Here is a 69,669-nt window from a genome sequence, read left to right on the forward strand (position 1 = left end):
GGATAGAGATATAGATTAATCATTTGTATTAGTGCACGGTGACCTCACGTAAATCCCAGCAGACCTTCAAACAACTCCAACCTGAGATCTATCATCTAAGCTCTCTGATTATTGAACTATTGGCCGTGTGAAGGGCAGCTTCATGTTGGGAAATGACTCTAACCCTACCTGACTCATGACCATTAATGCTTACTGGAATCGGAGGAGTATAAACTATCATTCATGTAGTGAAGGGGATTCTTGAAATATTACGTCTCCAAAACTATCTAGAGGTTATTATCAACAAACTTACTTTAAATATGATGGCATCTTCTGGAGATTTTGAACACTAGGTTTGGCTTGATTGATTTTTTAGTATTGCCCCTTGAATATATCATTATTATTAGGGTAATATAGAGTAACATTATATGAATACAGTGAATACTGTTTTCTGAGAGTGAAAAGTCTGCTGACAGTCAAAGCTTTGTTTGTGAAGGCGATTCCGTTGAGTCCGTCAGTTTCGGGACATCACAGCTTTGTTTGATTGAGCAACAACTGATGTTTGCTTGAGTCCAAAAGGGAACGTGGTGCTGCGTTATGAAATCCCAGGCATAAACACATAAAAACAAACTTTACTAGTTTGGAAATTGTATTTACTTTCTGTGCATACTATAATATTTAAAGGGTGTATCCTACTTGAAACAAAACACGTCAAATACATTTTTCCCAAAGATGGTTTCAGTCATTTTTCGTAGTTCTGATCACGCTGATGTTTGTTCAAGTGTTCATTTTTCTGATGAGTTTGGTTTTTATTAGTTATTTGATAACAAAATGGGTTGAAACATCATGATTGACACCTGGGATTGGTTGGGTGGGTGTGTGGGCAGGACTTCAATACTGCAGCACAGCTGCTGGATCACGATTGGCTGAGACGGATTTGAAATGAGACGCCCCAACTCAGAGTAACTTCCTGTTTCTGTGTCACGTGAGTTTGTCCAACGCCACGCCTCATTAGGAGACTAGCGGGACGTCCTGAGTGTATTGATTCCAATGGGAGAAGTGAACATGAACACAGATTATGATTCTTTCATCCCATAGTCACCAAAGTAAATATTGGATTAATCTTTCAGACTGACACATCGGGAGACCTGTTTCTGTCTCAGGAACAAACTCTCTCCAGATCCGGCAACACAGATAAGCTAACGTTAGCGAACGCCATAGCAAAACAAATGTTCGTAATGCTATATATGTCTTTTAGCTGTGTAAATAAATATCAAAAGAAGATATTAAATTGTGCAAATATAACTTCTCATCCATCCACACAACGTTCACTACACTTTCAAACGAAGCCACGCCCCTTTAGGAGACAGGAAGTGTGTACCACTTCATACCACTGGCGCAGCGTGTAATACACTTCTTACACTGCATCTTTAGTATAGAGAAAATGTTTGCTACTGGGCACAAAGATCCTCTTTACTAAAGTCAGTGCATTTCAAGCAGCGCCAATGATATGAAACGGTGCTCACCGCCTGTCTCCTAAAGGGGCGTGGCCTCATTTGAACGTGTAGTGTTCTTTTGTTAACATTAGATATTTACATTTATTGCTAAAAGACATACTTAGCATCCCGGAGATTAGTTTTGTAAGGGCGTTCACGAACGTTGATGATGTTAGCTTCTCTTTGTTGCCAGATCTCGCGAGAGTTTGGTCCTGAGAAAGAAACAGGTCTCAAACAAAGTTAATTTACTCCTGATGTGTCTGTTTGAAAAATGCCATTTTATTGTCAGAATGTTCTGGAGATATGTGGCTTATGGGAAATGGGTCCAATATTTACTTTGGTGACTACGAGGCGAAAGAATTGATCATAATCTGTGTTCATGTTCACTTCTCCCGTTGGAATCAACACACTCAGGACCTGCCGCCAGTCTCCTAAAGAGGCGTGGCGTTGGACCAACCCACGTGACACAGAGACAGGAAACTACTGAGTTGGGGCGTCTCGGTTCTAAACTGTCTCTGCTGCACCGACTCTGGTTCCAAAATTACAAGAAGGCGGCACCCGTGTCCGCGGTATATTGGCTTAATTTTTGTACAGTGGGAGGAAGTGGAGACGTGTCATCCATCTTTTTTGATAGTCTATGGTTACAACGTAAAAGGCCTGTTTATGAAACTGGAAGTCATTTACTTGCTGACTGCGTGAGACACCAGAGCGGCCTCAATACAGAAATTATCAGACGAGGTCTCCACAAAGACACCAGAGATCGCAGAAGTTCACTTAAGGCAGATTTATTTGAAAAAAGTACATGTTTACAAGTAAACCGAGCAGTTCCGGACACATCAACAGACTACAGGGATAGACAGCTGAACGTAAGTTTTTATACACCATTTTGGCCGGTGTCATTTGGACATATTTTAGATGTAGGAAACATGATATAAGTGCATGCACATAAATCACGTTTCCTACATCTAAAATTGGCTTTGAACCATTTCAAGTCTTAATCCCCATCTTCACTCCCCTTCCTTAATTGTGTGTGAAACAGGTATTACTTATTAGTTATTTTGGCTTAGTACAGTACTTCATTTTTGCTCTGACAAGTGGAAGACACTTTATATGTTACATTACTGTGTCATTGATCATATTATTTCGGAACGGAGCCAGACCCAAGTGAGTTTTTTTTAATGCATATCATTGATTAATATCCCTATCTCAGCTTTTTCTTAAAGAAAAGACTCCTCCACTCACTGACAGCTATTCTTAGCTATTCTAACTTCCCTGATTCGCTCACTCACATCACTCTTACTTCATCCTCGTTCAAATGCAGAACAGATTTCCAAAACTGCACTTCCTGTCGTCTCCCTCACACAGACAGAAGAGCCTCCTCTTCAAGTTAGCTGGGACTAATTTGTGCTTTAAACAAGATACACTAATATCATGAACACAATGTGTATTAAACAACCATCATGGCACAGGATTGATAGTGGATCGTGCTAAACTTCCCTAACTAGAAAGAAATCAGAGAGTTTGTGGGACCTGTAAATGGATCTGGATCCCACAGTGTGATTACATAGTGAGGTTACGTTACTCCGACTGTTAGATCTGACTCGTCGGGTCTCCTCAGATGTGTCAGATCTCCATGGCACAAACAAAAGGGAGAGTGTCATTGCAAGACGCGGCATTCCACTTCTTGCGATCTGTAATGCGGAAGAAAGACAGAAACATTTAGCGTCAAGGATTTGTATTTCAAGCTGAACGTACGACGAAAATGCTGGCTGTCGGCAGAAACTGGATTTCTGGGAGTTGAAAGTCAATTCTGTGGAACTTGTAGTGTGGTATGTAGCGCATGTTAGTGATGTAGTAAGTATGGAAGGCCATTGGCACATATGGAGATTTTGTGTTCGGATAAATAAAATGTGTGTAAACGCGTAGAGATTAGTCGTGTTAACACGCTTTTTTATGCATTAACACAAACATTTACCAGTAAGTGTTGCATTTCCATGTATTTATATCTTATGATCTGTAACCTCTGACTTACGGTCCTTGTGTTGTGTGTTTGTGTCGTTTGTATTTTAGAGCCGCAGAGATAAATCGATAAGTTGTCAACTATTAAATTGGCCAACTATTTTGATAATCGATTAATTGGTTTGAGTCATTTTTATGGAAATCCTCTGATTCCAGCTCTTTAAACGTGAATATGTTGTAGTTTCTTCACTTACTTCTGTCTCTCTCTCTGTCTCTCTCTCTCTCTCTGTCTCTCTCTCTGTCTCTCTCTCTCTCTGAGTCATTTTTGAATGTTCTCTCCTTCGGGTATTTTTAACGAGAAATAAACAGGTGAACAGAGCGGGGTTTAAATATGTGTGTTTGTGTAGTTCATTACATCCATAATTCATCTCCAGACAGTGCATTGTTGGCCCTTTGTCTTGCATGTTGTAGTGCTTGGACCAGTTTTTGTAGTCAAACTTGGTGCCGTCAGTCCACATCCAAAAACCAGACTATGGATAGAAAGACACAAACATGCCAACATAAATACATTGTAGGACTGACAAATAATTTGAAAACATAAGCTTGTTAGAATGATTTAGCTAAGTTATTATAGTTAATTACATTCATACTTTACAAGTGAACTACACTTTATTGCACCCAAGCATTAACGTTTCTGTTTTGTAGTTTTGAAGTTCATAACATCATTTCTATGATCTTATATTTTCTATTACTGTCATTCCTGGTGGAAAAGTTTATTGGTCAGCTGTGAAATACCCTTCCTCAGTAGGGATGTAATCCTACACTCAACTCATGATTCAATATGATTCACGATCTTAAGTTCATGACATGATTTTCTCCGGATTTGTTTTAATAGAATGAGCTGCAGACAAATCACTGAAAAGGTTTAACTGTGTCCTCTTATCAAAAGTGACACTAAAACTGTATTTTTATCCTAAATAACAAAAAATTACTAAATAATTATTAAGTATACATTCAAAAACTAAAAGAAATCTCTTCAAATAAATGAACTAAGAAGACGTAGTGACGTCTGAAGTCAAACAAGTGACATCTGAAGTGGATAATACCCTGGGCCATTTCAAAATTGTATTGCGATTCATTTTTTTTTATCTCAACCTGTTGGAGTCTTTACACATTTATATCCATTTTAACCGAGTAGCCATGCATCCTTACATCCCTATACCTCAATGACTTTTCCAAAAAGCATGTCATATGTTTCATGACAGTCAGGCTTTAGTTGACATTCAAATTTGGAGGAAAATTAAGTTAATTAAAAACCACAGTAACACACCTGAATGCAATCATTGCCACCGATCCAGATTAGGGGGAATTCGTGGGTGTCTTCTTTGGTCAAAATCTGGATGAAGTTATTCTCCTCATTACTGTGGACCGACGCCAGGTTGCCTCCTTCAAACAGGCAGTAATCCTGGAGGCGACAAGAGAGGAAAGAGTGTTCTAATGTTTGGTTCGTTGCAACATGACCTGAAGCATGAGCAGCTCCACTCCACCACTCCTCACCTCGGCTTCAGACCAAGTCTTCGGGCTGTCGATGAAGGCGAAACATCGTTTTCCAAGGCGGGACCATTCCTCTGGGCAGGAGTTCTTGCCTACAAAAAATATATTTCAAATATTTTACTGACCTGCAAGTCGGGCTGCACAATTAGTCATTTAATAACTGCATCACCCACTTGATTTCAATTCATGTGCAGACATGTTGTGTTTAAGAAAAGCTTGTCTAACTTTATTGCTTATGGTGATTTAAAGGTTTGTACATTTGAAGCGATTTGTATTTGTAGCTGGATTTATGTTGTTTGCAGTATCTGCTACATTAGTTTTAGGAGGCAAACAATGGAACAATCTCTGTGACCTTGCCATTTTGCTCTGTATCGTTGTTAAAAATGTCATTCCAACGCATTCTCGTGAATGAGTTCATACGATGGTACTGTGTAAAAAGCTATCTGAAGAAAAAACTGCCTTGACAAAGCTGTCTGTTTCGAATCAGCATCAGCAGTTATTTAAATACGTAATACTTAATAATGGACCAATGTCAAAGACTGTTGTTCTCATCAGTCACTTAGGAAAAAAAACATAGTAAAATAAGGTCCAGGTTGAAAAAAAACAGAAGATACCCTTTAAGCCCTGTACTTAGGTACAATAATTGAGGAAAATTACTTTGTTACTTTCCAGCACTGTCCAAGAACTTAGTCCAGAAAAACATGAAAAATGTGACATTCAGCCACACGTCATCACTCACCACACTGAACAGGTGTGATGCCCGGCCAGTGTTGGTCATCTTACTTCTCCCAAAAAGTAATTGACTTAGTAACTCAGTTACCACATTGTAAAAGTAATTAGTTACTCAGCAAAGTAACTGACGTTATTTTTTATGTTCTATAACATCTTTAACGTCAAAGATGTTTATGTTAACTGATTGAAGAATAAAAACACTATACAGAAAAGTCGAGCGTTGCTTGTTTTAACAGAGCGGCTCCGTCTCCTTCGCTGGAGCTCACGCTGGCTGCATTTGGGCTTGGGGTTGGGTTAGCAGCAGCAACAAGTGTCGTGTTAGCATGTGTTGATGTGAGGTGCTTCATAAGATTCGAGTTGCTTGAGGCAGACGTGGATAAAGTCTTTTTTCCTGGGCGTAGCGTGCATGTTACATAAACATTCTTGCCTTTAATTTCAATGAGCGAGAAGTAGTGCCGGTACTTCCATTTCGAGAACGCTACCTTTGAATTTCCCTGGCTCGTCGCCATTATCTCTGTCTTATGTTTAGTGGTAGTCAGAGCGTGCAGTGAGACAGCGTGAACAGGGCATCCGCCCACCCAACCAATCATCATCGCATTTGCAACGGTGTCATCATCCCCACCCCTGCTCTCTCCAGGCAGCTGACGTGTAACCAAAGCCTGACACCACGGCGTTGCAACGATGGGAAAAGTAATTAATTAGATTACTCCGTTACTGAAAAAATAACGCCGTTATACTTAAACGCCGTTACTCCCAACACTGCGCCCGGCGGTGTCCTTGTGTCCGGTATCTCTACCCCAGTGACGACATTGACGCACCAGCAGTACCCGGTGGACCCAGAGCACTGCTGGGGGAGGAAGTTCCCGTTTGCGTCACACTTCGGGACAAAATGTCCAGGTACTCTGGGGCTATTCTTTCTCTGTTCCTGGCAGAGGCCTGAGTAAAGTAGTAGTGGATTATAAAGTAGCAGAACATGTAAACACTCAAGTACAAGTACCTCAACACACAATTGATTAGCTGTCAACTATAAAATTAATCGCTAACTTTTTTGATAACCGATTAATCGGTATGAGTCATTTTTATGTAAAGATGTAAGATTCCAGCTTTGTAAATGTGAATATGTTCTAGTTTCTTCTCTCCTCTGTGAAAGTAAACTGAATATATTTGAGTTGTGGACAAAAAAAAGACATTTGAGGACGTCATAGGCTTTGGGAAAACACTGATTTTCACCATCTTCTGACAAACTAATCCCAAAATAAGACATTTGAGGACGTCATCTTGGGCTTTTGGGAAAGACTGATCCGCATGTTTCACCACTTTCTGACAAACAACTAATCAATCAATGATTTGAGTAAAAGCTAGTTTCCAGAACTGTCCAAGAACTCAGTCCAGCAAAAACAATAATGTGACACCCATGCACACGTCATCACTCACCACACTGAACAGGTGTGACGCCCGGCGGTGTCCTCGTGTTCGGTATCTCTTTTCCCGTGATGATGTTGACGCACCAGCAGTACCCGGTGGACCCAGAGCACTGCTGCGGGTTGAAGTTCCCGTTGACGTCACACTGTGGGACGAACTCTCCAATGCGGTCATGGCTGTCCTTCCTCTCTTGTTCGCAGAGGCCTGAGTAAAGTACAGTATTTGTATCTGAAATGTAGTGGACTATAAAGTAGCCATACATGTAAACACTCAAATTCCTTAACATGTAGAGTTGCAAAGGTTCATTGATTAGCTGTCAACTATTAAATTCAACGCCAATTATTTTGATAATCGATTTATTGGTTTGAGTCATCAAAATAGTTGGCATTGAAGTCAAAATTCTCTGGTGTCAGCTTATTAAATGTGAATATGTTCTAGTTTCTTCTCTCATCTGTGATAGTAAACTGAATATCTTTGAGATGTGGACAAAATAAGACATTTGAGGACGTCATCTTGGGCTTTTGGGAAAGACGGATCCGCATGTTTCACCACTTTCTGACAAACAACTAATCAATCAATGATTTGAGTAAAAGCTAGTTTCCAGAACTGTCCAAGAACTCAGTCCAGCAAAAACAATAATGTGCCACCTATGCACCCGTCATCACTCACCACACTGAACAGGTGTGACGCCCGGCGGTGTCCTTGTGTCCGGTATCTCTACCCCAGTGATGACATTGACGCACCAGCAGTACCCGGTGGACCCAGAGCACTGCTGGGGGAGGAAGTTCCCGTTTGCGTCACACTTCGGGACAAAATGTCCAGGTACTCTGGGGCTATTCTTTCTCTGTTCCTGGCAGAGGCCTGAGTAAAGTAGTAGTGGATTATAAAGTAGCAGAACATGTAAACACTCAAGTACAAGTACCTCAACACACAATTGATTAGCTGTCAACTATAAAATGAATCGCTAACTTTTTTGATAACCGATTAATCGGTATGAGTCATTTTTATGTAAAGATGTAAGATTCCAGCTTTGTAAATGTGAATATGTTCTAGTTTCTTCTCTCCTCTGTGAAAGTAAACTGAATATATTTGAGTTGTGGACAAAAAAAAAGACATTTGAGGACGTCATAGGCTTTGGGAAAACACTGATTTTCACCATCTTCTGACAAACTAATCCCAAAATAAGACATTTGAGGACGTCATCTTGGGCTTTTGGGAAAGACTGATCCGCATGTTTCACCACTTTCTGACAAACAACTAATCAATCAATGATTTGAGTAAAAGCTAGTTTCCAGAACTGTCCAAGAACTCAGTCCAGCAAAAACAATAATGTGCCACCCATGCACACGTCATCACTCACCACACTTAACAGGTGTGACGCCCGGCGGTGTCCTCGTGTTCGGTATCTCTTCTCCCGTGATGATGTTGACGCACCAGCAGTACCCGGTGGACCCAGAGCACTGCTGCGGGTTGAAGTTCCCGTTGACGTCACACTGTGGGACGAACTCTCCAATGCGGTCATGGCTGTCCTTCCTCTCTTGTTCGCAGAGGCCTGAGTAAAGTACAGTATTTGTATCTGAAATGTAGTGGACTATAAAGTAGCCATACATGTAAACACTCCAATTCCTTAACATGTAGAGTTGCAAAGGTTCATTGATTAGCTGTCAACTATTAAATTCAACGCCAATTATTTTGATAATCGATTTATTGGTTTGAGTCATCAAAATAGTTGGCATTGAAGTCAAAATTCTCTGGTGTCAGCTTATTAAATGTGAATATGTTCTAGTTTCTTCTCTCATCTGTGATAGTAAACTGAATATCTTTGAGATGTGGACAAAATAAGACATTTGAGGACGTCATCTTGGGCTTTTGGGAAAGACGGATCCGCATGTTTCACCACTTTCTGACAAACAACTAATCAAGCAATGATTTGAGTAAAAGCTAGTTTCCAGAACTGTCCAAGAACTCAGTCCAGCAAAAAACAATAATGTGCCACCTATGCACCCGTCATCACTCACCACACTGAACAGGTGTGGCGCCCGGCGGTGTCCTTGTGTCCGGTATCTCTACCCCAGTGATGACATTGACGCACCAGCAGTACCCGGTGGACCCAGAGCACTGCTGGGGGAGGAAGTTCCCGTTTGCGTCACACTTCGGGACAAAATGTCCAGGTACTCTGGGGCTATTCTTTCTCTGTTCCTGGCAGAGGCCTGAGTAAAGTAGTAGTGGATTATAAAGTAGCAGAACATGTAAACACTCAAGTACAAGTACCTCAACACACAATTGATTAGCTGTCAACTATAAAATGAATCGCTAACTTTTTTTTGATAACCGATTAATCGGTATGAGTCATTTTTATGTAAAGATGTAAGATTCCAGCTTTGTAAATGTGAATATGTTCTAGTTTCTTCTCTCCTCTGTGAAAGTAAACTGAATATATTTGAGTTGTGGACAAAAAAAAAGACATTTGAGGACGTCATAGGCTTTGGGAAAACACTGATTTTCACCATCTTCTGACAAACTAATCCCTTAATCCAGGAAATATTCGTCAGATCATTCGAATATGATACTAATCGTTAGTTGCAGCCCCTACAACACTGTACTTAAGTACAGTACTTGAGTAAAAGTACTTTTGCAGAACTGTCCAAGAACTCAGTCCAGCAAAAACAATAATGAGTAAAGTACAGTATTTGTATCTGAAATGTCCTAGTTTCCAGAACTGTCCAAGAACTCAGTCCAGCAAAAACAATAATGTGCCACCTATGCACCCGTCATCACTCACCACACTGAACAGGTGTGACGCCCGGCGGTGTCCTCGTGTCCGGTATCTCTATCCCAGTGATGACATTGACGCACCAGCAGTACCCGGTGGACCCAGAGCACTGCTGGGGGAGGAAGTTCCCGTTTGCGTCACACTTCGGGACAAAATGTCCAGGTACTCTGGGGCTATTCTTTCTCTGTTCCTGGCAGAGGCCTGAGTAAAGTAGTAGTGGATTATAAAGTAGCAGAACATGTAAACACTCAAGTACAAGTACCTCAACACACAATTGATTAGCTGTCAACTATAAAATGAATCGCTAACTTTTTTGATAACCGATTAATCGGTATGAGTCATTTTTATGTAAAGATGTAAGATTCCAGCTTTGTAAATGTGAATATGTTCTAGTTTCTTCTCTCCTCTGTGAAAGTAAACTGAATATATTTGAGTTGTGGACAAAAAAAAGACATTTGAGGATGTCATAGGCTTTGGGAAAACACTGATTTTCACCATCTTCTGACAAACTAATCCCTTAATCCAGGAAATATTCGTCAGATCATTCGAATATGATACTAATCGTTAGTTGCAGCCCTACAACACTGTACTTAAGTACAGTACTTGAGTAAAAGTACTTTGCAGAACTGTCCAAGAACTCAGTCCAGCAAAAACAATAATGAGTAAAGTACAGTATTTGTATCTGAAATGTCCTAGTTTCCAGAACTGTCCAAGAACTCAGTCCAGCAAAAACAATAATGTGACACCCATGCACACGTCATCACTCACCACACTGAACAGGTGTGACGCCCGGCGGTGTCCTCGTGTTCGGTATCTCTTCTCCCGTGATGATGTTGACGCACCAGCAGTACCCGGTGGACCCAGAGCACTGCTGCGGGTTGAAGTTCCCGTTGACGTCACACTGTGGGACGAACTCTCCAATGTGGTACACTTTTGGAACTGCAACTGTGTCTGTTTGGTTGTGGTTCATCTCTGGTTTGCAGAGGCCCCCGTGCTTAATAATGGGGCTGGTGTGGTTGACCGGGTGGGCATCGCTTAGGGTCAGAAAGGTGCAGAGTGTCAGAGACAAGCTGAACGCCTTCATGCTGATGCTCATGCTGATGATGCTGATGATGCTGATGATGATGATGATGATGATGATGAACCGGGAGTGTAGCCTGTTGAAATAGGAGCAACACAATCTAAATCTGTCAACAACATAGAGTTTTAAAAAAAGCTAAATCATTTACTTGCAAAATAAATCTGTGTTCAACATGTTTGATTAAGAAAATCCAAAGTAGACTCACCTGGTTCAGGATCAGCTGGTGTGTTGAGCCGCCTCTGCTGCTTGTCTTTATATCCTGCAGCTTGCTGACACTTCTGCTGTGTCATTGTTTTAATTTCCCACGAATTCACTGGAACTTTGAGGTCAAATGTAACACAGCCGAGCTACAGAGATGGATACTGCTTTGTCTTTATCTCATCAGTTTCTCTTTCTCAGACTATTGTAATCATTGTGAGTTTAAGGTAATCACTGGGTATCATTTTTATATCGGCCTTTCATTGTTCATAGCCCCGGCTTCCCAGACTGTCTTGTCTGGTCTTAGGGTTACTTGTTCTTATCTATCTATATCTGCTCTTATTTTCCCCATCTTATATTGTGCAAATCTAGGTTACAGACCATTTTTGCAAGTAAACACTGACACCCCTTGGCTGGATCATATCAAATTATATTCTCCAGCACTAACATGAGACATAAAATCCAAAGAATCGAATATTCTATTGTTTCGTTGTCCAAGAATCACATTTAAAACCTAACAAGTAGCCTGTTTTCCCACACTTTTACACATTACATATCATTACCAGTGAATAACTGATGCAACCTAATGTCAGAAAATCTGATCACGCGTATAGGTGGACAAAACATGACACATACCTACTTCCTGTGCAGACAGAAATTTAAAGACAAAACAAGATAGTCTAATGCTGTGTTACAAACTGCATACTTTTTTTTTTTTTTACTTTTAGTACTTTAGTACTGCAGCAGCCCTTTCTTTATGCAAACAATTGGGACAAACAACTTTGTCATGACACTGTGTCTTGAACTTGGACCCTCTTGCTCAAATATCTGTTAGCAGGAGCGAAGCGGGCCATGTCTTTTGGTACTCCAGCCACATTGTTTCCTCAAAAGCCCAGAATCTTTGAGGATTTTAATATATGTTTAACTTTGTGTCATGTTAAACACCTGTTTAGGCTAAATCCCTACCTTACCTTCTGTACATTATTAAATGTAACATTTTTGTCGCAACTTGTCTCGTCGCAAATCTTTGGTCTGAACTGGGCATAAAACTGCATGTTGGCTAACTATCATGTTTTCTTTTTTTCTCCAAATGTGTAACACAGCCGAGCTACAGAGATGGATACTGCTTTGTCTTTATCTCATCAGTTTCTCTTTCTCAGACTATTGTAATCATTGTGAGTTTAAGGTAATCACTGGGTATCATTTTTATATCGGCCTATTGTTCATAGCCCCGGCTTCCCAGACTGTCTTGTCTTTTTTAGACATTGCATTCTGAAATTGCTTGAGAAATAGTGCACATAGCTGCCATAAATAGGGAAAATAATCTCCCAAAACCCCCCTAGATGAGCCCCGAATGTTTACAACGTCTAGCTCCGCCCTGGCTGTCTGTGCTCTTTTGGCGGCTCACTTGATGTGACATGTTATACGATGCACAAAGGATTGTGGGTCAGATATAGAAAGCATGCTGGCTTGTATACTGCAAAATGTGACCGGATGCAGTCGGACATCATGGTATAGGCATACATTTGACATGCTTTGTATTGGGACATACCAAATAGTTTGAGTATTGGAAAGCAGCCAGAATCCTTGTAGCTGAAACACATTCATCACTCATTTGTCTGTTATTGAGATCTGAGCGTCTTTTTGAATGTTTTAACACAAGGCCGCATCAGTTACACACTGGAAACTAATAACCGACTGGCCAGGGTGGGAGAGAGGCCACATTTAATAAAAGGCTGCTGTTCTTGGATGACTCTGCATATTTGTAATGTAAAATCTTCTGTCATGTCATGTTTTTATTGTATTAGCAGCAGGTTTTTACAGTTTCTTTCTCTCTATTTGTATATATATATATATATATATACACAGCTGCCCTCAGCTGCTATCAATCAGGCTATTTAAGCCGGAGGCAGACTTCATTGAAGCTTCTCAAATGGGGCAGAGGTAGCATGCCGACCAATCAGTGTCCCTATCTCAGGGAACCCCAGGAACTGGGCGGGACTCCCCTTATCCACCCAATCTGCAGCACGGGATGGCACAGCCTGCTTCGCACCTCAGATAAAGCACAATCAGTTAAATACCACACACGAGGGTGCCGGCGGCAGCCGTAACACAATAATTACTGCAGAAAGTGTATTTTTATACAGTCAATGCATATTTCATAGGGACTGTTTCAATTTTATTTTAAGAATAATTTGAAAGATGTTTTTTTCGTGAATACAAATTAAATGTTAATATAAAAGTGATTATAAAAGCAATACTATATATATATATATATATATATATATATATATATATATATATATATATATATATATATAAAAGTATTATTAATGAATACAAACATACAGAACACAACAGAGCCAGAACAGCAGAGACTGAGCGGAAGCTATTGCCATCACGGTCCAGTGCAGACAGCGGTTACAGTACATTATGTAACAGAAACCACGTACAGGATTATGCAACATGTGGCTGCTTTACCTCAGCTTGTTTCCGGAGTCATAAACAAAAGAGGAGTTGATCAAATTCAGCAGGACATTTTTCCAAATAGACATCGCATTTTAGCAAAACCCTAAACCTAGTTTGACTGATATCTAAAAAAAACCTTATGTGTCCAACAGGTCTAAAAAAGTGCAAAAGACAAATTCACTGTGCCTCTTTAAACGTCGTCATGCACTGATACATTTTCACAGACACACATCACACAGGTTTCCTCCCATAAGTTAATTTGCATGCTCACATCCTCTTTTCACACTTCAGTTCCAGTTTTACTTCCTCTGTACAGTTGTACAAATCTGTATCTCATTCTCGTGTGTTTCCCAATGTTAACCATTATAGAGTGTTACCCTCTTGATTAGGAATCAACTCTGCAAGAAAATCAGGTAAGGCAACACAGACTTAGAAGAATCCTAAAACAAAACATGTTGTTTTTGGTTTTTTTCTCTTTATATTATGTATTGTTTAATACGTGTAGGAATACCAACATGCCAAGCCCCCTGAGGGTTTTCTGAGTTTCCTTTGCATGTCCTTTTTTTATTTAATCTCTACTAAATGTATCATTGTTGTTGTTTTTAACATGTGCTAAATAAGCACACGTCTTACAACAGCAGTTATTGCACTACAAATTATCCGATTGTATCACAGATGAACAGATAAATGACAGAAAAAGGGAAGCACTTGAGAAAATGAGAGCTATGAAACTGAATAAGTGCAGTTTGGCTTCCCCAAATAAGAATGAATGTGCCATGAGGGGTTTTCCAGCAAAAGTCAAATACTTAGAAGATTGACACAAAGCAGGGTTGGTTTTAATGTTGTCATCTGCTGATCAGAAATCTTATAAACACGCATTTATAATTTATAATGCTTTTGCTTTGCAGTTAATGATACTGGCTGGGTTTTTACTGCTGAGGCTGTGCATCTGAATTACATTTTTCAAGAGTCATAACTCCTCAAAATGTCAGATCTTAAAACATGGATGGCAGAAATAATCATCACAACTCAGGCAGAAAACAGCTTGTTGTATTTGTTTTTGTCTGTGTCACAAAGTAAAAATCTGTAAACTGCCAAAGTGTTGACTGCATATACATTATTTATGGCCAAAAGTATGTAGAGAAAAGTTATGGAAAAAAAGTCCAACATCGACAATTAGGAATAGATCAAGCGCCATTCATAGTGCTTTTAGATCGACTCCGGAGTTCTCTGCTTTGGAAAAACAAAAAAACCATAATTATAACAGATAAGTGCCTTCTTTAACATTTTCTACATTGCATATATTGATATCATAATAACTGCACAGAGCTTTCCAGCCGGAGAGCAGAGTTCGCATCCAGGGGAACTCAAAAGACTTCCAGAAAATGTGTGTTCATGTCCTGGGAGTTCTGCTTAAGGGGACCTGTGTTTTAATCCAAACCAACATCATTTTTCTAATCTTAACTAGTCGTTTTGGTGCCTAAACTCGACTGTTGCCGCCAGATGACGATCACCTTTTGTCAGCTAAATTTAACTGTAAATACCGCTAAACATAAATGTCATGTGACCGATCGTCACAAATTGTTGTGCGTGCGTTTTTTTGTACGATATCATACGAACCCGTTCATGAGAATGCCTTGACCAATGTGAAAGAACTTGATTGTTCTGCACAGAGTCCACCTCATCCAACATATTTGAGATCAGTGTTGGGAGTAACGGCGTTTAAGTATAACGGCGTTACTAACGGTGTTATTTTTTCAGTCGCGGAGTAATCTAATTAATTACTTTTCCCATCGTTGCAACGCCGTTATCGTTACTGAGAATGGAAAGTGGAGCGTTACTACAATGTGGTTGAATGAAGCGTGAGATGTCAGGCTTTGGCTACACGTCAGCTGCCTGGAGAGCCGGGGTGGGGATGATGACACCGTTGCAAAAGACGCTTCAGTCAGTTAACATAAACATCTTTGACGTTAAAGATGTTATAGAACATAAAAAATAACGTCAGTTACTTTGCTGAGTAACTAATTACTTTTACAATGTGGTAACTGACTTACTAACTCGATTACTTTTTGGGAGAAGTAAGATGACCAACACTGGCCGGGCATCACACCTGTTCAGTGTGGTGAGTGATGACGTGTGGCTGAATGTCACATTTTTCATGTTTTTCTGGACTAAGTTCTTGGACAGTGCTGGAAAGTAACAAAGTACTTTTCCTCAATTATTGTACCTAAGTACAGGGCTTAAAGGGTATCTTCTGTTTTTTTTCAACCTGGACCTTATTTTCCTATGTTTTTTTCCTAAGTGACTGATGAGAACAACAGTCTTTGACATTGGTCCATTATTAACATAAAAAATAACGTCAGTTACTTTGCTGAGTAACTAATTACTTTTACAATGTGGTAACTGAGTTACTAACTCAATTACTTTTCGGGAGAAGTAATTTGTAACTGTAACGAATTACTTTTTTAAAGTAAGATGACCAACACTGTTTGGGATGAAGTGGAATGCCGACTGAGAGCCAGCCCTGGGGTCTCATTTATAAAAGTGGCGTAGGCACAAAACGGGGCTGAAAATGTGCGTACGCCACTTCCCACGCAAAGGTTGTGATATATAAAAAACAAACTTGACGGGAGAATGTGCGGTCCTCCACGCAAACTCTGACCCATGCCTACGCACATTTTGGAGACAAAATAGGAATTGGCGACGCAGATGGTGAGGTGGTGAACTGAAGTCAGACTGCAGAAAGTAAATGTGGGAAGAACGTAAGAACGTAAGTATTGATGCCTCACACATTTTTTTCACTCCATATCATCCACGTTACCATGAAGATTAAATCCAGCAGTGTTATTTGCGCTTGTACTGAGTGATAATTGTTCCATAAACACCTCCAACTCAAATCTAAAATAAAAATACGTTCTTAATATTTAATCATTCAATTTATCGCACCGTTGTGACGAAAAGAGAGCTGAGCCAGAAGGCAAAGCTCTCAATCTACCGGTCAGTTTTTGTTCCTACCCTCACCTATGGTCATGAAGGCTGGGTCATGACCGAAAGAACAAGATCCAGGGTACAAGCGGCCGAAATGGGTTTCCTCAGGAGGGTAGCTGGCGTCTCCCTTAGAGATAGGGTGAGAAGCTCAGTTATCCGTGAGGAGCTCGGAGTAGAGCCGCTGCTCCTTTGCGCCGAAAGGAGCCAGTTGAGGTGGTTCGGGCATCTGGTAAGGATGCCCCCTGGGCGCCTCCCTAGGGAGGTGTTCCAGGCACGTCCAGCTGGGAGGAGGCCTCGGGGGAGACCCAGGACTAGGTGGAGGGATTATATCTCTAACCTGGCCTGGGAACGCCTCGGGATCCCCCAGTCAGAGCTGGTTAATGTGGCCCGGGAAAGGGAAGTTTGGGGTCCCCTGCTGGAGCTGCTACCCCCGCGACCCGACCCCGGATAAGCGGATGAAGATGGATGGATGGATGGATTGATGTCTTGCCGTCACGTTGTCCGCTACGGAGCGCAGGAGGAGGAGGAGATGACCCGGCTGCATGGATTACAGGATAGCATCAAATACCCCTATCTAATGAGATAACGACAGAACACAGTGTAAATAACTAATTATCTGTCTTTATCTGCATATATCATCAAATGTCAAAGTCCGAAAATACAGCTGTTCTCTTGCGCAATCGTTACCTTTAATGTCCTCGTTATCAGTCCGAACTTTAATACTGTTTGTGACAAAACCTGCATGAAGAAAAGTGTGTTTGCCTATTACACGTTCTTTCGTCTTCAAATTGTATCTCGGGGGGTGAGGGATACCACTAGTTGATGCTGTGTTGGCAACAATCACAAATTGTTGTAAACATATATACTACGGTGACCCCCGTGCGTAATGCTGCATCATGGCACTGCTGGCCCTGCAGGAGGACTACGCTAATGGAAGAATCAGGAGAAAGAGAGACTTCAGGGACCATGACGATGACTGGCTAATATGCCGATTTAGATTCCCTAAAGCTGTGCTCTTGGATCTATGTACTGAATTGGGTCCAGTAGAGTGGGCAATAATACGCCGGAACCGTGCCATCCCAGAAATGTCAGACAGCTAAGTGTTTTATTTTTTTTATAAATATTTTATATAATCTTCAACTTTATCACTAAGGCTTGATTGGATATAATATATAGTTCTGTTAAATCTTATTATATCCGTCTAGTATATCGAAGCTGTCCCTGAGTGCCGTAATGTCTGCCATTTTGGACGTATTATTAATACATGCAGTTATAGATCAGGTTCCCCTATACTGTGCAAGAACAGGCTGAAATTATAATTCAATTTGCAGCAATTCCTGAACGTCTGAGAAGTTTTGAGCTTTTTCTTCGCCAGTCATCATGATTTGGTTAACAACTGCCAGTGTCATTCATATACTGATCAGCATTCACAAGGTGCTTTGGGCGTGTGCAGGGCGGGATAAGAGGCTGATCCACGTACACACACTTGTAGGTATTCTCTGATTTATAAAGGGAACATTGCTTACAGGTGTGCATACACACGGTTTTATAAATGTGACTTTTTTTTGGCGTATGCCATTTTGGGCTTTTGGGCGTACTACCCTTAAAGTAAGGATCCTACGCACACGTTTTATAAATGAGACCCAGGATCAAATCAGTGTTGGACCACACTAAAGGAACTACAAAGTCATGACAGCATTTGTAATTGAAATCTGCATTTAAATAAGTGCCACAAGCAGTAAAGTCACCTTCATAGACAAAGAAATTCCCATGATTTCTTTGATATATGTTATATATATATATATATATATATATATATATATATATATATATATATATATATATATACGTTGATATATGAATTAGTACCGTTGACTATGCTGATCTTTTGGGGGAACAGACAGCCGGAAAGGCCACAACAGAGGAAGCTATCTTAGATTGTTAGCTGTGTGTTTGGACTCACTTTGTCTCACTATCTGATTCATTAATCCACTCGATTACTCCTTTTTTTTTTTTCCTTCCTTCCTTCCTTCCTTCCTTCCTTCCTTCCTTCCTTCCTTCCTTTATTCCGTACAGTATGGGACAGAAGACCAACATTTACTTCACCCTCCTCTTCGTCTACCTGTGCTGGGGTCAGAGGTCAAACCCAGAAGGCGAGAGGTCATCCTGCAATCAGTGTGACCTGCGGCTCGCCTGTAACTGCTCCTACGGAGGATTTACCTGCATTCCCATGGTGACAGACCGCGCCCTGACTCTTGATCTCTCCTTTAACGACATCACCGGGGTGACCAGTGACGATCTGAGAGGACACAGGAGACTGAGAGCTCTGAGTCTCCAAGGTAACGTTGATCGGATTTTATTGGCTTTAGAGCAAGCGTCTGTAAAACAAAAACAAAAAAGATATATTAATTAATGTGCACGGTGCAGATTAAGAAGAGTAAGAGTAAGAGTTCTTCACCATAAGTGATTCATGAAGGAGTCATGACATCTGATTTCCTGTCCATATTGTGTTTAAGTGGATATGTACTACTGTATTAGACATGATTTCTTTCTAGAGCAAATAAGAAATCTCTCATAAAGTTTTGACAGTGTGCCAATTGCGAAAACTAATGTTGTATTCCTCGAGACCGGTCTTGGTCTTGAGAGCACTTTTTGAAGGTCTTGGTCTCGTCTCAGAATCAACCGTATTTTTACTCATTGTTGTCTTGGTCTCAGATAAAAAAGGGCTCAGGATTTTATTTCAAGACGGTCAAGACCACAACTGCAGGGGTATCACTAAATTGCCTGTGCATTGTCTGATTTATGTGTTACCATCATTACTGTGATTGGATGTAGAACTTCCTGCTTCAAATGCAACCAATATCTTAACTTATTTGTAATTAAAATTTGTTGCCAGACCATTTTCATGCATTAGATGAATTCATTAATTTGTAAATTAATGTTAAAATTAGTAAGTATCTCACCTCCAAGTTCCATTTAGTAGCTTTTCATGAGTTTGTTTTTTATCATTTCACATGGACTTCATTATCGGAGTTTGCACAGTTTTAATGAAAAATGAAAATGTGCAAATGTCCACATTTTCCAATGCCTAAGGTCCAGAACAGACTTTGAACCTCAGCTTTTAAGACAATGTGGATTAAAAGCCTTAAATTGCTCAGAAAAAGTTTTCTTATTAGGCAGTTTATTGCAAATGGCAAACAGAGCCAAGGTAACTTAGAAGCATTTCCAGATCTGGATCTAACAATAATGACAATAACCATAATTTAGCGATAAGTAATTATAATCAATGGTCCCAGGATTGACCCCTGTGGACCCCCTGATTAAATTTTCAGAATGTTGATTTTTTTATATGTTGATATTATCGTCCTGCAGGTAACAGAGTAGCTATGATCCATCCATCTGCGTTTGACTCTCTGTGGAGTCTGGAGGAGCTTGATCTGTCCGACAACCAGCTGACTGCTCTCAACCACAAATGGTTCAGAAATCTAGAAGCTCTGCAGAAGCTCAACCTGCTCAACAACCCATATAGGTAAAGCGCTAAGGTTACAGTTGTAAAAACCTTTGCATCGCATATGATGTTCAGTTGTCCCCATACTTTTGTGTGTCTTGCGTCCTCCAGCTGCCTTGGTTTGCGTCCAGTGTTTCAGAGGCTGGTCAGGCTGCGGAGGCTGGGGTTTGGAGGTCCTGCTCTGGAGGAGCTAAAGAGAAGAGATCTATCTGGAGTAACTGAGTTGGAAGAGCTCACTGTGCATGGCAACAACCTGAAAAGGTGAGGGACTGACACTGTTTTTGTGTGTTTGTGTTGTTAGACGAGAGCTAGTCTATATCAACGGTAGTACATTTCCAGGCTAAAGCCTAACATCCGGTGCGTGGCTCACCGGCGGATATCTGGGTTTGCCCCTCCGCCTCCGCTCTCTGTGTGTTGCCATTCTTAAACTTCCTTCACTACGGGAAACTAACTTCAAGCTAGCAAGCTACACTCTAAAATTGGCAAGTTTTGAAGACAATGTGGATCGTGCAACAAAGCAGGCCTGCTTGGGGAATGACTGTAAAGATTGACAAAGAATATGTTTACGTGCTTTACTATCTAACTTGGACATTTTGGGATTGATTGGAAGGACTGCTGTAGATGAAATAGTACACACGGATATACACTGGTAAGAGCAAATTACATTTAACCATGTATCCAACTAATTTAAATAGCTCATGTTACAGTATTGTGTGACCAAGTAACCCCTTTAATATTGTATGTGGTGTTTTTTTTTGCGGGTGCAAATGTTTCACCACAAGTTCTTGCCCGCGACTATTTTTCAGAGCCACCATCGCTGTGTCTGGAGTTTAGAGCCGCCCAAGACGATTGTGATTGGTTTTCAAAAAATGCAAACAACCCAGAGCGTTTTTCTTCTCCTTTTCTGGAGAATGTATCTGTGGTGTAGCCAAGGTCTGGTTTCACCACAGATTTACATGTGAGCTGATGCAGCTGCTTTAGGAGGATGTTTTGTATCAGAGTTTGTGGATTAAAATCTGGTATGAATCCTGAAAGGATTTATCTTCTGGGCTCTGTGAGCAGGACAGTGTGTGTTGGACTGAGTCAAAATGAATTAGAGTGTATTTGTTTTCATCTTTTTTGGGGATTTGTTGATGATAGAAAAATATAGAATATTGACATATTAGGAAAAAGGTAAACACCAAAGACTGAACTAGACTTACTTTTTTCATCTTTCACTATACTATTTCCTATGAGTCTCCTGTCACTTTCTCTCTCTGCAGTTACGAGTCTGGTGCTCTAGGGGACGTTTGGCCGTTGGGTCGTGTCACTTTGAGCCTCCATGGTCCATTTTTAACAAACACAGCCTTAGCCTCGGCTGTGCTCGCGGATGTTACATACCCTGAGACACCTCTCATTCTAGAAGACCTCCATCTGATTGGGAATGAGTCTGTTCAGCCCTTCAGAGAGTCAGCCAAAAGGAGAGTCAGGTCTGTCAACAATCTAATTTTCTTCTGTTTTAGCAGAAGAGCACAGTCACATCAACATTCAAGCTGTAATTTTAACTGTGGACTGTGGAACTCTTAATCGTAAGAAAGTACGAAGTAAAAAATAAGAAATTACAATTAAAGAGAAATTAGAGACTATAGATAAGTACCTCATACAACCACACTTCAAAAGATTAAAAGTATCCCTTTAAGTTCAAATGTCAAACTTTATCCTGCCATTTAAAACTAGCCAAACATGGAATTGAGAATGGGAGACATTGCTAAATGCAGTATTTAAATATTGTCAGCTTTTATATAAGTGTGTAAAAATATAAAATGCCACATGGCATATAAATCAACCAACCAGATGCTCCTCTGTGCTGTTACTCTTCAGGAAAATATCCTTCAACAACCTTTTCGTGTCTGATGAGGCCATTGTTAACCTCCTTGTGGCGTTGGATGGCGTGCCAGTCACATCCCTCTTCATGGATGGCGTCACGTTGACAGGCGAGGGCAGGTAGGAAACCATTTGATGATCCATCAAATCCATTTTGTCACAAGCGTGCCTTTTTTGCCATTTTCGGGCTGACCTTAACTCCTTTCATTTGAAAAGTTTCATCAGTATTTCTCAGTAATTATGCCAAATGAGTTCAGTGAGTGGGGGAGATTAGCATGTTTACTCGACCAATCAGCAGCCAGATAGAAACGTGAATCAGCTGTTAATGTGCTTACCTGACGACCATCCAAATCCCGACTGTTTTTGGAATTCCTTCTCCTTAACCAAAAGAATTACTACTAATAACAGCCACTTTATATAGTTCTGCAATAAAAAAAATTCAGGTGAACAACTGTTGCTTGAATGAATGATTGCATGAATAGTAAAAGTTTTTTTTGTTTCTTGGTTGGTGTTAGGTGGGAGGGAGCCAAACAGACCGATCAAAAAAGCATCGACGAATTCTTCGTACGAAACGTCGTGGTGCTGAATATCTTTAAATTTGTCTCCTTTCTGCAGCTGGGGTTTATGCTGAAATACCCCAGGAAGGTGTCCGTTATAAACTCTCGGGTAAGAAAGGTGGTTATCTGTCACAAGAAAGTCACATGCAGTAGCTACTACATCAATCCATACATAGCTAGAGCAAGAAGTCCCAACATTTTAAAAAAGAAACAAGAAATAACGTCTGAACAGTGAGAATAAAATGTGTAATTTTAAAGTCAAACTTTTCCCCCTCAGGTGTATGTGATGCCCTGTAACACATCCCACCTGCTATCGAACCTGCAGTACCTGGACCTGTCAGACAACCTGCTGACTGACCTGACTCTGACGGAGACAATGTGCAACGGAGACGGCACGATGAAGGACCTCCGAGTTTTAAACGTCAGCGGAAATGCTCTGAAGGTGCCTTCATGAAACTTTAAAAGGAAAAACGTCTTTTTGCGTATTTTGCCCATTACTTCGTATCAGTTATGATATGATTTTACTTCACAAAGAACAATTCCTTTTCATCAAACTTATTTGGAATTCATCCATTCAGTTTTTTTCTTGTTTTAACTTTAATTTAGTCTAATCATAACTGTATATAGGCTGAGTATTACTACTGTTGACAAGTGAACTGATCATCATGTTAAATCAGTGTATAAGTATATATATATATATATATATATATATATATATATATATATATATATATATATAAATCCAAGAATACTTGACTCCACAGGTTTAAAGAAGAAATCACCTGTTGCATGAAGTGAAGACTTAACTATCTCTGTTCTTCTGCTGTGCAGTCTTTGTCCACGGTGAGCCGGCAGGTAGCAAAGCTCTCCAAACTGACCCACCTGGACATCAGCAGGACCGGATACAGTTCCATGCCCGAGGGTTGCTCCTGGCCCTCCACCCTGCGGTACCTCAACATCTCCAGGGCTAAACTTACAACCATCACCCCCTGTCTACCCGCAACTTTGGAGGTACTGAGAGAAAGACCATGTAGCAGTAATCCTGAAAGACCTGTCACTATCAAGGCTGTTCACTATTCGTACATATAGCTATGGGGAAAAAAGAACTGTAATTTGTATTTATAGCTGTAAGCATTGAGAGCCACCTTATAAGACCATGACGATCCATGGAGGGACGAGGTTGGGGCAGATGGTTTTGTCCTAAAATGGAAGGGATTGTGTTCCGGATGAAATTAAGGGGAAAACACAAGACTTTCACCAAGTAAACGGTTGTTCTCGTACCTGGTGTAGGTCACTTGTGTTAAATCCAAACCACAAACTTTTTTGTCAGCTAAACATAACTAAAATACACTAAAATACAGTCCCTCCAGGAAGCGATTGCAACAATTCACGCAAATTCATCCAATCACCGTGAATTCAGTGTAACTCGCAATTTTGACCAATCACCGCAACTTTACAGCAAATTTTACCAATAAGCAGAATTTCCCGTGACTTCAACCAATCACAGCAGTCCAACGTGCCAGACGGGAGTGAGAACATGTTGACGTAACACACATACGTTGCTGAATTCTTTTCCTTGTTTCCGATATGAAGACGAGACGTGTGTGACTTGAACATCTCACATTTACCAACAAAACGTACAGCGAAAGAACGTGAAAAACATTTCAGGCTGTCCTTCCAACCTGTATATATTTTAACATCAAAGTCCGCTGTAATGATTTTTCACTCTAAAGTCGCCACTGAAAGCTGCTGCTGCAGGAAAAACGGGAGATGAGACGTACACGATGACCTAAATTGAGGACAGATACGCTCCTTATTGTAAGTGCAATGATAAGTTAAAGTCCAATAAGTGCTTAATCAAACCATATGAATGTGTCCCAGGCCCAGGAATGTGTCCTTTTTTTGGTAAGGTTACTAGGAAAACTCAGCCCAGAGTAGTTTTTATCCGCAATTGTCACTGTCTCTCGCAACTTCATTGCAACAAAAATACAAAAGACATTGTAACTTTTATCGCAATTTTTTACAAAAGTTGCCGCAAATTCATAGTCTGGCTATCACCAGACCAAGCTCAATCTTTTAAGATTGAACATTAGTCTGGGGAGTCTCCGTATTTTCTCTGCACAAGAGGCGTGATCAACGGGCATAGTTCAAATGACTCTGTACGCAATTGGATAGTCCTTCAACCAATCAGACCAACGATCCAGGTGACGTAGCAGCGACAGCGCCATCAATGGGTTGCTGCCATGGAGTGCTGCGCTTCGGTGGCCGGCTTGTTGAATGTAAACAAAAAGCTGCTTGGTCGCTTTTCTATCGTCATCGTGTTAAACCCGCCAATAGCGCGCCAGGTTATTCAATACGCACAGATTTCCAGCCTGAGCTGTAGGGCGAAATCAAATCGCCGGCAGATCGGGCTGGGTTTACCCAGTCTAGCAAATTCAAGCATTTTGGGTCACAACAATCTAAAAAAAAGGCCACGAAATCCTGGAGGGACTGAACATAACTGTACCCTCTGTGCCCTTTACCTGGCTCACAGTCACCTTTTCCCGACGAAATTAGACTGTAAAGGCCGCTAAACATACCTGTCGTGGACCAGCTGGCAGTTACTGTAATTTTGTAGGATATCATGCAAATTGTTTTGCATAACTTTTCGTACAACATCATACAAACCCGTTCATGAGAATATGTTTACCTTGCATCATTTACAGGTGTTGGATCTGAGCAACAACGATCTCAAAGACTTCATTCTGATCCTGCCTGCCCTGAGAGAGCTCCACCTCTCTGGAAACAAGTTACTGAAGCTGCCCCCAGGATGGCTTTTCCCCAATCTACAAAAAATGACAATACAGGTAAGGACCAATCACATCTCATATTTTTTTTCTTCCAATCCTTTGTATTCCCCAGTGTGACCACTCCTTGGATTCCCACAGGCAAACACCCTGAACAGGTTCGACCGTGCGGACCTCCAGTCATACGGACGACTCCAGGACCTCCGGGCGGGTCAGAACAAATTTGCATGCGCCTGTGACTTTGTTTATTTCCTCCAATCAGCCATTAAAGGAGGCGAAGACGTGCATTTAGCAGATGGAGAGGAGAGCTACGTCTGCGACTCACCTCTCTACCTGCAGGGGGTAACGGTGGCTCAAGTCCAGCTCTCTATTGTTGTGTGCCAGCGGGTTTTGTTTGTGTCTGTAAGCTGTGGGGTGGTGCTTTTTGTAGGGATTCTGCTGTGTGTCCTGCTGTGGCGCGTCCATGCATTCTGGTACGTCAAAATGACGTGGACGTGGCTGAGAGCCAAGCGTAGCTCCCTGCGACGGCGGCATCGCAGAACTAGAGTGGGTTCAGAAGAGTTGCCGTCCTATGATGCCTTTGTGTCCTACAGTGAGAGAGACGCTAGCTGGGTAGAAAACTTGTTGGTACCCGAGCTGGAGGAGCCAAGGTAACGTCAAACTATTTTTTGTTGTACTTTCTGACAATATCAGGCCCTACATTTTACAGTGTTTGTTAGTTAGTTTGTTAGTTAGCAGGTTAGTTACTCAAAAGACTAAAAAACTACTTACCAGATTTCAGTGAACTTTTGTTGAACATTAGGTCACAGGTCAAGGCTTTTTGAATGAGGTATACAAGGGAACACTAAAAAAGTCTGAAGTAAAGTTTGATACGATATGATTTGAAGATGATCAGTATAGCCCACAAAACCTTTTTTTGAACCATTCCTCCAATAGTTTTTATCCTATCTTTACCAAACATGGCACAAATTAAATCTTGATTGCTAGATGTCACCGAGTACTGTCGATAAGAAAAAACGACCAAAATCGATGCTAACAAACTGGAGTTGCTGCAGCTAATGGCCAGAGCTCCCAGTTAGCTGAAATGCCAGTTGTGGGGGCATGTTCTAAAGAGTGCCTTTGTACCTCTTAACAGACACAAAATGTAATTAAAATGTCTGTGCAACATGAACAGGGCTCTTACGTGACAACAAAATGTGTTTTTGAACTCAGTACATTGTGAAGAAACTTTAAATTCAAAGTTTGTCTGTCACCTACCTCTTTTTCCATTGGTCGCTTCACCGAAAAGCCCAGAAGAGTCGATCACGGAGGTCATGCCTTTGCGACGAAAACTTGAAGTTTATTTGCTCTCTCGTTTATACTCCTACAGGGAGAACGATGAAGACTCTGTGGATCAGAGAACGCTCCGGCCTCTGACCCTGTGTCTCCACAAGCGGGACTTCCTTCCTGGACATTGGATTGTGGACAACATCATGAGTGCCATGGAGCGCAGCCGGCGGACCGTCTTCGTCCTCTCAGAGAATTTTGTCCAGTCCGACTGGTGCCGCTACGAGCTGGACTTCTCCCACTTCCAGCTTTTCGACGGGAATGCTGGCGGAGATGAGGCCATCCTGATCCTGCTGGAACCGCTGTCCACGGACGACATCCCAAAACGGTTCTGCAAACTGCGCAAACTCATGAACTCCACCACTTACCTGGAGTGGCCTCAGGATGAGGAGAGGACTGGGGAGTTCTGGAGGAGTCTACGCCACGCTTTGAGAGAAGACGAGGATGATTACTGAGAGAGTTAGTATGTGTTACAAAGTATGTAAGAAGAGAATAAAGAACAAAGCAGCTGCGAAGAGAAGAAAAGAGAAAAAAATCGACAAGGAGGAGTCCAAGGGAGGAGTGTGTCAAAGGACAAAAAGAGATGAGAAGAGCAGGAAGACAAACAGGAAGCTGATGAAGTGAAGGAGTAGCAGCGCTTTCACATAAAGGATGAAATGATGAGATAAAGTAAGATGGAGGAGATAAAGAGAAGACTGAACAGAGGAGTAAACGATGTACAGTAGATAAAGCAACTAGATTTAATGTCACAGATGAGCTAAATATTGTGACTTTACTACTGTCTATAAATGAGACCCTTGGTCATTTTTGCCAGTCAGTGGGCCGAAAAGATAAAAAAAAGTGAAGGCCTCAGTGAAATCTGGGATGGGATGTCTGACAATTTCTGTAACTTTCTTAAACTCACAATCTTACTCACTTGACTATTTCCTTTGTTTTAATCACTTAAATGATCTACATTATTCTGTTAGTTCTTGTTTCTTCGAACCTTTATAGATTCAAGGGTATTATCGACTCAAATATTTAGCAAGTGTTTGTATAATAATAATGACAAATAAAAAGGGTGGTGATAATTCACACAAAAAACTAATTGGTTGAACATGTTTCAGCTCTTTAAAAAAACTGTAATGCATTTAATATTTGTTACCGTAAAGAGCGGGGGGAAGCAAGCCCAGAGCAACACCATTGAGAGAAGAATAACCTCCACATCAAATGACCAACAATCAATAGCATCCTTTTTTATAATCCTAATTTCTGATTTTGGTAGTGAGGATTGCCAAAATTATAATAGACTTTCATCTTGGATTACAAATGTAGATGTGCTGCAACGTCATTTGCTGGTAGTGTGGTAAAACGGCCACTTGGGGGAGCTGTTGACTTGTCATTTCTGCAACCTGAGGTCAGGTCAGCCAGACAACAGTGGATGTGAAACAAATCCAGGATACAGTAAACATCTGGAGCAATTATCAGACCACCATGTTTTTCTGAAATATCTTCTTTCAAGGGTTTGTAATTCACGTTAAGTCTCGAAACCAAAATCAGTTCTTTAGCGAGGGGACACTCAAACACAAGAGGTTCAGTATATGCTCAGGCAGTGTGAACAATCAAGGTAATGACAATTTAAGTTAAATTATAGCTGTGCTACTGAAATTTGGGTTGTAACTTATTTCTATCTATCTATCTATCTATCTATCTATCTATCTATCTATCTATCTATCTATCTATCTATCTATCTATCTATACTGTGCATATGGGCATACCTGGTAAACTTACCCATTCACAAATTGGGCTGAAAGAAGAAACTCACAACATCTTAAAAGGTGTTTTATTATCCCTGCTTGCAGTCAGCATGGTCTGGGCCGTGTGGACGGCAATATTACGCAACTGCGGCCTGGGCCACTATGTGCGGGGACCTCCAAGATTTTGTAACGACACATTGCAATGATTGGCTACAGAAGAGGAGAAGTCCGTTCTAGGAGCCGCTGTTACCCCTACTCTGAAAGCTTTAACTGCAATCAGGAGGTTTGCAATGACCATGCATGTTGTCTGCACTGCCCGCAAGAAGCATTAAACCCTTTTAAGGCTTCAGTATGCTTTGAATGACATTTGTTGGATCATACATCTTTAACTTTATACTTTTATACACGTATTTTTTTTAGCTGACTGTTTTAGAGGGTTACAGCAACTCCTTTTTGTATGTAGTCAGAAGTTGCTAAAGTTCCATTATGAATCCGTATGATGGATGAATTCAAGCATGTGTCTTTAGTTTCAGTGTCTTCTCCTCTGGAAGATTTGCAGGATGTGCTTGATTGGCCAATATAGACAGTGTTACGTAACAATAATTAAAAATCAATGACAGGAAACAGTTTTGAAGAGAACAAGCAGGTGAGTTTTAATATCATCCAAACAGGTAATATGGGTAATAAAGTCTAAAATATCAATAAAAAAATTACAGAATCAACAGAAAAAACTAAACAACACCAAGAAAAGTTACTTAACTATGACATTTAGGCTTTCATAGGCAAGTCAATGTTTCTGATTACATTACACCAAACATCAACAATGGTAAGTCTAGAATACAGTATTCAAATAAGTGTTGGTTATAGAGGGTTATAAGTTGAGTAAAAACCTGTTCACAGCCCCAAAAATACACTTGGTACACAAAAATAGCAGGGCAGCATTGCAATTTGTTGTGATGACAACGAGTCGGTTAATCATTCGGTCATAATTAAGATTTTATGAACTCTAAAACAACCTATGCAGCCCTATGCGTTTTGAAGGTCTGAACACTTAATCAGTATCCATTGGCTCAATGTCCAAAAGCTCCTCAGGGTCTGCTGGCTCAACCACAGACTTGAAGACCTTTTCTAGGTCTGAGTTTCCCTTCACTTCTTTGTTAACTCTCTCCAACAGCTCATCCTTTCCACTTACTTTTAGCGTACTCACAAAGTGTTCAAATATAGTAAGCAGAGGTTGGGCAAACTCTATGACACTTTTGTCAGGTTTTGGAAACCCATAAGCATATCCTGCAGTGTGCAAACCAAAGACTCGACCATGAGCATCAAACACTGGGGAGCCAGAAGAGCCGTGATACATGAAAGTATTGTAGGTCCCTACTTTGTCTGCTTTTTTTCCACCCATCATTATGTTTTCAATGCCTTGCTCTTTGATAATGTGACTGATTGAGAGTAGAGTTACAATACTGTCTTTGTATGGATTTAAATGATCATGGACAGCCTGCTCCCTCTTCTCTTTCTCAATGATAAATGTAGGATCCATTTTTTTAAGTCCTCCCGCTGGGTGACCAATAAGACAGGCTTCACCATCCCGAGGCATTGTACCAAACATCTTCAGGAGTCCTGGTGGCACCATTCATTTTCTTTGTTTGTGTTGAGTGGTTTGATTTCTGGCTCTCAGGGTTGAGCTCAAGTATGGCATAATCAAGCTCATCCTCAGTGTAGCAGATGTCACCTTGAGCCAGCTCGAAGTAGTAGTAATTCATGTGCGGCTCAGGATTTTCATAGTTAAAGAAAGCAAACACTTTTAGACCCTCCTTCAACTTTTGTCCTTCGACACAACCACTGAATAGGTGTGCGTTCGTCAAGATGAAGTTGTCAAACAGCACAAAGCCTGTTCCCTCACAAACATTCTCAACAATCACTTTGCAAACTGACTCGCCCAGTTTTAGCAGCTTCCTGACTCTGTGAACTTCACTGAATGACTGTTGGATCTTCCCAAAGTTTTCCTTCCTCAGGTTCAGTGCTTTCTGATAAGAATCATCAGGGAATCTACTCTCCATCAATTCTCTCAAAGCTGGCGTCTGCTGACGCAGTTTTTCATAAATCTCCTTAATGTCAACACTGCTGCCACTTTTATCAACTGCTGCTCTGACACTAATTTGTCTCTGCTGTATTATATCTACAAATGGCATTGTGTCACACTTTTGAAGTGAATTATTTGATGCACCGGAGTTTTTCTGCTGTCTTTCATAACTTGCCCTCTTGTTCCGTGGAAGACATATCTTGAATTGTTTTTTATCTAGGTTGTCAACCTTTTGTGTGCATTCAGTGATGGAATCTGGATCCGCATTGTCAGTCAGAATGAAGTCGCCGAGGTCATCAATGAAGCGACCGTCTCTTTTCAGAGCGTCTTTGACAGTCATCCCCTTCTCCCCATAGACACACAGATACTTGAACTTTTTGACAGCATTGTTTCTAAAAAGCTTTTTTTGTTTGGTGTGTAGCCCTCCGATTTTATCAATGTAAAAGACAGAATACTTGTCCCTTGACTGTATCTGTTTGTAAAATTGGTCTTGGGCAACTTCAACCTTTTCTGGTTCACCTGATATGATCAGAGTCTCACCACTCCTGATACAAGTACAAGGGAAATGTGATGCAACAATAGAGTCCCTTGCTTTACCCAGCAGTATCACAATATTTTCATCTGAAAAGTTCTGCACCTTCTTCCCAAAGTTTTCAGTTGATTTTATCACCTCCAGTACTGTGCGAGGATGATCACAGTCAATAGCGTATTTCTTAGTGTCAGTAGTACTGAATTTGACCATGATACGATGTAAATGTTCGCCCTGCAGAAAACCAGAGTGAGAATAAAAGTGCATGTCCTTGTTGATGTAATAAAAATGCTGACTTTTTGTACATGCAGCGCATCACTCTACTCACCATGATATCAACACCATTCTCCTCTTTCACTCTCGCTTGGCTGCGTGTCTGTAAAACAAGAAAATGCTCTAGATGTACTGTTGTAAAAACAATGGAACACAAAGACAAGTGGGTACCCTGAAGAGTTATGTACCACCCTGTTTACTGTACCTTGAGGTCATGCACAAGAACACACACATATGGTGATGGATGACTTGATACATAGTCCAATGTGCCGCCACTATAAACGTAAAAATGAGTCGTAATTGCTGCTTGAACAAGGGACCTATGGGAGCGTTTGTCGGGGGAGGACAGTCTTGTGTAAAGACAAACTGAAGACTAATTGTCTGCAGAGCATGCTGTTGGACCTTATTAAATAGTTTGTGTTTCTCTTTTGGAGTCCAGCATGAATACATTTACTTTGTCTGAAAAATCACTGCCTGCATGCTCGTCCATCCCTCCCACTCACACTATTAACCATCCTAAAGTGAAACATCTAAGCAATTGTTTTGTGACACAGCCGTAAGAAATTGATAAGCTGCTAGAATATCAAATGCATCAAATAATAAGAGCCTAATCATTATTATTTTCTCTTTAAACCATATCAAAAACTGAATTCATATTCCAATCAATTTACCTGAGAGCCTGTAGCTCTACCTAGATTGGACCCTGCATCTTTGCTTGGCTGAGAGCCTTTGGCTCCGTCACCTGGATCAGACTCTGTAGCTCTGATCTTAGCTCCGCCTGTAGCTCCACCTGGCTGTGTTCTCTCTGGCAACCGGCTGCTGCCAGGATTGTCCTGATGAAATAATGGCATTCACAAACAATGAAATCAGTGGGACAATCTGTAGCTAATTCTGCATGGTAAATATACAACCCAGTCTCACGGCAGTTTGTGAAACGGTCACGTAATTTAATTTGATTCGTGTACACAAACACGTTTTTGTCGTTTTTTTCGTGATGGTCAGCACGTTTTTTTAAACTAATGTATTTCAATGGGAAGCATCTTTCGTGATCACAGCACGATTCTCAATGAGAAGATGACGTAGCATTAAGAGCGACTACAGTAGCGAGTAGTATGAAAGCCTGAAAATCCGCATAGGGAGGATGGTTGGGGGGGTGGATGGGTCAAACAACACAGGACTTTCACCCAGAAGACCGAGGATTGTGTCCCACGTGTCACCTTTCCTAAACCCAACCGTCCCGTTCTTCTTTTCCTAAACCCAACCGTCCCGTTCTTCTTTTCCTAAACCCAACTGTCCCATTCTTCTTTTCCTAAACCCAACCCATCCTGCTGTATAAAGCTATGCAATTGTTGGTATTATAAAAAACGTGCTGACCATTACGAAGAAAAAATGTGCTGACCATCACGAAAAAAACAAGATAAACGTGTTTGTGTACACGAATCAAATTAAATTACGTGACCGTTTCACAAACTGCCGTGAGATTGTGTTGAAATATATCCATGTGGGAGGTTTTAGTTTACTAAACATTAAGGCTACACAAGTTACAGATTCAGTCAAAGATAAGTGTTTTTCAAATAATAATTAAAGAGAGTTGTTGAACTGTTACTTACAGATGGGCTGAAGTATGACGCAATGGTCTTTTGCTTTTTTGGAGGATTGTTCTTTTTGGAAGGCATTTTCAAAATTACTCCTAAAATGACAAAAATAAAGTAAGTTGATGTTAATATGACATCTTTGAACCATCAACTAAATGTATGTTACTAACATCTTACAACTGAGATATAAATATAAAAATTGACATGTCTCTTCTGCCTGTACCCAAATCTATGCCAATAAATATAAAAAAGAAATTATTGCATTTGCAATACACTTCTGTATCTATATGTCAACTGACAGTTGGCTGCCTTCAGTATACTGTACACTCGCTGATTAGTTAATGGTATACAATCATTTTTAATCAAACATCAAGTTTTATGGTGAGTTTTCATTCAAAGTGATTTACATTAACAAGACGTAAACGCCTCACCCACATTCCTTTTTGAAATGTATAATTAAGCCAGCCCAGTTTTTCATATGCGCTGCCGATAGACTGTATTAAAGTTGCTGCCTGAGCAAGCACAGCCCGCCCAGCTGCTTGTTGCAATTTGGTTGACCAATCACAACAGAGTGGGCAAACACAGCCCGCTAAACCTGTTTGAGTCATGATTCACTCGGATCTTTCACCCAACTCTTTAAATTAAGTCATGAGTCGCGAGTCTCTATTATTATTAACTCGGATCAGTTGAGTCCTACTACAATCTAAAATGATAACAGTGCCACACACAAACCTCTTGCAACATTAGCTACTACTAATCCTAGCCATCTTAGCTGCCAAAAGCTTTATAACTTACACTTTCATAGGCACCCACAACTCCACAAGTCAACTCAAGCGACTGAGTGAGCAGAGAGACAGTCCGAGACAGATTATAGGAACTTCCCGACCCGCAGACTCAGAGCTGGAAACATTGCAAGCTCACAGACCATGGGACTCACTCGAGAATTCATGAGTCATCATGACTCATGAGTCCTGGATGACTCATGAGTTCTCGCGTGATTCAGTCAATCGCGCGAATCCTCTGGCTACGCTGTCATGAGTGGATCTGTAGCAGACGAGTGAGTGAAGTCTCTCCTCGAGCTCAGGGTAAAGCAAATCCACAACAAAAGCCATTATAACGTACAATGTTCTGCACGTAGCCTAGCTAGGCCTACTGTAGGTTTGGTGTATAAATGTAGTATGGTAAAATGCAATTAGGTTGAGCAGACCGTCTGAAACATTGCAAGCTCGCAGTAGGACTGAGTTTCCTTGGCGATTTAGCAATACTGACCCAAGTGACTCAAGTGACTCGCAAAACCCAGATCAGTTTAATGAGTGACTCAGAATAATCAGTTTGCCAGGCCTACAGCCCGCCCAGCAGCTTGTTTGAATTTGGTCGACCAATCACAACAGAGTGGGCCATCTGTCCAATCAGAGCACACTGGGCTTTTCAGGAAGGCGGCAAAAGCTCAAACAGAGTTTTAAGCAGAGGAGCGGCAGCAATGGGCAGTATGAGAAACATAATATGTTTTTTGAACATCAAAGCATGTAAACCTATTGTAGGAGATCCCAAAATTACAAAAAGGAGTATAATAGGGGCTCTATAATAAAGAAAAAATATTTAAAAATAAAAGAAACACGGATTAATAAATGGATGGAATGGATTAATAAAACACACATTGTTTTCAAATCCTTTTTTTTAAATCATAAGTAAAAGGAAGATTAAAATAATATTAAATGGAATAAAATTGATTAAACTGTAGAAAACAGATACATTGCAGCTGCAATGCAGCGCAACATATGTCCCAAATTTAACTAATTAATACGCAGGGGTAGAGACATTTGTAAAGACAGCAGATTGTTCTTTTATACGAGTGGCTTAATAACTGCAGTTTTCTGGGCCTGTGGGAAAAAAGCCTAGAAGTGACTATTTGCAGAAGTTCTGATGTCCCTGATGTTTGGGCAAGAAAAAGATAAGATGTTCTGTTCTGTGAAACAGAAATTGGATCCTTTTCCCCACCGTTTCATTATATAATCAACATTGTAGAATGTATTCCTAAACAAAGACCCTAATAATAAGACCATACTGTATATGTAAATAAAGAATCTGGTTGTCTTACCTTGACTTACTGCGACCGTCTCTGAAAAATGGCGCGCTGTTTTGGAAGAAAGATAGGAAGTGGCTCTGCTCTGAACCTTCCCCTTCTCATATTTCATTAACCCTGTCCACGTTCGCACATGACAACCCAGTATTCAAACACACACACACACACACACACACACACACACACACAAAACAGATAGGAGAGCAGAGTGGACACGGAGGAAATGACGACAGACTTGAGACTATCTTTCACACCAGTCAAAAACTCTGCTCATCATCCACATGTGAAACAAAATCCACCAGTACAAACATACAAACCTTCCTCTTTCAGTTAAAGTGAAATAGTACATAGTACATAGTCATTGGAATAAATGCAATTATATTTTTCAAAAATACTGCTTGACAGTTTACGTAGCAAACTCGAGCAACGTGTAGTACGTGAGAGGTATTTCACAGTTACTTAAAGGCTTACTCTCCAAGCCTCAACTTTCCACTTAAGATTCACACATCATATAGTCAATTACTTACATTGTGCTCAACGTATCTACAACAAAACTAACATAAACAGACCTGAGAAGCCAGTTGACCGAGGAAGGTGAAGCGTGGCTAAACAGTTTAGCCTCCTGTACTGGATTGCACCAGCTATGCTTCCATTCAAATGTTGTATTATAACTTTACAATTCCATCCAACAATAATAGGATACCACATGTTGTAGTTTACAGTTTTCACCACTTGATGTCACTGTTGTTATTTTGCACTAGCTGTAGATTAAGCTAGTTGTTATCACTGGGGAGATACACTGTAGGTCTGGATATGTGAGACTAGCTATTACCTTTAGTCATTCTGTTGAACAGAGGTTCAGTTGACAACTATATTGCTGCATAGAATGTATTAATCTGTGTGAGTGCTTGAAAACATATTAATCTGTATTGCATTTATAACAGGACAGATAGTGTGCTTTAGAGAAATGCAGTTGGTTGAGTGGAAAGTACTTCAGTACATCTTGCCATTGCTGCAAAAGTAAAGAGAACTGACAGTTTGTGCAGAGCAGTGCAAGAAGAAGTCCCCAGCTGCATATCCTGTATGGCACGTGGTGTGTTTCCTTTAAGCTTTTGGTGTATTGCTTGCAAAAAAGATGAAATTAGAGTGAACACCCCCAAGCTGGGTCTATGAGGGGAGGGAGATGAATTGTGTATAAAAGAGAAGCTTTGCAAGTCAAAGGACCTCTTTTTTTAGGGCAGGACCAGACTCCTGGTGCTCACAGCACAATGGGTCAGGGCCTCTAATCTGGAGGGAACGCTCTTCGAGCCTATCCGGTTCTGAGTATGGCACTTAGGGACCGAATAGGGTACCTCGTGCCTTCGGGCAGCGGGACTTAGAAGATGTATTACACCTCTCAGCACTTGGAGGGAAACTCAGAGAATCAGATTGGTTTTGAGTATAGTGCATTTTATTTGTACACTGCTGTGTTAGCTTTGCTTTTCTTTATAAAATAAATAAAAATACCTGAGCTAGTGTTGGGCTAGGAAACTGACCAATGTATGTATAAATAGAGGTATCTCGCCGACAGGCACGGGTTGGTTGTCTCTTTTTTGGGGCATTTTGTACCGAAAGGACTTCCGTATATTAGTATTCATTGTACTCTGTCAGGGACTTCTTAGACTTTCTGCTTCAAATAAAATAAAAATACCTGAGTTCAAGTTTGGACTAGGGAACCAAAACCCTCGTATTTATTCTGTGCCTTTTTGGAAGATTTTCTATTTTTCCTCTTTTGCTTCAAACCCCCTACGGGGGGGTTTGAAGCAAGTGAGTTCAGTGAGTTGCGGACTGCATTTTTCAGCGGATCTGAACCTTTGGTGATGCAGTGAGGAGCGGCCCTTAAAACGGTGAGTGTTAATGAAAATCATATGGTTATGAAGCTTCTCTCGGGCAGTACTTTTCCTGTATAGGAGGTTAAAACGCCTGTGATTAGGGGACATCTAGGGTGTTAATCAAAGCCTCTTGCCTTACCTTCGGGTTCCCTGACCCAGGCAAGGACCCTTTAGTGCGGGTGTGTGTGTCTCTGTAATAAACTTAAAAGCAGGGAAGTATCTGAAATAACTCCTTTTCATAAAGACCAAAACATCCGCTCCGCTGACAGTAACTGGTGTTGTTGTAAGGCAGAAGAGAGCATAGTAGACGCGAGGGTTATCGAGGGGAAGACAAAAAGGGAGTTGGCTTTTAGAGAAAAGTGATACGAAGCCTCGATAACTGTCACATCGCTCGTCAATTCATGTGTTTGACTGAAGTCTCTCTGACGGACAAATTAAAGGATGGGTTTCCTATTTCGGTGTGATCTCCACACGGCTCCACTAGATTTGCAGGTCAACGGTCACGTGTTCAACTTTGTCTGAGTGGATGTGCTTGTTCGGCCAATAGAAACACTGCTGCACTGTGTTATTGTGTCATTATTCTAGCCAGTTTCATCACCATATTTGGTACAGACTACAAACTGTGGTGTTGCCCTCTAACACTGTTTAAAGTTTGTGATCGCTCTGATTAATATGTATTTATTAGCCACATTAGAGCTGTCACATCCTTCTTCAGGGGCAAGTGCTGGGACATTTTGGTTAACGGACACGTAATGTGAGCGTACCTTTAAAGCTTTACAACAATAATGAAATAAATGACAAGAAACAGGTTTTAGGAGAACCAAACAAGTGAGTTTTAATATAATACAAACAGATCACATCAGAAGGATGAACGTTACACATGTAATTAAGTTTAAAAGATCAATAACATTTGTTTTTATTCTAACCAGTACACAATAAAATGCAAAAAATAGGCCTATTCAAAAAAAGTCACACTACTTATAATGATATTGAGGCTTTAACAGGCAAATCAACTGTATATGTTCTATTTACAGTACACCAAACAGTGACACACAAAGGCTAGAGTACAGTCATGATGCGATAAAAGAAACAGTGAAAAAACTAAAAGTTAAAACAGTTGCTATGATTAACTCCCTAACCCAAGCTAACACTTAAAAAAAACATGGTGGCATCTAGTTCACTATCCCAACACTACTCAAAAGAGACAGGGTTTACAACTTGATGTGATGACGGAGCTAGAATTGGCAAGTCAGTTGATCATTTGTTAAGATTAAAGTTTTTTTTGAACTACAAAAAACCTATCCAGCCAGTTGTGTTTTGAGCCACTGAATACTTAATCAGTACCCATTGACTCACTAAAGTCAGAGCTATCCTCAGGTTCTGCTGGCTCAGCCTTGACCTGCTCTTCCTTCAGCTCAACCACAGACTTGAAGACCTTTTTTAGGACTGAGTGTCCCTTCACTTCTTTGTTAACTTTCTCCAATAGCTCAGCCTGTCTTCTTTCCTTCAGCGTACTCACAAAGTGTTCAAATATCTTAAGCAGAGATTGGGCGAACTCTATCACACTCTCTTGTTGGTTTGGGAACCCATAGACAAATCCTGCGGTGTGTAAACCAAAGACTCCACCACAAGCATCAAACACTGGGGAGCCAGAAGAGCTGTGATACATGAAAGTTTCGTTGGTCACTACTTTGTCTGCTTTATTTCCACCCTTCATTATGTTTTCAATGCCTTGCTCTTTAATAAGGTGACTGATTGAGCAGACAATGAAAAGAGTGTCTTTGTATGGTTGAAACTGATCATTGACAGCCTGCTCTCTCTTCTCTTTCTCAATGATACGTATCATATCCATTTTTTTGACTTCTCCTGCTGGGTGACCAATAATACAGGCTTCACCATTCAGAGGTAGGTCACTACATTGCTTCAGGAGGCCTGGTATGTTTAAATTCTGGGCCTCAAGCTCAAGTACGGCATAATCAAGTTCATCATAAATGATTACAACATGCCTTTTAACTTTACACGTGATCCACTCTGATTCATTATCGTTTTGATAGTTAAACCGAGCAGTCATGTTTGTATTATCCCTTTCACATTGAGGAATATTTTTGAATAAGTGGCCATTCGTCAATATATAGTTATCAAACAGCACAAAGCCTGTGCCATGAATTTTGACTAAGTCACATGCTATATATAATTGACAAACTGACTTGCCCAGTTTTATCAGCTTCTCAATTGTGTCAACCTCAGTAAAAGAGTTCTGGATCTTTCCAAAGTCTTCCCTCCTCAAGTCTAATGCTTGCTGATATGAATTACCTGGGAAATGACTCTCCATCCATTGTATGAGATTTGGAAAGTGATGGCGTGCATAGTCAATGATGTTTTGAACTATTACACTATTGCCACTCTGCTGTTCTGCAGCGCTGACACTACTGGACCTCTGTTGTCCCTTTTGTCCCCCAGTGCCAGCATTCTCGCCACTCTCTTGGACAGTGCTGGCACATTTATCTAGCACCTTCATTTTCTTATCCTTTGGAAGACGTATCTTGAATTGGTTTCCATGTAGGCTGTCAACCGCTTGTGTTTTTTCGGTGATGAGGGGGCATGAGTAGTTATTGTCAGTCAGAGTGAAGTCGCCAAGGTCATCAACGAAGCGACCGTCTCTTGTCAGAGCCTCTTTGACAGTCGTCCCCTTCTCCCCATAGACACACAGATACTTATACTGTTGAACATGATTATTTCTAAAAAGTGGCTTTGTTTTTGCATTTTTTCCTCCCTCTGTATCAATGTAGAAGACAGAATACTTGTCCCTTGGCTGTATTTCTTTTCTAGTTTCTTCTTGTTGGACCTCTTCAACCTTTTTTGATGTATGACGTATGATCAGAGACTCACCATCATTGATACAAGTACAAGGGAAATGTGTTGCAACAATAACTTTCTTATCTTCGTTACCGAGCTGAATCAAAATGCCTTCATCTGAAAACTCTTTATATTTTTAACATGATTTGAGTGCCTTCAGCACGGTGCAAGGCTGTTTCCATTCAATATTATATCTATCAATTTTAGGAGGGAAGGTCACAGTGAACTTATGCAATTGCTCAACCTGTAGGAAACCAGAGAGAGAAAAAGAGATGCATGTCCTTGTTCATGTAATAAAAATACTGACTCTTTGTGCGTGCAGTGTATTGGTCTACTCACCGTGGAATCGCCACCGTTCTCCTTCTTAACTTTTGCCTGGCTGCTAAACGTCTGCAAAATCAGAACAGGTTTCAGATTTACATTTTTAGGTTTAAAGGGTTTGATAAAATACTTTATTGCAATACATTTCTGACACAGCTGTTTTAAACGGGTGATAGAATGATTATATAGGGTATTTCACACTGTTCCTTAAGGTCTCCTAATAGGGTATGTAACATTGGTTGGGCTGAAAGTTGCCTGGTTGCTATTTAATTGGCATCCCTGTGTTTTGGACCTATTTGGAACGACAGCTTTTCTTCCAAATATGGTATGCGTATGAATATTTAGATGAGCTGTGTGCCGATTGGTTGAGGAACCACATACACATACACTGGAGGCCTCATATTTTTAGCCAGCGTTTTAGGCAGTATCGGACCATCTCTACCTAAGAGCTACACAAAATATGCACATGAATGAATGAGGGTTCAGAGACGACGGCTTGCTCCTGTAAAGACCATGACATGTTAACACAAGATACTTGATAAAAAAGAAATGTCAGTAGGCCAGTATCCAGGGTTATTTTTTGGAAGTACTTTATAACACAGGGGGCCATGTCATTTCTCCGACGCTCCATTGTTGCGACCCGAAAAAATTCCCTTTGGTCCTACAGCCCACTAGTCCGACATATTGTTTCGAGAAAAAAAATAAACCCTCTGCTCCGACATCCCATTGTTCCGACCATATAGGCTTTTGTGGATCACCTCCCATTATCTAAAATCTGAATCAGAAATCTAGAAATCTAGCTTATTAACACATTTAGATGTTTAGCCTATCTTTGAAAAACTGAAATACAAACGTAGGCTAAGTCCAAAGTCCAACAGGGTAAAGTTAGTTTTAGGTTGGATATGTATTTATATTTCCATAAGCCTGCAATGATAATGAATAGGAATGGGGCATATCCCTGCGATAACCAATGTGAAACTAACTTGATCAGCGAGAAGACGCCTAATCTTGGCTGTTTCGAACGGGAATCTTCGGGATTCCCGACATGTTAAACAAGGCAAAAATACTAAAGAAATATTATAAATAATTGTCCCTAACCCTAACCCTATATGGTCGGAACAATGGGATGTCGGAGCAGAGGGTTTATTTTTTCGAAAACAAAGATAAGTCGGACTAGTGGGCTGCAGGACCAAAGGGAATTTTTCAGGTTATTGAGAAGTCGGAACAATGGCGCGTCGGAGAAATGGGCAGTCCCCATAATACAGCCCGTAACAGTGGTGCACTGCTGCTACATGTATATTGCAAAACCCTGGACTCAGATCATAACTACAAAATATCATCAATTAATAAATTGTAGAGCTGTATCGCTACCGACTTCCCCAATTGATTCGATCCACAAGGTCCTGATTCGATCACATTTCGGAAATCTTCGGTTCTAATACCAGTTTATCCTGGATATAAAAGAGATTCTCAGAGAACTTCTGCTGTAAATTGTAGAGGCAAGAAGCAACCCTCAGATATTTTTTTATTTTTATAATGGACCAGGTTAATGTTTACATTAAGAACTGACCCCCATATATAGAGGTTTACTCCTCGACGCAGGGGGCCCAGGTTCGACTCCGACCTGCGGCCCTTTGCTGCATGTCATTCCCCCCCTCTCTCTCCCCTTTCATATCTTCAGCTGTCCTCTATAAATAAAGGCCCAAAATGCCGAAAGAATTATCTTAAAAACTGTTTACTTATAAATTAAGTCTGGATTTTATTAATCAATATCAGTTCCATCAAAAAACAAAAAAAAACATTTTAATTGGACAATTAATTATGTTAACCCAGCCCTCATGAATTGTTATTATACTTTCATCAATAGGACTTTATTGGTCCACAGGGGAAATTCACAAGCTATACCCAGCAGTATGTAAAGTTATATGTAAAATATACTTGTATATTGTAAAAATGAAGCTCCAGCTGAACTAGCTGCAACATTAAAATGACAAAAACACAAATGCATCAATAATTATAATCCAATAATATTTTGTTATCGTTCATATATTCTGCAAAATGAATACTTTTACTTTGGGTACTTTAAGTACATCATCTGATGTACGAATGACTTTTACTTACATAACGTTCTCATTTCATACAACAGGGGTAAACTAACTTAATATAACTTAACATAACTAAAACATACTAACAACATATAAGATAAGGAGGTATTACATATATCGTATATGGAAACATATACTGTAAGATAAGATAAGATAAAAAAAACGAGATAAAATAGACCTAGTATTACAATAAAAATAGGAATGGAATGGAATGGAATAAGATAAGTAGGTATTATTATTAAAAAGACAATAATCATAAAAAATAGTGCTTCTATGATAAAATAGCCTAATTCACCCGTTAACCACATACTTTATACTTTAACTAAAAACTTGTGGAAAAAATATGTAGTATTATAGTATACGTAGTGTCGGAATAATCGGAAAAAACGTGATTCCCCCCACTGGAAAAATTCGAAACGAACTCAGAAAAATATTACGTAGGCGTCCGCGACTCGCCGAGTTTACGTCATATTAAGCAGAAACATGACAAACATATGTAAATGTTGGGTTGATGGTAAACATTTTATTAATTAGTTTACATATTACATAGTTTTTGTCCACATGTAATTAGGTTGCAAGCGTTTGGCGTTGCGGCCTCCTTAAAGTGACCTAGATTAGCTAGAAAAGTTATTTACACGCACTAACCTGATAACAAGTCAGGTAAAGGGATATTTTAGAGGTTATAAGGGAATGTAACGTTAGCGGTACAGCAAGAAATCAGCGACAAAATCACTGATATAAAGCTTTAAACTGGAAGTTAACACAAAAAACGCTATTAATGTGTTATTTAAACACTCTGAGCAATAAAATACAACACATTTTCTTTGTAGTCCCCATGGTTGTGAGCTTTCGAGGAGCATGTGAATGCAGCATAAACCCTTTTTTTTGCCATTATACATTGTGCATAGGGCTGGGTAGCGAACATCGATACTTTTAAAACCGGATTGCCTCCATAGGATAGATTATCGAAAAATGCCTCGTCATTCAATACCAAATGTCAATACATCTCATCAGCATCAGTGAGCCAATAAGCATGAAGTATGGTTGAACCAAGATCTAATAATATTCGTGATTGGCTGTCTACCGTTGCATGTAGAGACATGCAGGTAAAACTCTCCGTTACACTCACAGACAGGGCTCACCTGCAGCGGTGGAATGTAACTAAGTACAGTTACTCCAGTACTGTACTTAAGTACCAAATGTTGAGGTACTTGTACTTCACTTGAGTCTGTTCTTTTCATGCCACTTTCTACTTCTACTCTGCTACATTTCCGAGAGAAAGATTGTACTTTATACTCCACTACATTCATCTGTTACAGCTTTAGTTACTAGTTACTTTACACGTTAAGATTCCTGCACACAAAACACATTAGAATACAACATCAGATTTTATAAACTACAACTAGCCAACAATATAACGGCCTACAAGTCCAGCTGAGATAATTAAACCATTACACATACAACTGTTTGGATCCTTTACACTTTCTACAATGGGAGGATTTTTCTGCATTGAGTACTTTTACTTTTAATACTTCAACTACATTTTTCCTGTTACTTACAGACTTTTACTTAAGTAACATTTTCAATGCAGGACTTTTACTCGTAGCAGAGTATTTTTATAGTGCAGTATTAGTACTTTTACCCAAGTAAATGATCTGGATACTTATTCCACCGCTGCTCACGTGTGTGTTGTTGTATTTAAAAGGCTGGAATACAGTATGCGTCACGTAGGAGAAAAGAAGCTGGAAAAAAGAAAGATTTTATTTATGCTGAAAAGTTGGAAATATTTGTTAAAATTATTTATCGAAATAAGATATTGTTTAGGAAGCGGTATCAAATTCACAGTATAGGTACTGGTATCAAAATGTTTAAATGATAACCAGCCCTAATTGTGCAAATACAGTGTTTACAGTTTATTTTTAACTTTATTCTGAATTGTGTAGGCTAATTTCTAACCAGATAGCTTCTTATGGAATAGGATTAGAGTCACATGTGAAAAATGTATTTGAGTTTTAAGTTTCAAGTCAGAATTCTGAGATTATTCACTATTGAAGCTCCTCTGTGTGTTTTACAGCAGATGATCTTGGATGGTCTTATTTCTAAAGTCTTAGTAAACCTTTCCTTTCTTTGACCAAAACTGTAGACGACCACGCTATTTGTGCACATAGTAAACTCCGACACTTTGATGTGGTTTTATAAATATTTAATAAATACAAAGTTAATATCAGCAGCATTCTTGATAAGAAAGCAACGTTAAATTTGATTTGGCAAAAGAAAGCTTTCTTCCTGACAGGTGGAAAAGTTTTCCAGGATTTAATAAAACCCATTCAAACTGCTTTTATTGAGAATAACATCAAAACAAAAGTACACTTTACCTATTTCTCTCTGATCTTTACCCCACATGTTGTAACTTGACTGGTTAACATCATGGAGGATCAGCTGATAAGCCTACAAAAATCATTCAGAAACATAACTGTGACATTCTGACTCCAGGTGCTACGATACGAAGACGATATGAAGTCGACCATTTTGCATCAACTTTAGCTTCATACAAATTAAAACATTACAGAACAGACATTGCAAATCAATCTTTTTGTAATGAACAAAGTTACATGAAATGTAAACAGTTAAGGTACCGCAACTGTTTGGACAGAATCGTCCGTTACGTAGTCTGTAGATTAACTCTTTAAAAGAACGGTCGTGTTAGTGGTGTGTTAGCAGAGCCAGCAGTGTGCAAATAAACTATTATTTTTTTGAAATAACGGTTCAAAAAAGGCATTTTGAGGATACAGTACAAAGTGAAGCAATGATTTATCACAATAAAAACAACATACATGACAGCAACATTTCCATAAATTCCAAAACTAAACATGTCTTCCTTGTGTCAAACGTTTTCACGTGATCAAACATCTGTGGATCTGTGCTCAAATTTATTTTTTTTGTTCAAGTTGGCAGCGGTTTTGGCATCACAGTGTCCTCTGCACACAGAGGCCCGGACCACCTGGGGTCAGTCTGCTGGAAACTGCAAGCGTTCAGTCAAGAAACATGTACCGAGGAAACAAAATACTTCAGAAGCAGCCTGAATCAGGTCCTTGTAGCGCCGACTTTGACAGTTTGCTGCCAAACGTTTTCAGGACTCCAGGACGTACTTACGGCGGAGTTCCTCAGGGCTCTATTCCAGGCCCAGGGAGAAGTTAATCCCGTGGACGATACCGATGATGATGGGTTGCCAGGCGACCAGATATCTGAGCCAATCGAGCAGCTGCCCGTACAGGACATGCGTCTTCTCCCAGCTTGCAGGAGATGAAGGAATTAAGGAGAGCGCTCAGACAGAAGAGAGGTGATGCTCAGTATTCTGGCAAAAACATGGTTCGCTGGCCTTTAAATCAGGCAAAGCATAATAATACTTTAAATAAAAAGCAAACAGGGTACATATTATGATGTTGAGGGTATTATAATAGGCAATTTTAACCTGAAAATACATGGTTAAAATCTTCGCTAATTCATATGTCCCTACCCCCGTTATTACCTCCGCCTAGTAGCTCATGTATTTCATATTGCTTTGTTTCAACAGGATTACGGATAAACTACTAGCTGGATTTTTATGAAAGTTGGTGGAAGGGTGAAGCATGGGCCAAGGAAGAACCAATTCAAATTTGGTGCCAATCCAAATCATACGCAGATAAACAAGTTATTTTTCGCTTTATTAACATTGTGAGATAGGGCAGTTCTGCTGCCTTCGTGTGGTGTCGGAACAATCAGAAAAATATGTTCCAAACTGGGAAAATTCACACTGCATTAACACTTGTAGTTCTATCGGAAAATACTGTAGGGAGGTTTTAACAGTTGCAGATGACGTGGAGCTCGTGTTCTCTGTGGATGCCCTTTGTGAAGATTTTGAGATCTAGCTACTTGTGGATTGGATGGTGGTGAGTCACGTTTTTATTTGTTTAGCTGCTGCTTGTTTGTTTTTTTATTCTGAATGTTAAAAGTTGCGTTGTCATCAGTTGGGAGAAGTTTACAGACCCTGTCAGCCTGCGGGTCCTGGGAGAGTTTTAACGGTAGTTCTAGAGTAAATGGCTTTGCGGAGAAGTTTCTGATTTGTTAAGCAGCTGCGGATGTTCATTACGCGAGTGTGTGGTCGTGACTAATGCCCGGTGCTAGCTGCACATCAGGGCTGGTTCCTGAACCCCAATAAATCAGCTGATATGACTGTCCAATCATGTCTTCCTTGCAGTGGATGCATAAAACATCAAGATGAGTTTTAACTTATGTGTTCCATTTATTATAATGTATGTTTTATTTATAATTAAGAGGGTCTATTTTAGCTAAAACACTGCAAATGTTATTTATTGTGTACACTTCTGGTTAACATGCTTGAATGACAATAAACTAATCTGAAAGAAGATGACACACTTCCCCCATCACTAAGCCAACCACACAGGGACAGTAAAAGGATACGGGTTGTTCATCAGCTTCTTCATGTCAACCTTCTCGTTGCAGTACGGACACGTCTGCTTCTTCCCCACAATGCACCAGCCGCGGATGCAGAACTCGTGGAATCTGAGGGGGCGAGGCAAGTTAAGGCAGAAAATACTGAAGAAATGACTCGGCTTAGACAGTTTACAAACAGCTGAGAACAGTGTATGTATGTTTAGAACACAACTTTGAAATAATGTTCTTACTGTGAAGTAATTATTATTATGGAATTATTAATTATAAAAATATAAACAAAATAGTTTATGACTCCCGTCCACACTACTCCGGCATTTTCCAAGCCCCTGAAACGAAGACATTCGGAAACACTGCTGCCCCCGGTTTCGGTTTGAAACTCCGGGGTTACCTTCTAGTCTGGACGGGGCACAAACAGAGATCTTTTGGAAAAGACAACGTCTTATCGGTTAGTAGGTAGCTTACATACGTTTCAATAACAGTTCCACCTCCTCACTCCAAGCTTATAAATCCGTGCTCTTACTTTTCACTGTTGCTGTTCTTTCTCAAAAGTATTTTCAATTTAAACGTCTATGATTTACAACCGCAGAGTGACGTCAGATCTGCTTCCTGTTTACACCGGCACGTGTGTGTGAATGGTCATGTGATTTGTGTTGTCAGACGTGTTGATACGGACTGAGATTAGTGCTGCTGCTGGAGCTAAAACTCCTGTGTGCACAGAGATCGTTTTTTTGAAGTGCTCATATTATGCTTTTTGGCTTTTCCCTTTCCTTTATTGTGTTATATATCTTTTTGTGTTATGTTATAGGTTTACAAAGTGAAAATGGCCAAAGTCCCCCCCAAAGGGACTTACCATCTCCAACAGAAAACACTGTTCACAAACTGCTCCAAACAGCTCTGTTGTAGTCCAGCCTTTACTTCAGAGACAAACGTGGTCACTTTGGAACACACGTTATAATGCTCGCCTAGCTGCTAGCATGGCACGCCCTCATACTCTGCTTCTGACTGGCTAGTAGTCCTTACCTAGGTACTGTCAGGACACGCCCTCATACTCTGCTTCTGACTGGCTAGTAGTCCTTACCTAGGTACTGTCAGGGCACGCCCTCATACTCTGCTTCTGACTGGCTAGTAGTCCTTACCTAGGTACTGTCAGGGCACGCCCTCATACTCTGCTTCTGACTGGCTAGTAGTCCTTATCTAGGTACTTTGCATGTGGGACTCCCAACAAAGATGGAACAGAAGTGTGACGCCTCACTCTGTAGCCAAAACGGAGAGCTCAACACACAGGGGGAAAAGAGGAGCTGCAGCAATGTGCAGTACAACAAAAAATATGGTGTTTTTTGAAAATTAAACCATATAAACCTACTCTGATATAACCTCTAAATACAATTATGAACCTGAAAATGAGCAGAATATGAGCACTTTAAAATGCCACTACTGTGAAACCACAGTAGTGTAGACGTAGCCTGACTGTGAGCTCCCTGAGAGAGAGAGATCAGACGGATTTTAGGATACATGTGTCCGCAGGAGAGCTGGTAGGTGTCTTCTATAAATCCTTCCTCCTCCACGTCCACCAGGATCCTTTGACCGCACACGGCGCAGATGTCGTCGGTCAGGCTCCTGCTGGGCATGCCTCCCTTGTTGTAGTACTGAACACACACACACACACACACACACACACACACACACACACACACACACACACACACACACACACACACACACACACACACACACACACACACACACACACACACACACGGTTAACAATCTGTGAATTAGAGGTACAGTATGTCCACATTTTCAACACAAGGCAAATATCTGTTATATAATCTACAATACAACATAATATTATCTGGATAATAACAATTAAAAAGAAATCATTCCGGAGCTGTAAAGAGGAATGTTGCCACGCATTTAGTGAGTTATTTTGTGGGACGCAACTTGAACCAGTGGTATATATTATAATATTTTTGGCAAACAAGCACCGATAAACACCAGCTGAACGATTCATCAGCCGTTCCTGTTTGCAGCGTAGAGACAACCATCACTGGATTCATTTGATGCTGAAGAAAACGTAAAAACATGAAGAATCTTGGGCACGTTCTGCAGATGGAGCGTCTTTATTCTGTGACTTCTAGGTAGAATTTTGGACGTTTCACTAGTTGGACATCAGAGATAAGGCTGTCCTCGGGAAGTGTAAGTCACACTGAATCCAAACAATATGTGCATCAAGTCTGTGTGTTCAGATTTGAGCTTGAATTTACTAAACTACTATCGACACGTCAAGTCATTCTTCATGAATAATCAATAAAAAAATATATCAGTCCTACCCCGATTGTAGAAGCCATGTAGTCGGAGCAGATTTCTGCAAAGTCTCTGCCCATGACGCCGTAGTAAAGCCCGTAAAACAGCATGATCACGCCGACGTCCATCGAGTCCTCTGCCTTGATCCTGCACAAAGACAGAAAGAACCGCCGGCGGTCTCTTAGTAAGTGGGAATAATTAATATAAGGGGCGTTGTCTTTCCAATGACGCTCACACATAAATTGTGCTTAACTGAACTGAGAGGCATTTTAGGCTAATTGACAGAGGTGACTTCCAGTCTGAGTATCTGAAAAGACTCTCCAAGGCTTTGTGGAGGATTTATTACGCTTTCAAAAAAGTAAAGACATCGCCTGCTTAACTGCTTCGACAGCCAAAGACCTGCTGAGGTGCTGAGATCAAACTGTAATCGTTACGGCCACATGTTTATATTTAAAGAAAGTTCTATTGCGGGTTTTCAGGCATGAGTCTGCACCGAACCTTTCCCTAATTTGTCCTGCAGACCGTTTTAGTCTTGATTAGTCGATCGATTAGCTGATCAACAGAAACAATTAGGGGCATTTTCCAAGCACAAAGAAAGGCCAAATATTCTGTCAAATGAGAGGATTTGCTGCTTTTTGTTGTCGTCGTATATATCACTAGTCATGTTTCCATCTAACTGTCAAGGGAATTTTAAGCAAACTTTTTAAAAGTCGCAAGAAAAGAAGAAAAAACGAAAACGCGTTTCCATCAACTGGTTTGGAGCGAGGAAAGTAGACTTGAGAGCCATATGTTTAGGCCAGAGGTTGCACCTAAATGCCAACATTGAGAAAGAAAGAATAGAAGATGTCGGGGGTTAATATGGGCCTAGAGCACATATTATATACACACCCATGTGTGCGCAGCATGTAGCCAGTTAAAAAGATACATTCCGCTGTGCATACGGTACGCGTTCAATGTAGCCTCCTTTGTCATTTTAGGCGATTAATGTAAAAAGAAAAATGGCTTGAAAGACTTACTTTTGATGCTGCCTTTTTTAAAACATTTCATGCCGGCCTTTTTCTACTTTAAAGAATGCTTTTAACTGTTCTTGTGCAGCTCTAATGTTTTACGTTAGCACTTTAAGTTGCATTGTTGCTAAAATGTGCTAAACAAATAACGCTATCTTGCCTTGCCTCTGTGAGGGAACCTCTTATCCTAAATTGAGAGCATTTTCAGCTCAGTCTTATAGGACTGTAAACTGAATAGTTTTGGGTTTCGGTTGAACAAAATAAGACATTTAGAGACGTCATCCTACACTCATCCTACATTTTTTTTCTACACATCTGATATTTCAAGCGAACGATGGAAGAAGAAACATTTCTTTTCAGATCAAATCAATGCAATTGTTCATTTCCTGCACAAAGCAGCAACAAATACCAGCCGGGAAGGAGTTGAGCGTGGGCTTCAGACGACGCGTTGGCAGTCTGTCGGCAGAGACTCACCTGAAGAAGACGTTGAAGCCGAACATGGTGAACATGATGGCGAGGTAGCCGAGGACGCCCACCGCATAGCTCAGCTTGTAGATCAACAGGAACCACTTGTAGACCATCCTGAAGGACGCGGAAACACACTTTTGAATAAAACGCACGCCAACAAATCCCAGTGATTGGTCTCAATGTGGCAGTTATTGTTATTGTCATTGTCGATGATTCCAGCGATTATTTTCTCAACTGAGAGGATGCTGCATCGATGCGGTGACAGACCATAATCGGTTATAGCTTACCAGTTTCCCCTACCATTGTTTTCCCAAATGACCCCCCCCCCAAATGACAAAATTATATAATTATGCTATATATTCCAAAAAAAACAATTCCCAACGGATTGGTGCGGATACACGAGAGGAAGCTGTTTTCACACATAAAAAGGCAATTTGCTTCTCGTTCCTCGCCGTCGCCCAATCTCGCCCCCCTATTTTCACATTTTTTGGGAAACACTGATCCTCATTTTTTAGAGAGCAAACAACTAATCCATTTATCCAGAAAATAATCCACGGACTAATCAACAATGAAAATAATCGTTACAGTAGATGTTGCGCAACAACCAACAGTTCAATACCCAAAGACATTCAGTTTACTATGTTAGGACGAGAAAAGGCAGCAGCTCTTCACTTTCCAGGAGCTGGAACCCTTCGAGTTTGGGCATTTGTTTCTTAAATAAATTGCTTTAATGATTAGTCAATTATCAGCGTAGTTGATTCATTTTCTGTGCGATTAATCGACTAATTGTTTCGGCTGCTGAACACACAGGCGTTTTTGTTTCCAACGTACAGGACTGTGGATTAGTTTTTACTCAAATAATAGTGCCAGGTATTTGGTATTTTCTCCGCTTCTCTTCTATTTGGTACCAAATAATACGTTTTTATGTGTGTAGAATAGAATACGATGACGTTGGACGCAGTCCTATCAGTGCCAAACATCAGCAAAAGAGGTGAATACATACATTGTCACATATTTTCTTAAATCAAAATCATAATATATATATGTTTTTTAAATCCCAAGACAGAAACACACCTCAGCGATGGACATCAGCGTGTTTATACAAGACACCCACAAGGTCCCAAACCATCATCCTCACCTCGGCGTCCGGCAGGACAGCGGCTTGCGAGTGGCTCTGAAGATGACGTAGCTGGTGACGACGGAGAACATGCTCCACATGGACAGAAACCTCCACCAGTAGAGTTTGACGGTGAAGTAAAGAGGAACCACCCACATCTGGACAAGCGTCACCAGCTGAGGAGGAGGAGGACAGTTTCATATTTTTTATTTACTTAACCCTGCTGTTGTCCTCGGGTCAAATTTGACCCGTTTTCAGAATCTCTATATCAGAAATACGGGTTTCTTTTTAACCAGATTACTCAAAAAAAAATAACATGGATGGTTGCCTGCGACGCTCTCCGCTAGTACAATTACTGATCATTACTTTCTTTGAATTGTGAGTGTTTTATTTAATTTTATAGCATTTGAAAAAAAAAATGTGAATGGTTTAAACGGTATCCTGACTAAACTTTGACGTGCTGTACACCAGTCTCTGATCCTCTAACATTGGGCCAAATTATTCCTAACTTCAGCTTTTTTCAAACTGAAAAGATGAGGTATAACTTCATATACACGAGGTTTATTGACCATGAATTCCAAAAATAAGAAACTATAGTGGTTAGAAGTTGGCGTTAGTGGTAGTAGAAGTGAAGAAAATGTGTCAAAACGTTGAAAAATACGACAAAAACATTGCAAAAAAAAGTGTCCAAAAAAAGGGATAAAAATGGCAGAAAAGGTGTCAAAGTCATTGAAAAAAGCGTGACCCGAGAGGACATGGTCGGTGGGAAGACCACACACGAGTACTGACACGGCAGCTAAGATAACTGTCCTGCTGTGGACGGGGGGCAGCAGCTAGACACCTAAAAACATCTCTCTCAGTTTAAATGGACTGACGCTATGTTTAGAACATTTTCAGCGCTTTACCTCGCTGTCAGACAGCCCTGTACGACGGGGAACTGAAGCCGTTATCTCTGCTCCGTTATGGTGTGACTTTGGTGTTTTAAAAGGGTTGGGAACTACAAAGTGTACGCTATATTGAGAATATTTTCTCCGCTCCTCTTCTATCTTGCCGTCAAACAGCTCCGTGTGAGTTTTCCGCGGGAGGAACTGGAGCCGTTCTATGTTCACGTCAAAGCCAGCAGACTTCATTGACACAAACAGTCGTTCTACCTTCGCAGAACACGGGAGTCGTGGTCTGCCGCGGCCTCCATCGCTTAGTTTGTCATTTAGTTCTGAACGCTTTAAAACACCAAATTCCTACAATGACACAAACGAACGACGGAGGCGGCGGTAGAGCAGCAACTCCCGTGTTTCGACAAAGGAGTCTGGCGGCTTTAAAGAGAGCAGATATAAAGGCGTCTGTTCCCCGTCGAAAGGACTTTCTCACGGCTAGCTTCCGTGTCGGTACTCATAGGCGCCGATACCGTGGGTGCTCCGGAGCTTGAGCACCCACGGGAAATACTGAGCACCCACGTGTGCCAGACTGCCAGTAGGCTACATTCATGTAAAATGTCCTGAGTTGAAAGATGGCCTTCTTTACGGCTTTACTATCGAGTTAATAGGCGTGTGTGTTCGTGTCGGCCGCTGTCCATTTCCTAAGGTTGTGAAATGCAAACATTTTTTGACTACTTTTTTTTTTTTTTTTTGCGCCTGCGAGCACCCACAAACATAACTCGGCGCCTACCTACTTCTCTAAACTGGGGGCGTGCCACCATCTGCTGTACCTAATACACTGACTATGGAGAAGTAGCTCAGACAACCACATTTCTAAAAGGTCCGAACTATTCCTTTATATTTCATATAAACATTTTTGGGGGGGGGCAGTAGTTCAGTCCGCAGGGAGTTGGGATGGGAACGGGACGGTCGCTAGTTCAAGTCCATGTCAAACCGAAGTACGGAGTGTGGACTGGTAGCTGACGTGACCTGACGTGCCAGCGAGATCTACGTCATTACGACTGTAAAGAGGCCTTAACTTCTGACATCTCTCCATGGGTGCATGTATAGAACCTGAGCGTGCGTGTGTGCGTGTGTGTGTGTGTGTGTGTGTGTGTGTGTGTATTTCAGGCCTGTGTGTAGAGTGGGTTCTAACAGAGTTAGTTCATTGTAATTGCGCCACTGGGGATCAATACAAATGTGTTAATTATTAATATTGTCCTTCTCATTCTCCAAGTCTGTTTCCACCATCGACCCGGCTCACATTGTAGGACCGGTGGTGCCGCTGCTTCCACTGCACCAGGACGATCTGAGCCACCACCAGCGTGGCGATGAGGATCATCACCATCTCGGCGTGCATGGCCTCGTGACCCCTGTGCTTCACGTGCAGACGCTCATGCTGCACCCTGAACCCAGAGAAAGAAGGGGAGAAAAAAAGTGTTCAAGATCAAAGCTAACACAGGGAACATGACTGGGAATGAAAATGCAGCATTTCATTATGTATTCCAGTATTTCATATTAAAATATTAAAGCATATTCTGGGGGTGTAATGGGAAAGAAAGTGCTGCTACTCACTTCCAGTTTTCCCTGTGTGTCATTTTCAGCAGGTCGTCCTGTAAAGAGGCAGGGACAGAAATAGCAGCTGTGAGTCTCACTGGACAGTTTTATGTAGGTTAATACAACTTATTACGCTCAATGAGAAGCAAGCCCGTTATTAAAATGATTATATAACGCAATGCTTAACTAAAATAAGGCGTTTCTTGTCTTTGATAACGCCTCTGTATTGCCACGTCCCAACAGCAGCAGCATCATCATGTAGCTCTAGACATAACGTAACGTTAGCTACCGTCGACCACAGTTTGCGTTTATTTAGACGTCAAAAGTATCATCTTTTAGGGTTCACAGTGCATGAACAGGCGCGTTAATTACGCCAGGTTACTTACCTGAGGGTGCACACCCGCCATTGTCTGCGTTTTGGTTTTATCCTCCCTCCCCCCGTTGCAAAGCTAGCCGGCAAACAGCTAGCAAAGCTAGCACTGCTTTGACAGCAGCTTCCCCACAAACAGCTGCTCCGAGGCGGCGCATGTATGGAAAGCCAAGAGGGTAAAAATAGTCGTAATTCTCAGCGCGAATCTATATCTATCTCTCTCTCTCTATATATATATATATATATCATAATACTCATATAACTTAGTATTATGTTATTTGTATATGCATAACTGTATATACTTCCAGTACCAACCATTGCTTAAGGAACTATCTGTAACTTAAAAAAGTTACAAGTAAAAGTCCTGCATTTAAGAACTTTTAAAAAGTATTGGCATTAAAAAAAAGTAAATAACCTAAGAATTGGCAGTAAAAGTACAGAAATATTGGCAGCAGAATACAGTTTAAGTACCAAAAGTAAGATTACTCATGCAGAATAATTTCCAAATAGTGTGACAATTGTAAATGTTGCAGCTGGTAAAGGTAGAGTTAATTTGAGTTGTTTTTACTGGTGGGTAGTTTAATCATTACAGTGATAAAATCAAATCTGCAAAGTAACAACTCACCCGTGAGACGTAGCTCTTTAACCCTCGTGTTGTCTTCCCGTCGACCGTGCAACTTTAGTCGCTTTTCCATTACATGGTACCTGCTCGACTCGCCTTCGTTTTTCTGGGGTCAATATTTTAGTAACTTACTTATTTTTCCCCCAAGTTGTCACTGTATCCCCATGATTTGTTTTTCCACTAACATTTGTTACTTGTAATTTTTCCAAATGCTTTAAAATTTAATAAAAACACCCAAATTTAACACAAGTAGTGTTGTATGGAACCATCCATGTTACCTTCTTTGACATTTGGTTGAAACCCAAATCTGATATAGAAAGTTTTTGAAAATGTGTCAAATTAGACATCACCAATGTGAGATGTAGCTCTTTAAACTATTATTGTATGTGCGTGTAGTACTGTGTTCACATGGCTGCTACTAAAAAGTAGCAGACTTTAATCCTGTGCATCAGCCAACGTTGGCCACCTTTTAATACAATATAATGTGCAAAACATGTTTCAATAGCTGCTGAACTTAAGTAAACTTAAAATGAAGTGTCGCTACTTGCTAGTAAACAAAAAAGACCAATTCATGTGTTAATACAAAGAATATTTATTATAATCAGTTCACAGATCTGAGTCCAAACAGAAACTTCACCCTTCTGAACTAAGAGTTTAAACAGACTGAAATGTCCAGGCTCACTCCTCCACTATTTATTCATTCATTTCTGCGTGAATTTTTTTTTATGCAAGACTTAGAGTCATGTTTCGTCGTCCAGTCCAAATCCCGCCAAACTCCCTTTAGGAAACCTGTGATTTAAACTTCAGCAGGCTGCGACAGTCCGCTCCACTCAGTCCTGGTTCTCCCGGGCTTCCCTTCCCTCCATCTGTGTGGTGTCGGTTTTGGCTCCCAGAAAGCGGGCGGTGAGCTCCAGATCCTGCAGCCGCAGACGGACTCCGCTGCCCCGCTGTAGCTTCTCTCCGTCCGCCGGCAAACGCAGTGGAACTTCCCGCCGAAATCCACGTACAGGTCGTCCTGCACTACGTGGAAGATCCTCCCGATCACCACTCATCTTTGGCCGGTCCCATCTGGATCAGTACGGACCGGCGCAAAGACTCCTCAGTGTAGCGAAATCAACGCAGCACAGCCACTGGCTGTTCGACCTGCGAGACAAAAAAAAAAAAAAAAAGAAACTTTAGCTGACAGACAAACCGGGCCGATATGTCAAATAGAACTGATTTCGCTCAGACATCCAAGGAAGGTTTGGGCCATCTTTGGTCCGTCAGGACCTCTGGTGGAAACTACGAATGGCAGGAAAAAGCATCATCACAGCGAACGGTTAATCCGTACACATTGTTTAAACATTACATACCAGGTAATGATCACCGGCGCCTGGACGGAGGGGATGGAAAGCACAGCCAGCAGAGTCCTCCAACCTGAACGTGATATGTAATGACAAGTTAGCCGTGAAGCTAGAAGACCCATTGCTACATTCACCGCTTTTAAAAATTCGCTCAGACATCCAAGGAAGGTTTGGGCCATCTTTGGTCCGCTAGGACCTCTGGTGGAAACTACGAATGGCAGGAAAAAGCATCATCACAGCGAACAGACACAAGTTTGGGAGATCACACAAGAAAAAAAACCCATTCCTTAAGTAATGGTGCGGCCTGGTTGTAATTCTTAGGAACGTTAGGATTTTTGGCCTCATTGTAAGCTGACTGTTTGCTCAACTTTAATACTCAAAATGTAGATCAGATAAATAAACTGCTCACCTGTGCCCAGGTTATGTGCATCTGCTGCGTTTCTGCCTCTTGAGGAATTGGTCCCGTCGCTCATCGTGACACAGCCGATCAGCGTCTGTACGGTGTCCCGCAAGTTCATTTCCCCCCCCCCACCCGTGGCCGGTGTAACCCTGGGGAGAACATTTCTGGTGTTAGAAAGCCAGCAAACTTCTCATTTAATAGAGCAAAGTAAACGCAGATAAACATGGAGGAGTGTGTATACTCCAGCTATATAAACTAACATTTAACATAATGTGTAGTTTCGGAGAGGTCAGATCAGTCTACAACAAGCTGATTGATTATGAACGTGCTTGATTTGATGCTAAAGCGCTCAGACATCCAAGGAAGGTTTGGGCCATCTTTGGTCCGTTAAGACCTCTGGTGGAAACTACGAATGGCAGGAAAAAGCATCATCACAGCGCAGGAGGACGCACGGTCCTCACAAACATGAAAGAAATCCAACTTGGAAAATATTCTAACCTTGCGTGCGTATCGTAGGAGTCAGTCCTGAGACGAGCCGCTGAACAAACATTTAAGAACCTGAGAAAGGAGAAAACAAACCAATGTCACACATGTCACCTCTGGAATAGAACTAAAATAACTTAAAAAAGGAGTCATATTCATCTCAACAATGACAACAAAAAAAAAATCAGTCACACCGGATTACTTTGAATGAAGTACGCCAATGTAACTATATAGCCAGCCCGACAATTCAGCTCTACATTAACATTGTGTGCATTAGTAACCAAAGATGCCACATGAAATAGAGTGAAAGTACAATATTTCTCAGAAATGTAGCAGAATAGAAGTTTAAAGTAGCATAAAATGGACAGACTCATTTAGCTACTTCACATGTGTACTTAATGATAAGTTGAACGTTGAATCCCAGTTTAAATTGTGCAGAGCTGTGATGAGATTTTGGGCCGAGCATCTCCACGTGTTCACCTGCTGGAAACTAACGTTGCGTTTTTATGACCCGTCTCTTTTAAAAGCTACTTAAATAAAACAAATAAGCCTCGCTAAATCCCCAAAACACAGGCTGAGCAACGCTCTACAGCAGCTACACTGCAATAAATACAGTTTCATCAGATATAAATATATTTTGGGCTAATTTTGTTAGCTTTATTTTAACACGAGGGGCTTATTTAATCGCCTCATGACAACTCCGGATGTTAAACAGCAGATTTATCTGCAAATTAAGCGCTGAAAACATTAAAATAAACTCGCAAACAGAAAACTCAACGTGTTGAGACTTTTCAGCCACATCTCAACAGCTGCAGTTAGTGCTGGAACCATCTACGACCATCCGTTAAATAAAGACGTCACCTATGACAAACGTCGCCATCTTTTACTTCTACATGTTGTTATTAATGCGTAGCGCTGTCCATTTAAAGGCTAGAGGTACATTTAAAGTCATAGTTACCGTCAGTTTCTGAGAACGGTGCGTTGTGACTCCCGCTTCGAGTTCTCTCTCGGTTGGAAATGAGCGCGTTTGAGTTTCCGCTTGTTTTTATTCCGTCATGGCGGCGTATGAATGGCATCATGGCGCCGTACCGCCACCTAGCGGACCGGAGGGAGAAGTGGGAACTACTACCAGAATCACAATCAGAAGATTTATTATCATTGTACAAAAATGAACAACGACATTTTTAGCAGCAGTTCACCCAGTAAACATAAATCTAAATCTAAAAAGATAAGACATAAATAGTAAAACAATGCATTCAGAAAATATAAAGACATATACACACTAAAAGTACTAGTTATTGCAAATGGTCCATGTGTGAAGGTGTGAATGTGTGTGCGTGCTAGTGAGTGTGTGTGTTCAGTGTGGTGATGGCTTGTGAAAAGAAGCTGTTCCTGCGTCTACTTGTCCTGGTCCTGATTGACCTGTAGCGCCTGTCAGAGGGCAGCCAGTCAGACAGGGGGTAGGCAGGATGGGAGCAGTCTTTGATGATTGCCTTAGCTCTGCTGAGGCAGCGGGATGTCCTTCAGGGAGGGGGAGGGGGCAGCCGATGATCCTCCCATCAGTGTTGACCATTCTCTGTACCGGACCAAAGATGCTGAAAGAAAGAAAGATTAATAATATTCTATGTTATTATTTGTTTCATAGATAGATAAATATATAGATAGATAGATGGATAGATGGATGGTTGGATGGATGGATGGATGGATGGATGGATGGATAGATAGATAGATAGATAGATAGATAGATAGATAGATAGATAGATAGATAGATAGATAGATGATGGATGGAAGGATGGATAGATAGATAGATAGATAGATAGATAGATAGATAGATAGATAGATAGATAGATAGATAGATAGATAGATAAATAGATGATGGATGGATGGAAGGATGGATGGATGGATGGATGGATGGATGGATGGATGGATGGAAGGATGGATGGATGGATGGAAGGATGGAAGGATGGATGGATGGATGGATGGATGGATGGATGGATGGATGGAAGGATGGATGGATGGATGGATGGATGATGAATGGATGGATGATGGATGGATGGATGGAAGGATGGATGGATGGATAGATGGGTGGATGGATGGATGGATAGATGGATGGATGGATGGATGGATAGATCTAGATAGATAGACTGCAGCCAAGGAGGACACCACAATCTTCTGAACATAGTCATACTGAGAAACACAGAGAGAGCTGTGTGGAGCTGATAGTCTTAATTAGCTTTGTAGCAACTCATTTGGCAACGGCTTGAACGTAACAGACGTTCATTAATATCAAAAAGTTACTCTCTAAAGCTTAAAAGTAAAAGTATTTTTTTACAGAGGGCCTTAGAGGGAATTCTGGATGTTTTGAAATACTGTCATTGTCACAGCCATTAGAAAAATCTACTTTCTCCATGTTTTTATGAAAAATAATGTGGTTTAAATCAGGCTGTAAATGATATCTGAACAAAGCCATGTGTAAAAAGCTTCAGAATACAGACGGGAATGAAAGTGGAAACTTTGGTGTATGCTAGAGCTACTGAAGTGGAGATTTCAGGCTCAGAATCTGAGAACTAAACCTTAAAAACGTAAACATTTTGAAGACACTACAGGTGATTGAATTGGGTAAAAGTAGGGAACAGAGTGGAGAAAGACAGGGCTGGGTCTCGCCAATGGTTTCCCGTATCGATATCAGGAAATTTCAGTTCCAATACCTGTTTATTTTGGATATAAAAGAGAGAATAGAGAGATCTTCTGTTTTGAGCCCCATGAATAGTTTAAAGTACTTTTTACTTCTACATCCATGGTGGAAAAGGCAGATATTAAAAGATCCATTTCTGGATTTTATTAAAAGATATCAGATCACTCGAACAAGGATCGATTTTTTTACCAAGCACTTGTGATAAACAGAGAGAGAGAGAGAGAGAGAGAGAGAGAGAGAGAGAGAGAGAGAGAGAGATAATCATGTAGATGATAGGCAAATGGACCAATCACCTCCCTCCTTTTCTCCTCCCTCTTGCTCCTCATTGGTTGATGCTGCAGCGAGGCCCGATGTCTCCCCTCCTCTCCTCCTCCCCTCCTCTCCTCCTCCCCTCCTCTCCTCTTCCCCTCTCTTCCGTCTGGTGCTGCTGCTGCTGCAAGCTGCTGGTGTTGCCGTGACGATGATATCCTACCCCCTCCCTCCTACACACACACACACACACACACACACACACACACACACACACACACACGGTAGAGAGCAGAGGAGAGAGAGCAAACAAGACACTGTCATGACGCGATGGCTTCAGGCTGGAAAATAGACACTCATGGCCTGCGTCTTAGGAAAACATGGTGAGTGCTGGATTTCCTTTTTCCCTTCCTTTAGGGTTTGAAGAGTGAGAGGACAGAGGGAGGGATGGATGGATGGATGGATGGGTGGGTGGATGGAGAGATGGGTGGAGGAATGTTTGGGGATGACAGCAGCATCTGTAGCATGCTGTGCTTTCGTTAAAGAGAGAGGGATGGATGAGGGAGGGAGGAAAGAGAGGAGGAAATGAGGATGGACGGATTGCATGATGAACGCAGGCAGAGACTGATCCACCTCAGCATTAGAGCAAATACAAGTGTGTGTGTGTGTGTGTGTGTGTGTGTGTGTGTGCGTGCATGCGTGCGTGTGTTTGTCTTTGCGAGATGAGGCCTGTATGTACAGCACGTTAGCATCCTTAGTGCTAACAGTAACAGTAGGTACGTCACTGGTCCACTCAGACTTTTACAGCTATGGATTACTGAACAGGAACATGTTTTATGGTAGCCTGGCTCCGCCCTCCTACGTACTTCCGCTCAATTTTCATTTTCCTTCAGTACTACGTCTGGGTTTGCGGTATATTCGCGGGTTTTCTCAGGCCAAATCTTTACCGGTCCAAACAGAGGGAGTGGCTGAGAACGATGACGTTGAGGTCGTGCACTAGTTTGAGTTGTAGTTCTGTAATGGCGGCAGAGAAAGATGTGAGCGAAGCCATTCGGTCCGTTGTGGCAACACTGCCGAATATCCAGAAGTTAAAGCCCGAGCAAGAACAATCTTTGCTGAGTTTTGTTGGTGGCCATGATGTTGTGAACCTCCTCCCCACGAGGTTCGGCAAAAGTTTGATTTTCCAGCTCGCTCCGTTAGTGGTGAAGGAGTTGGCTAAGGCTAACACTAGTGATGCTAAGCCGACGTCACGACCAAATGTTAGCGATTGGTTATGGCAGATCTAGAGTGGCTCTGGGCAGATCCAATAGTTTTACAACAGAGTACCCACCTTCAAAGAAGTTAACACTTGTCAATGGAGAGTGGCCACACTCTCTGTACTAATGAAATGTACGAGAGTCTGGTAGGACCAGGCTAGTTTTAGGGGCCCTCAGGACAGAAGTACTATATTATGATATATATGTTTTATAATAGTATTTCTTATTGAAAAGTCGATCATATGACTGCGACGAGACAAAAAACAACCACAAAGACATCCTAAACGACTACAGAGAGATACAAAACAACCAAAGACATACACAATGACCAAAGAGACTAAAATGACTATGAAGGGATGCAAAATGACAATGAAGAGATGCAAAATTACTACGAAGTGATGCAAATTGACAACGAAGTGATGGTAAATGACTACGAAGTGATGAAAAATGACTACGAAGCGATGCAAAATGACTACAAAGTGATGCAAAATGACTACCAGGTGATGCAAAATGACTACGAAGGGATGCAATATGACTACAAAGTGATGCAAAATGACTACGAGGTGATGCAAATGACTACGAGGTGATGCAAAACGACTATGAAGTGATGCAAAATGACTACGAGGTGATGCAAAATGACTACGAAGTGATGCAAAATGACTACAAAGTGAGGCAAAATGACTACGAGGTGGTGCAAAATGACTACGAAGGGATGCAAAATGACCGAGACATAAAACTACCACAGATACAAAAGGACCAAAAAGATACAAAACGAACGCAAAAACATGAAATGATTGCAAAAAAATAGAAATTACCATGAAGATTCAAAACAACTACAGAGAGACACAAATTGACTACAAAACGACAAAAAACAACCTTGACAGCAAAGAGAACAAACATACTCCGAACAACATCTCTGAGTCTGAGAGTAGGATATGTCGGGGGCCTATTACATGTTCCATGTCTGTGCCCAGGGGCCGATAATCTGTCCATTGCTACATATGAACAGAGAGTTGCAGAAAAAACAAAAAGGGAAATAATTTTAGCAGGTAGATTCTCAACCAACCCAGTTATCTTGAAACTGATGTCATAATCTTACCTTAATCAACTTTTACGTGCTTGTCTTTCTCTCCGCTATAGACAACCTGTTAACAAAAAAATCATTGTTGTTGTGGTCCTTTAAGATGAAGCGGTGTTCAACAGCAACGTACGGTATAACTATCTAAAATCATTATTCATGTGTTGCATCCCCAAAGGAAAGATAAAGAAATGAATCAACTTGAAACCTGGCTACGACAGAGAGACAGAGGTGAGAGACGTCATTAAAACAGAGAGAGAAACAGGAACGGAGGGAGAGTGACCATGCACTTTCCCAGGGGAATACTATATGCTGTATGAAGAGATAAGATTACCAGAGTCGATGTATGTGTTAGTGACGTCAGACTGTAGATTTACCGACAAGCTCTTTAAATACTGGTTCGTCTGTGTCTCAACTTGCAGATTAAGCTTAACTGAAATGTAATCTTTTTGAGTTTCTGGCATTTGTAAAAATATCACGATGATGTGGAGTAATGGAGTCTGGTCTGCTGAACCAAAGATGACGGGAGCAGGTTTCCAATCAACTAGTCTCCAGACTGCCAGTCTGCCAGACCCTCCTCCACAGCGCTGTGAAGGAGGGTCTGGCTAGTCCACACAACTTCCCGGGATGGGAGAAAAACATGCTCTAGTGTATTGGCATTTCTTTTACCACATGTGTCAAACTCAAGGGTCAAATCCGGCCCTTCGCATATTTTGATCCAGTCCTTGTATAAATTTAGGCCCACCTAGTTTTTGACGATTTTTCTGATGTTTTTGTCACTTTTGCCAACGCTTTTACAGCTTTTCCCCACCTTTTTCGGACTTTTTTCTGATGTTTTTGTTGCTTTTTTCGGGACTTTTTTCTACGATGGCTAAAGAACGTTTTTTTGGGACTTTTTTAGGGCTTTATGCCGACCAAATTGTAAGTGAGAAGACTTTAAGACATCAACTAAATGTGTTTTAGTTTGTAATATACAGTACCAGTCAAAAGTTTGCTACTTACCTAATCTCAAGAGATCAAATGTGAAATAATATATGCATGTGTAATTCAATCAACTAGTCAGCTGAGGTTGATGAAAACAGTATGGACCCAATCACGTTTGTTCACAATAACGTCCCCGGTAGAAATCTCCTGTGTCCAGGGGGGGAACAACTGGATATACTCTAATTTCTTTCATCTAAAATGCATGTTTGATGCTTTCACATGTCAACACTTTAATTAACGTTAGCTTGGAGAGCTAATTTACGTGTTGGGCCACAGACTAAAGAAAACGACAAACTACGGTCAGTCCGACCGGCGGTGAGATGTTGCTGTTCCTAACGCTAGATTGGTTTATCAAAGACGCTAGCAAACAACTAATGCTAGATTTGGTTTATCAAAGACGCTAGCAAACAACTAATGCTAGATTTGGTTTATCAAAGACGCTAGCAAACAACTAATGCTAGATTTGGTTTATCAAAGACGCTAGCAAACAACTAATGCTAGATTTGGTTTATCAAAGACGCTAGCAAACAACTAATGTTACATTTAGTTTATCAAAGATGCTAGCAAACAACTAATGTTACATTTAGTTTATCAAAGACGCTAGCAAACAACTAAGGTTGGATTTGGTTTATTAAAGATGCTAGCAAACAACTAACGCTAGATTTTGTGAGTCAAAGACGCTAGCAAAGCAACACAGGACAGAAAATAAGCACAGCAGAGACCACAGCTAGACCTCCTTGTTAACTACCAGTATTTACTACAGTTGCGGCTGAAAATGACAGCAGAAATAAACAAGTTTGCCATTTTTTTCAGCCAGTTGTGATTTTTTGTGTTAGCACAACGTCGCGGGATTTGGTCTATTAGTTTTGCAGGTAGTATTGGACAAATTAAACATTTTGACTGTATGATGGCACTGGTCAAAGTCTATTGTGGTCTAAGCGCTATTCGTTGTACTCAAATAATAGTCACATCATCTCAGCCATTAGATTAGTGTTTTTGCTATTTTTCTATAAAGACAGGTTTATACAGAGTTGGCACAAAATACAACTGAGGGGGCTATATGTAACATAATTTTCGTCGCTTTGTGGAGTAATTATTGTGTTTAACAAGCTACAGTACCTGTATTAATGCATCAATAGTTTGTGTTGTGCTGTTTCTTAACTACATGGACAGTGTGCATTGCCAAATAGCTTAGTAAGGAACTTGGAAATACCATAATCTTGGCAATGTTGCATAAGTCAGATCACACATAAAGTGACCGTCCATCCGTCCGTGTGTTTGTGTGTGTGTGCGTGCGTAACTAGAACAGCGCAATTGTTTTTTTAACCAGGCCAGCAGTTTTCAGATTACATTATGTGCTTACATAATTGCAAAATGGTTCTCCAATGTTTTCTCAGTTAGCCTTTTAAAATGATATCAGTTTAGTAAACAGATGTGCCTTTGGAGCATTGGATGAATGGTTGCTGATAATGGGCATTGTAGATATTGCATTGAAGATCAGCCACCCACTCAGATCAGCTGGTAGTCTGTCTGTAATGGAGTGGAATGGAAATGTCTAAGTGACCCCAAACTTTTGACCGGTAGTGTAAACTGGAAATGAAGGCCATCTGTGATCAAAAAGTTGTCGGTTTGAGTCTCAGGCCCTGTAAGAAACAGGGAATGAGCAACTTTTAAAACCACTGTTAAGTTGCCTTTCAGCAAGGCGTTGAGCCTCTGTGTGCCCCAGCAGAGCCCGAGGCGGGAATTCAGAGCTACGGAGACTTTTTCTCAATACATTAATGCTTACAATATAACAAACATGAAATATGTGCAGGGGGAGTGTATAAATCCTGCTGAGAGCCAGCAGAGGTTTCTATCATCGCTATCATTGTGGCAGAGCAGTAAACACACACACACACACACACACACACACACACACACACACACACACACACACACACACACACACACACACACACACACACACACACACACACAAATTATTTTGATACTTCTGTGCTTGTGAGGCCATGGTTTGGAGGACTTGCTGGTTTCTACGGTTGAATGCTTTTAATGTGAAGCACCAACAATGACTCAATCCAGCTCGGCTCATGATCAATGAAAACCTCATGAAACCTCTCACGAACGTCGTCAACCCCAATTGGTCCCAAAGTACAAGAACACACACACACACACACATATACACACACACACACACACACACACACACACACACACACACACACACACACACACACACACACACTGTCTGCAAATGTATCTGTGAATCCACAAAAGAAAGAAAGGATTCACTTGTCCCTCGTTCTGTAAGTGACAGTTACAAACAGCCACCACAGGGTGTCACAAGGTACACACACACACACACACACACACACACACACACACACACACACACACACACACACACACACACACACACACACACACAGATCCTCACTGTCGCCCCATAATCCTTTGCAGCAGCATTATACTGCAGAGAATTGTTGTAGAGCAGTGTGGGGATGCAGGCGGGCAGCAGTATATGTGTAAAATGTATTTGTCTGTCTGCAAAAAATATGTAGAGATCAAATGCACAGAAACTATTAGAAAAAAGAAGAACAAATATCTGTGTGTGTGTGTGTGTGTGTGTGATGAGAGTATGTGTGTCCGTGTGTGTGAGGCTACGTGTGAAGGTTGCGTTTTCCGAACAAAAATATCTGAGGGAGGAGGTGTTAAAACAGGATTATGTACATGATCACAGGGAAGTCATATTCCTAACCCCCAATACACCCGTCTTTATGAATCATTCATGAGAATAGAGCGACAGTAAACAACAAACAGCACAAAGGGAAATGGAGAAGAAGGAAAGCAGAACAACTGAGTTAAACATTATTTATATATATTATCATATATTACAATATGAATAAAGAAATACAATTTTTATTTAAAACCATCAATTTGATTGAAAAAAAAAAAAATCAGTAGTTTCATGACTACAAATTTTAGGAACATCAGGTTTTTGCCTTTCTTAAAGACTCGATAAAGTGTCTTTGCCTCCATGGGCGCCTTCTGGGCAGCTAACTAACCTTAGCCTAACCTTAACCCTAAACATAGCCATTGCCGCGTTGCCTGGAAGGCACGTTGGGGGCAAAAAACACCAAACACCTTTCTTAAAGCTACATTGTGTAAGAATTTCCCACATCTAGCGGTGAAATTGTACATGACAACCAACTGAATATTACTTTCTAGCCCCTCCCATTCCGAGCGCGTTGTAACTCCTACGGTGGCCGTATTATTCAAGAAATACGACTTTGTCCGTGAGTGTTCCTTCCAGTGTAATAATAGTTTTACGTTTTAGTTATTTTGGTACCATTTAATTGCTAGCATCAGCTATCAGGTTCCCAAGCGAATGCAAGCTAATGTTAGTAAATTATCAGCGTGATCCTCCATCTTCAACAGGCTTTCAAATCTGCCGGCAGATCTGAGTAGTCTCCCCTGGCACTGAGTTTAAAAGCGCGAGCAGCGGAGTATGTCCCTCTTTGGCTAATGTATTTTTAAAGATGGAGCGCAACATGGCAGAATACATATGAGCGACTCGCCCGTATGTATTCTGAATGATTCTGAATGTCAGCTTCTACGCGTGCGAGAATATATTATGATTAGTTGGTGGAAGTCGTTACACATGAATGAGCAGAAACTTGTGAAAGAACAAAGGGTTTTTTGCTAAGAATCAACTCAAAACATTACACAATGGAGCTTTAACAATGTTTAAAAAAAAGTTATTTCATTGAAAAAGAAAATGAGTAAGAAAAGACTAAAACATTTGCAAAAATTGAAAATTGAATGGACAATGTCCACTTTATTAGGTACACCAGTGACATCTAATGCATATAACACATATACACTTCACAGCATTAAACTTTGCATACTACAACTTCAATAATAAACATATAGTTGCATAAATACCGCTCTGACAGTGCCTGTATTGTCTTATTTTATTTTGTATTTAAATTGTTATATTTTATTACTATGTTTTAGCTCTGAATACTTAACGTCCTCATATTATGCTTTTTGGCTTTTCCCCTTTCCTTTATTGTGTTATATATTTTTTGTGCACGTTATAGGTTTACAAAGTGAAAAAGCCCAAAGTCCCCCCCAAAGGGACTTACCATCTCCAACAGAAAACACTGTTCACAAACTGCTCCAAACAGCTCTGTTGTAGTCCAGCCTAGACAAACGTGGTCACTTTGGAACACACGTTATAATGCTCGCCTAGCTGCTAGCGTGGCACGCCCTCATACTCTGCTCCTGACTGGCTAGTAGTCCTTACCTAGCTACTGTCAGGGCCCTCATACTCTGCTCCTGACTGGCTAGTAGTCCTTACCTAGCTACTGTCAGGGCCCTCATACTCTGCTTCTGACTGGCTAGTAGTCCTTACCTAGGTACTGCACATGTGCAACTCCCAACAAAGATGGAACACAAGTGAGAGGTCTCACTCTGTAGCTAAAACAGAGAGCTCAACACACAGGGTGAAAAGAGGAGCTGCAGCAATGTGCAGTACAACAAAAATATGGTGTTTTTTGAAAATTAAACCATGTAAACCTACTCTGATATAACCTTTAAATACAATTAAGAACCTGAAATTGAGCATAATATGAGCACTTCAAAACATCTTTTGGTCAAGTCAGGTTGAAATTTGTTTCAGTAGCTTTTCTTTCACTCCCCTTACTCAACATTTTGTTCATTAAATGACACACAATTTTAGTCACGAAACTGTCAATAAAACGAAAATGTCCCCCGTCCACAGAAGCAGTTCTGCAGAATATGTTGTCTATCTTTGAGTCTTAATTTACCAGGTTGGCTGTTGACTTTTTCTTCTTGTGAACGTGTCAAGAAGACACACGCCTCTGGATCCACGTGGTCCACATGTGAGTTTAAATTAAAAACAGATGTTTTTACATCTGGAACTGGGACACTTTGTATCACGCAGCAGGAACGACTCGTTGCTGCTCTGTGGAGCAAGCAGACGGTTAAATTTAGGATTATTGGATTAAAGGGCCCATTACTGCGCTTCACTTTTTGTCGTGTCTCTCCTTCCCCCCCTTCCCCATGCAGTCTGTAACCATGGAAACCACAGCCTCACTCCCGTGTCTCTCTCTCTTTCTCTCCTCCCATCACTTTGAAGTACTTTCCGTGACCTACATTTCTGCTCCTCGAAGCTCTTTTTTTCAGTATCTTACTCTTCATTCACATCCCTCTGTTGGTCCTACACCCCCCCCCCACCCATCTGTGGATCGTACCATCTGTTCCTGGACCTGCTGCAGTCCTGTTTCTCACTACAGAGTGTACAATCTGGGAGTACATTAGGGGTGTGCAGTGATCGGATGTGCCACCTGGAAGGAGCATATGGGCATTCCTATAGTGCAGGGGGTGTCCAACATACGGCCCGTGGGCCAGAACCGTCCTACCAGAGGATCCAATCAGGCCCATGGGATGACTTTAAAAAGTGTGAAAATTGCAGAGAAGTAATTAATTCCAATTCCAAATTTACCACATTCATTTCAGAGAATATTCAAGTTATTTTTCCCTAAATTCACACATTTAATGTTAGTTTTTTCTCTGGATGTTACCCCTCTCTCCCGGGTCCGTAACTAAATATTTTTTTCCCCCTACAATGGCCTTTAGAACAGTGTCGTAGCAGAAGCAATTTGCGTTTGCCAACATCGAGCTGACAAGAAACTCTGTGGCAGATAAAGTTTCTGATCTTTCTGGAGTGGATTACTGGTCTGGCCCACTTCAGTTCAGCCCCTGAACTAAAATGAGTTTGACACCCCTGCTATAGTAGTAGATAGAGAGTGCTATGAGATGACGTTACCCAATCAAAAATAATGTCAGTGGGTTTAATCCAGGGGTTAACTGTATAAGTGAAGACAAAGCATCTGGATCGCCCCCTGGTGGCTGGCTGCAGCACTGGTCATTTTTCTGATCAGTTTGGTTTTTATTAGGTATTTGATGCTATAAAAACGGGGTGAAAAATGTCATAATTGACAGCTGTGATTGACTTGCGATTGGTCGGGCAGCGTATGAGCGGGACTTCAATACGGCAGCTCTCGATGCGCAGACTCTGGCTCCAACAATTACAAGTCAGCAGCGCCCATGTATGGGATATTTTGGCTTCACTTTTGTACAAAGAGGAGACGTGTTGTCCATCTTTTAGTTACAGTCTATGGTTTCATCATATCTGC

At 40.9% G+C, this 69,669-nt stretch overlaps 6 protein-coding genes, 1 long non-coding RNA gene and 3 other non-coding genes across 11 annotated transcripts; 1 reads left to right on the plus strand and 9 right to left on the minus strand.

The window, feature by feature from the left end:
* Positions 1 to 2,259: 2,259 nt before the first annotated feature.
* On the minus strand, positions 2,260 to 8,752 carry LOC144534589 (saxiphilin-like). The gene is made up of 7 exons (XM_078276594.1): positions 8,503 to 8,752; positions 7,812 to 8,003; positions 7,155 to 7,346; positions 4,992 to 5,080; positions 4,765 to 4,899; positions 3,850 to 3,964; positions 2,260 to 3,166 (listed from the first exon to the last, which is right to left on the minus strand). Exons 1-7 carry the CDS (start codon positions 8,750 to 8,752, stop codon positions 3,099 to 3,101), a joined length of 1,041 nt encoding a protein of 346 aa, XP_078132720.1. The 3' UTR covers positions 2,260 to 3,098.
* A 400-nt stretch (positions 8,753 to 9,152) lies between these two features.
* LOC144534590 (equistatin-like) lies at positions 9,153 to 13,352 on the minus strand. Its single transcript, XM_078276596.1, has 4 exons — positions 11,202 to 13,352; positions 10,684 to 11,072; positions 9,925 to 10,116; positions 9,153 to 9,352 (listed from the first exon to the last, which is right to left on the minus strand). Exons 2-4 carry the CDS (start codon positions 11,009 to 11,011, stop codon positions 9,153 to 9,155), a joined length of 720 nt encoding a protein of 239 aa, XP_078132722.1. The 5' UTR covers positions 11,012 to 11,072; positions 11,202 to 13,352.
* Positions 13,353 to 13,965: 613 nt separating this feature from the next.
* On the plus strand, positions 13,966 to 27,774 carry LOC144534217 (toll-like receptor 2 type-2). Of its 2 annotated transcripts, XM_078276023.1 has the most exons (13): positions 13,966 to 14,076; positions 18,728 to 18,990; positions 20,024 to 20,180; positions 20,271 to 20,420; positions 21,422 to 21,628; positions 22,020 to 22,142; positions 22,538 to 22,688; positions 22,857 to 23,021; positions 23,411 to 23,590; positions 25,285 to 25,425; positions 25,507 to 25,576; positions 25,796 to 26,015; positions 26,735 to 27,774. In XM_078276023.1, the coding sequence occupies exons 2-13, from the start codon at positions 18,729 to 18,731 to the stop codon at positions 27,144 to 27,146; spliced, it is 2,238 nt and encodes a 745-aa protein (XP_078132149.1). In that variant the 5' UTR covers positions 13,966 to 14,076; position 18,728; the 3' UTR covers positions 27,147 to 27,774. The 2 variants fall into 2 exon arrangements, with proteins under 2 accessions (XP_078132149.1, XP_078132148.1); XM_078276022.1 differs by having other exon boundaries at positions 25,507 to 26,015.
* Positions 27,775 to 29,054: 1,280 nt separating this feature from the next.
* On the minus strand, positions 29,055 to 35,117 carry LOC144534311 (serine protease FAM111A-like). The gene is given in 6 exon segments (XM_078276162.1): positions 29,055 to 30,057; positions 30,059 to 31,273; positions 31,368 to 31,415; positions 31,984 to 32,145; positions 32,923 to 33,002; positions 35,006 to 35,117. Coding segments are annotated over 6 exon segments (2,181 nt in total). The 5' UTR covers positions 35,103 to 35,117; the 3' UTR covers positions 29,055 to 29,478.
* A 2,553-nt stretch (positions 35,118 to 37,670) lies between these two features.
* On the minus strand, positions 37,671 to 40,113 carry LOC144534354 (serine protease FAM111A-like). Its single transcript, XM_078276245.1, has 2 exons — positions 40,057 to 40,113; positions 37,671 to 39,961 (listed from the first exon to the last, which is right to left on the minus strand). Exon 2 carries the CDS (start codon positions 39,377 to 39,379, stop codon positions 38,195 to 38,197), a length of 1,185 nt encoding a protein of 394 aa, XP_078132371.1. The 5' UTR covers positions 39,380 to 39,961; positions 40,057 to 40,113; the 3' UTR covers positions 37,671 to 38,194.
* Positions 40,114 to 44,330: 4,217 nt separating this feature from the next.
* On the minus strand, positions 44,331 to 54,489 carry rnf175 (ring finger protein 175). The gene is made up of 9 exons (XM_078276275.1): positions 54,352 to 54,489; positions 53,984 to 54,021; positions 53,673 to 53,814; positions 51,516 to 51,670; positions 50,384 to 50,491; positions 48,929 to 49,049; positions 48,111 to 48,244; positions 46,605 to 46,706; positions 44,331 to 45,436 (listed from the first exon to the last, which is right to left on the minus strand). Exons 1-9 carry the CDS (start codon positions 54,370 to 54,372, stop codon positions 45,316 to 45,318), a joined length of 942 nt encoding a protein of 313 aa, XP_078132401.1. The 5' UTR covers positions 54,373 to 54,489; the 3' UTR covers positions 44,331 to 45,315.
* A 1,332-nt stretch (positions 54,490 to 55,821) lies between these two features.
* On the minus strand, positions 55,822 to 58,230 carry LOC144534483 (uncharacterized). Its single transcript, XR_013503554.1, has 4 exons — positions 58,142 to 58,230; positions 57,199 to 57,258; positions 56,310 to 56,849; positions 55,822 to 56,100 (listed from the first exon to the last, which is right to left on the minus strand). It is a non-coding gene; the product is annotated as an uncharacterized LOC144534483 (long non-coding RNA).
* On the minus strand, positions 56,178 to 56,272 carry LOC144534645 (small nucleolar RNA SNORD14). Its single transcript, XR_013503583.1, has one exon. It is a non-coding gene; the product is annotated as a small nucleolar RNA SNORD14 (small nucleolar RNA).
* On the minus strand, positions 56,448 to 56,542 carry LOC144534646 (small nucleolar RNA SNORD14). The gene has a single exon (XR_013503584.1). It is a non-coding gene; the product is annotated as a small nucleolar RNA SNORD14 (small nucleolar RNA).
* On the minus strand, positions 57,046 to 57,140 carry LOC144534648 (small nucleolar RNA SNORD14). The gene has a single exon (XR_013503585.1). It is a non-coding gene; the product is annotated as a small nucleolar RNA SNORD14 (small nucleolar RNA).
* Positions 58,231 to 69,669: the final 11,439 nt, after the last annotated feature.

Source organism: Sander vitreus, chromosome 19 (assembly GCF_031162955.1).
Source record: "Sander vitreus isolate 19-12246 chromosome 19, sanVit1, whole genome shotgun sequence".
Classification (NCBI taxonomy): Eukaryota; Metazoa; Chordata; class Actinopteri; order Perciformes; family Percidae; genus Sander; species Sander vitreus.

Bases quoted from the DNA above. Each gene is read 5' to 3' on its own strand.
- LOC144534589 (XM_078276594.1), bottom strand. From the start codon at position 8,752: ATGTATGGCTACTTTATAGTCCACTACATTTCAGATACAAATACTGTA. The intron at 3,965-4,764 runs GTGTGTTACTGT...TTCTATCCATAG, and splicing joins GTGGCAATGATTGCATTCAG to TCTGGTTTTTGGATGTGGAC. The intron at 3,167-3,849 runs GTAATGAACTAC...TCCGCATTACAG, and splicing joins TCTGGAGATGAATTATGGAT to ATCGCAAGAAGTGGAATGCC.
- LOC144534590 (XM_078276596.1), bottom strand. From the start codon at position 11,011: ATGAGCATCAGCATGAAGGCGTTCAGCTTGTCTCTGACACTCTGCACC. The intron at 10,117-10,683 runs GTGAGTGATGAC...TACTTTACTCAG, and splicing joins CGTCACACCTGTTCAGTGTG to GCCTCTGCCAGGAACAGAGA. The intron at 9,353-9,924 runs GTGAGTGATGAC...TACTTTACTCAG, and splicing joins CGTCACACCTGTTCAGTGTG to GCCTCTGCCAGGAACAGAGA.
- LOC144534217 (XM_078276022.1), top strand. From the start codon at position 18,729: ATGGGACAGAAGACCAACATTTACTTCACCCTCCTCTTCGTCTACCTG. The intron at 22,689-22,856 runs GTAAGAAAGGTG...TTTCCCCCTCAG, and splicing joins TGTCCGTTATAAACTCTCGG to GTGTATGTGATGCCCTGTAA. The intron at 26,016-26,734 runs GTAACGTCAAAC...ATACTCCTACAG, and splicing joins CCCGAGCTGGAGGAGCCAAG to GGAGAACGATGAAGACTCTG.
- LOC144534354 (XM_078276245.1), bottom strand. From the start codon at position 39,379: ATGAAGGTGCTAGATAAATGTGCCAGCACTGTCCAAGAGAGTGGCGAG.
- rnf175 (XM_078276275.1), bottom strand. From the start codon at position 54,372: ATGGCGGGTGTGCACCCTCAG. The intron at 54,022-54,351 runs GTAAGTAACCTG...GCCTCTTTACAG, and splicing joins TGGCGGGTGTGCACCCTCAG to GACGACCTGCTGAAAATGAC. The intron at 48,245-48,928 runs GTAGGACTGATA...GTGTGTGTTCAG, and splicing joins ACATGGCTTCTACAATCGGG to TACTACAACAAGGGAGGCAT.